Source organism: Pinus tabuliformis, chromosome 1_2 (assembly GCF_031772625.1).
Source record: "Pinus tabuliformis cultivar Carrire ecotype Pingquan chromosome 1_2, CPIR1, whole genome shotgun sequence".
NCBI classification, from domain to species: Eukaryota; Viridiplantae; Streptophyta; class Pinopsida; order Pinales; family Pinaceae; genus Pinus; species Pinus tabuliformis.
Genome location: NC_142298.1, coordinates 411,850,793 through 411,922,881, shown reverse-complemented (window position 1 = coordinate 411,922,881; position 72,089 = coordinate 411,850,793). Strand labels below are relative to the sequence as shown.

The window sequence follows — 72,089 nt, the reverse complement described above, 5'->3', positions numbered from 1 at the left end:
GAGTTGTATTGTACTGACTGTGTTGTTGCAGCCATATGAAAACTTGTTTCAATCACATTGTAAATCCAATGATTGTGGTGAGATGGTCCCTCTATTGAAAACACAGAATGAACCCTCGAATGCCGAAGTCAATATAATTCATTGTGTAGTAAGGATTGATATGGTGTGGGTTTAGTTGTGTGGAGTAGGAAGTCAGATTGGTAATATGCATTGAGTAGATTTCAGTTAATTTCGAATAGGATCACATTGCTTGTTTCTTTCCATTATCAAATCGATTGGTTTTCCTCTAAAATTATTTTCATGAATGTGTGTGCCATAGGAGTATTTCTTTCCAGATTGATTGATTATAATCGCTTAACTCATCATAGTTTGATATAGTCTTGTTTCTCAATAGATTCTTAGCTTCTTGATAAAGTTTAAAGATTTATTTTGAAGTTCAAGTGAGTGATTGAGCTTACAATTTCATTTATTTTGTTTTGTTTTGAGTGCTTGAGTTTAGCACTATAGCCTAAAATCTGATACTGTTGGTTGAAATCATAGTTTCGAGTCTAAGGTAATTTCAATCAACATTGCCTTAGTATAATGTGTACTTGATTAGATGTTGAAGTAAGGTTCCAATCAGCTGTGTGATCTATTTCTTTCATTAAGAGGACAGAGTGTTGGTTTGTTGAGAGCCTAAGTAGGTTTTCTTGAGTTTAGTTTGAGATTTGATTCATGTCAAATGCAACTGTAGGATAGCTTCTTAAGTACAGTTTTGTGTATTCTATAGCAATTCTTAATTGTCTTATTTGCTTTTCATTCTTGAAGATAGAATTGGGGTTTGATATTTGAGTTTTTCCCTAAGATTAATAAAAATTAGGTAATATGTATGTAGATTTGTTGAATGTGAGAGATCAACTTTCTTGGTTAAGTATATGAGACAATGTATTCATATTAGTTCCTAACCTCAAGATCTTTTACTTGTTGTCAAGGTAGTGGAATTAATGTGAAGTCTTTCTCATTATAGGGTTTGAATCAAAGAATAGTTATTGAGTGCAAGATTGATTTCTTAGTTTAGAATTGAATTACCATTGCAAGTAGATTAGATCTTTTAATTCTTTCAAGTGTAAATTGTAAAAGCTAGAAATTAGGGTTTGGATTTCAAATGTAACTTTAAACTGTTGAGTTGATGTGAGGAGTCAATTTGATTAGGAGTTCACTTTCATAGTCTGTCAAAGTGGAATCTGTGGTAAAGAATTAAGTCATCACTTAAGTCTATATTTCAGTTCAAGAATAGAGTAGGTTAAGTTTATAGAGATTTCAAAGTCTTTAAATTCAATTTGATTATTGATTCTTCCTCTGTTAGCAAGATGGATTGATTTCCTTTTGAGTTGTGTGTTTACAAGAATTTTTGTGTTCCATTACTTAGCTGACCATTATAAAGGAAACATTAAACGTCTAACCAAGAATTGAATGTATAAATATCAATACAACTCATGTTTATGAGCCCGGATTGACATATAGACGTAGGATAATTAATACACATATTAAATCTCTCAACATTTTGGCGCCGTTGTTGGGGAAGTTGTGATTTCTTATTTAGGTAACTATTATTATTTGGGTTTCAGGATCTTGCAAGATTGTCAAATGACGGAGAGTGTATGGTAAGACATGACTAAAGAGCCATGCATCCACTTTTGTGGGGTTTCTCTAAAGTTTGACTGATCACTGCTTGTTCTTGAGTTTCTATTTCATTTATCTTTATGCATGGGAGTATAGGTAGATCTAGAGATGGCAAGGGTAGATTTATTTTCAGTTCTAAATTTCCTGCAACCTTTTGATCAGTTAATATACCCATTATTACCAATGCTAATCGATATGCGAGATTAAGACAAGAAGGAGGAAGTGTTGATACCAACTTTTTTTTGGATGAACAATTCTTAGATCAACGAGAAAAGACCATTTGACAGGTTGTCTTTGACAACCTTGAAGGGATCGATGTAGAAGAACCAGTAGAACTACAAGACAACGTGGACGAGAAATCAACCAACATCAACCGTGTTCCAATACCTCTCATTCACACCATAATCAGCAAACCCCTTCGGGTGCACATTGTAGATATGAATCACCAAGATGAGGAGAACGGAAACAAAGAAGAACGCCATGGAGAGGGAGAAGGCCCTCGACACAATTTTAACATTTTTGGAGGAAACTACCAGGAAGATGAAGAGGAAATTACCTTTGGGTTCCCTATCCTAGATGTGACTCGCAACATCAACATGAAAAACATTATGATGGCATATCTCTCGTTATTCTATAGTAAATCATCTGAAGACCCCGATGCTTTTCTTTTCGAATTCTATATTTTATGTCGCAGTTATAATTACTACGAGGATGCACATAAACTTAAATTGTTTCCCGCCATATTAAAAGATGCAGCCCTTAGATGGTTCGTGATTCTAGGGCAACACACGATATACTCATGGGATGACATTAAATTAGTCTTCCTTAAAAGGTATCAAGGTTTTTGTAAAAGTAGGGACATCAATGATATCCTTAGGATGCAATAAACAGAAGATGAAAACCTAGAGGAGTATATTGCATAATTCCTATTCAATTTTCACAAATATTGTGGGTCAAACTTAGACGAAAATACTATCAGAACTGTGTTCCTAAAATGGTTAAGGAACAGTGGCGAAATCTACAAGAATCCATTTTCTAAAGTAATTGAGCTTTGTCGTACCTATTCTAGGAACCAAGCTAAAGTAGGAAAAAAGCTTTGCGAACTTAAAGATAATTCTAGAGACTATGTGCTAAAGAAAACTGTGGCTAATTTTGTTACAAAAGTCAAGCTGGGAAACCTATTAGAAAAATTTAAAACTGATATACTTAACACAATCAGTGACCAGCTAGACACTATGAAAATCAAACAAGAAGAAGAGGCCGAAAAGGAAGCCATGGCACTCTTTTGTTCCAAGTGTAGGTGCAAGAATGCAGATAGGGAATTTCCTTTAAATGCCATTGAGATTTGTGGAATTTGCACTCTAGAACACCTGACTGAGAAGTGCCCATCACTTCCTAGCCTATAAGCTATCTACAAAGGGAACACCGAAGCCATCGACCAATCTCAAGCCACCAAAATACCCATATGGAGAGGCCAGAATCAGAATGTGTTTTGAGATCCAAATTCCCAAGGTTATGGTCAGACTCAGCCATGGACCTTCCCAGCATATTACCCTCCTTGGGCTACTCTGCAAGCACAAAACAATGCATGGAGCCAGAATTGGAGGACAAAACCCTATACCAACACCTATCAACCCCAAATCCAATTCTATGTGCCTTACCCAAATATGCCAAGTACCTCGTATAATCGGACCATGCAATCCTATCAACAAGGGTATAACCTCAACATGTATCAACAACCCACGCTGCCACCACCTCATTTGTATCAATTCTTACCTACACATACTAACCCCTCATCTTCACAGGCACCTGCTACCTCGAACCCACACGGACCTACACTATTTCCTACAAAACCCGTACCTAACCCAAGTCATAATAGGCTACCTCAACCTATGTAAAACATTGATATCAATCTTTTTCTTACATACATGATCACTGCCATTCCTATGAATGAAATCTAATTATGATCAGGAAAGACAATAAAACGAAGGAAAATTAGTTGTTGTTATCCAAGAGGACTTTCCCTCGACATCATCCGAAAACCATTTGCAAAATGAAAAACAAAAACAACCACCAAAAGAAGAATCAAATGAACCACCATACCCGGAAAGACTAATTGTAAAGAAAGAAGAGATCCCACTTGAATATGATTTGGAAAATGAACTAAGAAATGTCTACATTAAAATCCCACTTTTACAAGCAATTAGAGACATTACCATTTACACCAAAATTGTCAAAGATCTCTACATTAAGAAACTAGGAAGGAAGGGGCATAAGAACTAGAATGTCAAAATCATAAGCCAAATGTCCACTATGATTTCTGATTTCGTGCAAAATACAATGACACTAGGAATCCCAATGTCACCATTGAGATAAATGAAGTACTTCTGCCAAATACCCTCATGGAGCTAGGGGCAACAATAAATGCAATTACCTATGAAACAATGACATCGTTACACCTACGTGGACTTAAATCCACCCCTATGCTTTTAGAAATGGTAAACAAATCCATCATCAAACAAATGGGAACCTTAGAGGACATAGTAGTCACTATTTCCTCTTAGCAATATCCCATAGACTTCGTGGTCATTTCTCCAAAAACGTCTGGGCCCAGACAGCCCAGGGTTCTAGGATGACTGTGGATGGAAACTGCCAATGCCGTGATAGGATGTAGAAATGGATAAATGTTTATTCTGATGGTCCCCACAACCAAACCCTGTCTATTTTTCCCCCTTCCCAGATAGCTGCTGAAGTATCATTATGGCTAAGAAACCCATATGGAGAAGAATATTGTATGTTTCTTTTATTGTCATTAGATTAGTCTAGAGGTCTCCAGGAGAATTCTGATGAACATGTTTTGTAGTAGTTTTTAGCTGATAGATCTTGTATTGATTAAAGCATCTCTTTTAATGGTTATCAGCATGTTTTCACTGATGAGTTTCAGGAAACCTACCATCCAACTATCTTCACCTCTTTTTAAGCATCGGAGGAAAGCCATGAACTCACCACAAAACCTGTAGAAATTTTTGAAGGAAAGATCTTACATATCGGTATAGGATTGACTGTAGAACAAAAGCAGCAGTTGATGAGTATGATTCACGAACAAACTGGAGCTTTCGCTTGAGATTAATCAGACATGAGGGGCATAAATCTAGACACCTTCATCCACCATATCTATACAAATGAAGAAATGAAACCTATTCAACAACCATAGAGGTGTATGAACCTAGCGTTAAAAGACATTGTGTAAGATGAAATTTAGAAGCTCCGGGGTGCAGATTTCATTTACCCCATTTCTGGCGGTAGGTGGGTGTCACCTCTGGTAGTGGCTCCAAAGGAAAATGACAAGTGGCATATCTTTGTTGAGTACAGATAATTAAACAAGGTTACATTGCATAACTATTTTCCACTTCCCTTCATTGATCAAGTCCTCAACATGCTTTCAGGAAAGAAATATTTTTCTTTTCTAGATGGGTACATTTGTTACAATCAAATACAAGTAGCCAAATAAGACCAAGAGAATACCACTTTTACATGCCCTTGGGGCACTTATGCATATATAGTCCTTCCCTTTGGTCTTTGTAACACACCCGCCACTTTTCATAGAGATGTACTTGCCATTTTCTATGATTTGATCCATGTCTGTTTGGAGGTCTATATGGATGAATTTACAGTTTATGGAGATGACTTTTCATAGGCTTTGGCAAATCTAGAGAAAGTATTGATTCGTTGTCAAGAAGTTGATCTAGCCCTTAGTAGTGATAAATATAAGATGATGCAAACTAAGGGAGTTGTTCTAGGTCATCATGTGTCATTAGAAGGAATTCAAGTTGATCCAGTGAAAATCTAAGTAATCTCACATATCCTTATTCCTAGCTCACAAAATGAGGCAAGAAGTTTTTTAAGGACGATTTATTAAGAAATTCATTAGAATTGCAACACCATTATTTAAATTGTTAACTAAAGATGTTGACATTGTATGGAATGTTGACTATCAAAAGGATTTTCAGGAACTAAAGGAAAAATTGTCCACAACTCTGGTACTAAGAGGGCCAAATTGGTCCTTACCTTTTCATATTTGTACAGGTGCTTCAGATATTGCACTAGGAGCATTTTGCGACAAAGGGAGGATAACTTTCCCTATGCTATTTATTTTGTCAGCAAAAATATCTCTCCCATTGAATTAGATTACATAGTTACTGAAAGAGAGTTGTTAGCAATTGTGCATGTTATAGGAAAGTTTAGGAATTAATTACTGGTTATGAGACATTTGCCATACCGATGATTCTGCTATTATATTTTTAATGAATAAACCTATTACTAATGGTAGGATAACAAGATGGTTGTTTCTTTTACAAGAATTTAATATAATTGTAATTGATAGGCTTGGAAGGCATAACTTGGCAATTGACTTCTTATCTCATTTGAACATTGGGCAGGGAAGCATGCCAACACTAGTGCCTGATGAATTTCTAGATGAAGCATTATTTTCCATTTCCACTATTACTCCTTGGTTCGCTGATGTCGCCAATTATCTGGTATCAGGGAAACTACCTCAAAACATGTTAGCCCGAGAAAAGCATAATATAGTGTAGCATAGTGCTAATTTCTCTTGGATCGAAGGGGATCTATTTTATATCGGGCTAGACTTGATTATGAGGTGGTGTGTGTGGGAAGATGAAATGTATGATGTGCTGAGAGCCAGTCACAATGAGCCTTGTGGTGGCCATTTTTCTGATAAAAGGACTGCATACAAAGTTCTCCATACTGGATACTATTGGCCTACACTTTTTAAAGATGCTAAGAAGTTTGTTTTGAGTTGTGACACTTGCCAACAGATGGGGAGACTAGTTGTATCCGATGAAACACCTCTTCAACAACAAATCACCATTAAACCTTTTGAGAAGTGGGCATTGGACTTTGTAGGGCCCATCTCCCCAATGTCAAAGAAGAAAAAATATATCTTGGTGTGCACTAACTACGTCACCAAGTGGGTGGAGGCTAAAGCATTGTATGCTGCCACTGAAAAGGAAGTAGCAGAATTTTTGTTCAAGGACATATTTACAAGATTCGATGTACCTCATCAAATCATCATAGACCAAGGTACACAATTTACATCACAATTGGTCAAGGAACTCACGGAGCAGTATCAAATTAAGCATTGCAAATTGACTCCTTACCACCCCCATTCTAACTAGCAAGTGTAGTCCATGAATAAGTTTTAGAATCATCCTGATAAAAACCATTCAGCTGCACCATATGGATTGGGTGGATAAGTTACTAAAAGCACTATGGGCTTACCGTATCACTTGGATAAATTTGACTGAACACACAGCTTATGAGTTTGTCTATGGAAAAAAAGTGCTCTTACCCATTGACTTCTAAGTAAAAACATTCAGGACTGCCACTCAGTTGGGTATGAATCTAAATGAGTCTAAAGAGCTGAGGTTGATGTAATTAAATGAAATCCAACAAGATGCCTACCATAGAACTGTGTTGATGTAGAACCAAAGAGCTCGATGGCATGACAAATTTATCAATAAAAAAGTCTTTCACCCAGGTGATTAGGCCTTGTTATATGATAGTAAGTTTAAGAATTTCATAGGTAAGTTTTCTACCAGATGGTTAGGACCATATGAAGTAAATGAAGTTTTCGATAACGACCGAGTTCGTATTTGTACTATCAATGATGATAAGACTTATTTTGTAGTAAATGGTCATCGGCTTAAAGTTTATCACAAACCACTTTCACGTGATCAGTTTTTCCAGGAAGTACGAAAGAATCCAAGATTGGAGCTGATTTATGCAAATGACCAGCCCCTTGTTGGTTCAGTTGATTAATTTATTTATGTTTACCTATGCACACACACACGCATAGACACACACACACACACACACATATATATCTAGATAAACAAGTGGGCTATTATTTTTCATATCTACAGGTGGTTCTCCCCACAAGCCATGTAGAATAAAGGATGAATTCACTAGGAGAAAGTTTATTCCTTTATCCAGGCCTAGTGGATTACTAATGGAAAAGGAACCTGTGGAGTCTTCTTTAGAGGCCTTGAGACTCTATAAACATGAACCTCCCAAGCATTGACTGATCCAAGATTGCAAAATGATATGGACTAGTATTAGTCTACAGATTCCTTGAGTATAGAATTGTTCTTTTCCAAGCTCAAGGAAATGTTTATGGAAAGGAAACCCCTTAGAGTCTACTATGGGCAACTAAAGCTCTGTAAACATAATGCGTTGAGCACAAACTACTTTAGGCTCACTAAAACAATAAAGTAGTGATAGTTTATGTTTCCTTTGGGTACTGAATTATTCTTTTCTAGGCCCAAGGGAATAACTACAGAAGAGAATCCACTTGGCGCTCTCTTTTTGGACATTTCAATCTCCCCAAATAAGAAATGCCCCAAGAAGTTATCATTCTAAGCCTCGTTAAAAATCCATGGGGTGATAAACAAGTTTCTTTCAAAAGGACAATACTCAGCATGATATATGGCATCGAGGATTATATTTTCTTATAGGAATGTTTATCAAATAATACTCATCTCTACCAGTAGTCAAGGGTGACTGTTCTACTGATTGATAAGCACAAGACTAATCCATAGGATCTATACTTAACCTAAAAAAAAATAAAAATAAAAATCAAAGATCCTATTATTTGAACTTTATTTCTGGAATAGTGATCGTAGAGCATAGTTACAACTTCAACATGGTTCTGTCAGCATCTTTTTCATTGAAATAATTCGGTGCTACATCAAAACTAGGAAATAAACATGAAATCACTAATATCTTAAGTGCCTCAGGTATGCACTTTTATTTGCTTGAATTTGATTAATTAATGGTTAAAATGCATGCTGTGAAAATGCACCTCTAAACCTATCCTTCATTCTAAATTCCACTCATAATCATATTCTATATCTCCCTAACATGTCCATCCCTAATCCCACATCGACTACATTCTAGCATGCTTGGTGAGACACAAACCCACAATCACCAATGATATTCACTCATAATTCCTACCTCGCTGTGTAATGATATCCGCCCCTATCCTCGCTTAGTCATCGCCTCATGACACCTCCCAGCAATCATGAGTATGTGTCTGCCGACTCTTGGCTATGATGTTCGCACTCTACACCAGATACATATGGGACGATCATCATGATGATTATCAATATCACGCTCCTAATCCATCATGATGAGTAGGTGATCATTCATCCAAATTTTAAATATGGGGGGTGTCCAAGACCATGATTATAGAATCAGTAAGCGACCACGAGGTAGGAAAGAGTTGGTAGGAACAAAATTGTAATTGAACGTACCAGAATGGGAGTTGATCACCATGAACCTAGCTTTAGCCTATTCACACGCAATCTAGAGTATCAGAAGTGTAGTGGTGTTTTGGAAGAGAAGGGATGGACGACCTTTCTGTAAAAATTCCAAGGTTACAATGATCAGGTCGCCTTCGAATTTGTGTGGAGTTTTGGTGGGGAGAATGTCTAGGTGGGAAATTTAAGTTTTAGAGTTAGAGAACAATCAGTGACCAGAGCCATCGAGCTACCAGTGAAGGAAGAACAATCCTTTAAAGGAGGGTAGTTGGACATTCCGAACTTCGCCATGTTTTTAAAGCCCACCTACAGGTCTCTCGTTTGGGCAAAAGGAGTGTTACGAAGTTTCATCGAGGAACGATGGCACCCACTGCGCACAATACTGCAAAATTTTTATAACCTACAAGGGGAGGTATGTAGTCATATTCATTTATCATATTCGATTAATGACTTGTTTTACAGAAGACAAACAATTAAACATCCCCCACTTCTTGAAATTGAGTTTGCATAAAATGGCTCAAGGGGTGTAGTATCAGAGTAGGAAACCTAAGACCACATTGTATCACCATAGCCTCATGAAAATTTTGTTGATCGTTGAGCTCCAAAAGAGCAAGAGGTCATGGGAAGATTTCTTAGTTGGGGAGTTTTCGGGGAAGGAAACTCTAACAAAAGGATGAAAACGAACAGTGGGCCGAGCACTGAAGCAGAACAACACTACTACTATGTCTAGATCCCAATCAACACCTACCTCTCCTACCCACTCCCCTATTCCTATTCATGAAACCCCCCTGATAATTGATAAAACCTTGAGGGATAGAGAAGAAGCAATTTTTGTGGAAATCCAGGTGGGCACAAAACAAAAAAGGAAAAGAGATAGGGCCAAGTTTGACTAACCTGAGTCAAGCCCCATCACAAAGGACAAAGCATTAGAGCCCTAGTTAGACCCTTCCAAAACTCCAAAGAGCGCTACACCAAAGTCAAAATGTAGGCAACCCCTTTTTCCCATCAATGTACTGCTAACTTCTCTGGATAAGACCTCTGCTCAGGGCCGATGACAAAATTGGAGTACGGTTGAAGCCCAATGATCTAAGGATGAGGGTGCAAGCTCTGAGTGCATCCACATTTCATCATCTCATGATTTTGATGAATAGTAGTTCAAGGTGTCCTTTGAGAGATCCCCCATGGCCACATTTGAAGAAAATATCCCTATGGATATTGCACAAGACATAGAAACCTTATCTCCTATCTGGCCATCAGTAAGCAAGAGTCCTACCAAGGCCAGTTAGTGGCTTTCTTCACCAAGAGGAAGTAGTGGGAAATTTCCAGAAGGCAGTGCATCACAGCAGTCGATGACACCTACCGAGGCTCCCACTTATGATGTAGAGGAAAATCTAAAGGTCTGACTCATCAAACTACAGAAGACGATTTCTAGACTTAGAGAGCAGGGTAATAAGTATAAGGTTTTATTTCATTATGTCAGGGAGGTCAATCATCAGGTGAGAGACTCCAATCTAAGGTTGTATGCTCATAATGATGAGTTGAAGAGGAAGAATAGGCAGCTTCTGCATTGAAAAGTAGTGAGGTATAGTCCTGTTAAAGAGTTGAGTGCACAGGGGTTAGCCCTCTAGTTCCAGAAATGTTCCCCACATGTTAAACATGGGATAGAAGTGTTGATTAAGATTGTTGGTCTTTGACCACAGTTCCTTTTGTTTAGCACAATTTTCCTTTTTGGCAGATATAATATATGCATGAGGACATGCATCCAAATAGGCATGGGAGGATGTTGGTGCCCCATTTTTTCCCCACTTCCACTATTTTCCACCTCCATTTTTGTCCTTTTTGTACTCCTATACCTACTCTCCTATCACTTTTATTCCTCTAAAACTATCAAAATCCTACTATGAGGTAAAGCATTGCATTGTGTCATTTTATTGTTTATTGGTTAAGTTTAAGTGAATTTAAGTTGTTACCAATTAGCTAACTAATCGATATGATTGAGGGTGAATATTGTAGCAGCTAACTAGGATGAGATCAAGAGAGTGCTTGTCCATGAACCATGTTCCACCATTTCTATACTCAACAACCATTTCGGGATTCGTACTCAATGATATAAAGGATGAATAGGTCGCATGCTTCTAGATGATCGAGCCACCTACAGCTGTGATCGAACAACTTCAATCTTTGCCATGATAAAGATATTCACTATCCTCATTGAATTTAGCTGGTGTCAATATTGGGGTTAGTTGAGGATTTGTTATGCTATATAGAATAGGTCATTCAACCAATCTAATCTGGAAGATTGATTTATCCAGGTTGTTAAACTTTCTATGTATGGTCCAATGTTATTTTTAACTAAAGTCGATGCCTATAAAGGCTGATCTATAATAACTATGAAGTTAGTGATCGAAAGAGAATATTGTCATTGTATCATTGAAGTGTTATATCTAGACATCTTATTTATTTGAATAATCTTATTATTGCCATATATTAAGTTCAGATTGATTCGTTAGATGGTTTGTAGTGAGTTCATGAATTAGATGTGCTAAAGCTTTCCATTTTTCTGTAAGTAAGTAGGCTTCCCTTGGTGTGGTTGGGCCCATCACCATCTGGGATTAGCTTTGTATCATTTCTTAGGAATATATTCATGTGTTATTATAGCTTCTTCTTGTTTGTATTTGGTTGGTATATTAATTGTTTATACGCTACGTGGAGGCTTTTACTAAATTTGGAATGATTTTAGTGTGATAACCATTATATGCGTTTTCAGATCTTTGACTTTATAAATTTGAATGTGTGGTTCTTGTGTGCATCCCAGAGATTGATGCTCCTACCTTTAAGATGGCTTCATAATCTGTTCTCCAAAGCAACAAGTTGTATGGTATGAAAGCTTGTTTCAGTCATATTGTAAATTGAATGCTTGTGGTGAGCTGGTTCCTCTGTTGAAAACGAAGAACAAACCCTCGAATGCTGAAGTAAATATAATTCATTATGTAGTAAGGATTGATATTGTGTGGGTTTAGTTGTGTGAAGTAGTAAGTTGGATTGGTAATATATATTCAGTAGATTTCAGTTAATTCCGAATAGAATCACATTGCTTGCTTTTTTCCATTATCAAATTGATTAGTTTTCCTCTAAAATTATTTTCATGAATGTGTGTGCCATAGGAGTATTTATTTCCAGATTGATTGATTAGAATAGCTTAACCTATCATAGATTGATGTGGTCTTATTTCTCAAAATAATCTTAGCTTCCTGATAAAGTTTCCAGATTGATTTTGAAGTTCAAGTAAGTTATTCAGCTTACTTTTGATTTCTTTTGTTTTGTTTCTTTTACTTCAGTGCAGTACTATAGCCTAGAATCTGAGACTATTGGTTGAAATGGTAGTTCCCAGTCTGACGTAGTTTCTATCAACATTGTCTTAGTATAACGTGTGCTTGATTATATTTCTATGTAAGGTTGCAATCAGCTGTGTGATCTATTTCTTTCATTAAGAGGACAGAGTGTTGGTTTACTGAGAGCCTAAGTAGGTTTGCTTGAGTTTAGTTTGAGATTTGATTCATGTCAAATGCAACTGTAGGATAGATTCTTAAGTACAATTTTGTGTGTTCTATAGCAATTCATAATTGTCTTATTTTCTTTTCATTCTTGAAGATATAATTAGGGTTTGATATTTGAGCTTGTCCCTAAGATTAATACAAATTAGGTAATATGTATGTAGATTAGTTGAATGTGAGAGATAAAGTTGCTTGGTAAAGTATATTAGACAAAGTATTCAGATTAGTTCCTAACATAAAGATATTTTACTTGTTGTCAAGACAGTGGAATTAATGTGAAGCCTTTCTCATTCTAGGGTTTGAATCAAAGAACAATTATTAAGTGCAAGATTGATTTCTTAGTTTAAAATTGAATTACCATTGCAGGTAGATTAGATCTTTTAATTCCTTCAACTGTAAATTTTAAAAGCCAAAAATTAGGGTTTGGATTTCAAATGTAACTTTAAAATGTTGAATTGATGCATGGAGTCTATTTGATTAGGAATTCACTTTCATAGTATGTCAGAGTGGAATCTGTGGTAAAGAATTAAGTCATCACTTAAGCCCAAATTTCAGTTTAAGAACAGAGTAGGTTAAGTTTATAGAGACTTCAATTGAGGTGATCTATATCATCGAGTGTACCCATTCCAAATTTCACCCCGATAAGGTAATCCACAGCAACCAATACATCTTGTGGTAATGAATCTTTAAATTGAATTTGAGTATTTATTCTGCCTGTGTTAGCAAGATGGATTGATTTCCTTTTAAGTAGCATGTTTAAAAGCATTTGTATGGTCCATTACTTAGTTGGTCATTATAAAGGAAACATTAAACCTCTGACCAAGAACTAAATGTAGAAAGTGCAATACAACTCATGTTTACAAGCCTGTATTGACATATAGATGCAGGAGAATTATATTTAATCTCTCAACAGATTCCTAACTCTATTTGTATTTTTGTGCTTGCAATGGAGGAAGGAGGGGTCTAGAGTGGTCCTTGGGTCTCCCTAATTATGGATTCAAATCGTGGAGGCCGTCATTCAATATCAAGATACAAAAATCAAGATCCTAGGGAAAATTTGGTTATGTTTGGCTAGTGGTATAGGATTTCTATAGGGTGCTACAGGAAACTATGTTTTCCTACAAGAGTATTATGTTTTGCTACAAGAGTTGGTATGAGAGTGTATTGAGGGAAAATAAGGTGTTCTAGAGGTAGAGGAATGTGGATGACAGTGAATGAAGGATGTGAGAGACCACTTTCCAATCTTAGCACCACTTAGAGGCCCATCTTGCACAAAATTTCATGCCCACGGTGTCCTTCATTGGCCCTGAAAGGATAATCTCAGTGTGAGAGCTTGAGATCAGTATGAGATGTCCAAGAGAAGGTTGGAAATGTCTAAGTGGATGTGTATGAGTTTGAAAACCCATAAAAGTCTCTTGGAAACCCCTATAGACTAATAATCATGACATGCATCTATTGATCAATATTTTAGCAAGATAAATCAAGGTGGAAAATATGAGTTGAATTTTATTTCTTCAATATCTATTCTATCCTACCACATAAATAAAATCTATTTACCCAGTCATGAGATTAACTTCCAAGGTGAAGAAAGAAAGCATGACAAATGAATTCAATATAAAGCCTAGCAATTTTCAAGGAATCATAAACACATATTTTTGGTTTCTTGTTGTAGACACTTCACCCACATTTCCCACAAGAGAGGTGGTAATTAGACCTACAACTACAATTTTTACAATCTAATTCCCACTTAAACAAAAAGAGAGACATCCTTAATTTTTGGAATGTGTTGCAGTGGAGAAAGGGGAAATCCTAAGTGGTATTTGGTATTCCTAAATCATGGATTCGGATCCTAGGGATCATTATTCAAGCCTAAGAGACAAAAACCAAGCTCTTGGAGCAAATATGGTAAGGTTTACACGTGCTACAAGACTGGTACTCCTTGAGATAGATTATTGAATTCCCAAGAACATCAAATGGAAATGAGATGGGACATTTTTTCTATAAATTAGGATTTCCTAGGATTCCAATCCGACTGGAATTACTCAAAAATACCTCTGTTAACATGTGCTAAAAAATAGTAGAAAATTACTGCTCTAAAACTTGGAAATTCAAGAATTAGTGAGCTAGTTAACCTACCAAATTCCTAACCTGATCAAGTGAAAATGATATGGGGTAAAAAAATTTATTAACTTGATTTTTTTCATGACCCAATCCAAATGGAATCAACTCAAATGAAGCTCATTATCACGTTCTAAGAAAAACTAAAAATTAATACTATTTTCCTATAAGGGACTTCTAGAAATTCTAGATTTGTGAAATAGTAAACCGGTCCAGGTAGCTCAATGGCGAATATGATTTTTCAAAGATATTCTAAGGATGGATTATGCTTATGGCTCTATAAAAAACCTACAAAAAAACTCACTTCAATCATTTAAGTAATATAACCTACAACAAAAGAGTCACAAATACTAAATGCATAAATAAGAGATGCAAGTGAAAAAGACATTCAAAGGAAAAAAAATAAATTATTCAAGAGGGCTTTGAGGCTCTTAGGATGGCCAATCGAAAGGATACTCGATTTCCTATGTAGAAAACCAAGCCTCAGAAGCTAAAAATGGCACAAAACTTCATTATTTCAATCAATACATGTACATCCCTACTAGAAATGAATGTGGACCTACTAAATAGCAATTTTTCTCCACAATGGGACTAGAAATATGTGCCCCTAGAGGAGAATTCGAATTGGTACTTATAAAAAGTGATGAGGAAGAATTCTCCTTGAAAGGAGGTAGCTTTCCCCTCAAAAATTCCTTTAAAAGTGGATCTGATTGCCAACACTAGGAATATTCATTAAATGATAGGGACCACATTACTAGATTTTCTCAATTATTGGAGCTCCAAAATTTGTCAATAATTTCATGATAGTTTATTAATTTATTATCCAATCTTGGTCCATCCTGTAGTAGCGAGCAAGTCCCTATATTATCTCATTCATAATTTACTCAATATTGTCTCAATACTCTGCAAAAATAAATAATATTAGGCACATAATAAGCCAGGATAAACCAAATTCCTCATGACCCATTACTAGTATGAATTAATTCTATGATGTGCAAGTAAGGGGGTCAAATGCCTGTTTTAAGTGTCTATAAATCATCAAATGCGCCTAATAAAATAGAAAATTCTGTGGACCATCATCTCCCCCCCACTAAAATTATTTCTCACCATTGAGCAACTTAACCTTCTTCCTCTTCCTTGACTTTTTCATAGTGTCCTTTGGTGTCTTCTTGATGTCATAGGTAGTTCGAGAGGAAATTTCTTCTGAATAGAACTCAACCATGGATAGTCCTATTATAGGTGGCCACTCTAATATTGATACTTGTTTGATGGGTATACTTGGTGCTATTTGTGAGTTTTCCCCCTCTCTTTTTCCAATTCCAATAAGATGTGTGCTGCAAATTTCGCGAGAATAATCCTTCCTCCTTCCACAAATTTATAATAGGACTCCATGTTACATAGTTTTTCAACCTCTTGTAGTTCATGCTTACCCATTTCTACCTCTTTTCATCTTGTTTCCTCCTCTTGTAGCACTTTTTCTTGTTCATGTAGCACTTTTTCTAAATTCGTTTGTTCATGTAGCAGCCTTGTCTTTCTCTTGTAACACCTCTGCTTTATCTTGTAGAACCTCTATTTTCTCATGTAGAACTTTTGTTTTATCTTGTAGAAAGGTTGTTCATGCTTTGTTTTTACTAGTTGTGGTTGATCTAGTGGTTGGCCTCGTCATGGATGTCATAATTTATTTACCCTTGGCTTTGGGTGAGGTTGGCTACTCAATGTTTTACTCTCCTTGCCCCAATTCCTTCATTATTGATTAGGTGACTCTTCAATTTTGACTGGGACTGTTGAAGGAGGTTGAGGTTGTTGAAAATGAGGCTAGATTAAAATGAGGCTAATGGTAATGAAAATAAGGTTGGTGGTGATGAAAACGAAGTTATATGAAAATGAGGCTAGTGGGAGATGAATATGAGGCTAGGTAAAGCTTGAGTTTGGTGAAGAATCTAGCCTATGGATGGCTTCCTTTATTGATCCCCAATTCTTAGACACACAAAAGAGCAATTTCATATAACTCATGAAGACCAAAGGATTCAATTACATACCTTTCCTACCTCTGGATCTCCTTGATTGTGTTGATGTTTTGGATTTAAGACTTGTTCTCTAGGTGTTGTTGGACCCAAAGACTATGTTACAGGTGTTTCACGATAGCCTAATTCACCGTTGGTGCCTATTTCCAAAGGTTTCTTACTGATGTGATGATACCTTGATAGTTGCATGGTAGATCTAGATATGAGTGAGGCTATGTTTTAGTGTCTTCTAAGATGGAATTTCTTTGTCTTATTTTCTTCCTGCAATTTGTTGGGAAAGATATATATATATGTGTGTGTGTGTGTGTGTGTGTGTTATTTCATTGAATGAAGCTCAATAATGAAAGTCATTTCTTCATGTAGGTGCTCTTTGGATCATATTTATTTTCTTGTTGGGTGATCAATAATCTAGTAGCACTTGACAAAGGGTCCTTTAGCTACTCAAAATCAAGGAAATTACTCTCCATTGCCTTCATGATGGTTGGTTCTTTAATCTGGGGTTTCAATCTATTCCTCCTGCGTCAGTGCAGACTACAACACCATTATGTGTCCTCCTGTAGAAGTCACATAAACCCTCCTAATACCACATTACTCTTCAAGTAAAGCCTCCAATAACTCTAATAATTCATGATCAGTCTATGTACGAGGATGAAAAACCTTGATTGTGGTGAAAGTATTGAAAGAAGGGGTGAAAATGGGTATTTTTCATGGATAGGGATGAATTTGTGGATGGAGAAGTGACTAAATGGTGTGGAGGGTGGATGATGGAGGTGTGGTAGACTTATTTATTCATTCCCCTAAGGAAAAATGATATTCTAACCCCTCTCTTTATCACGATCATCATGTAGAAAATATGGACAATCATGTAGGAATACATGACAGTCCTATAGCCAACTTGTTTAATCCATATCTCACAATTGATACATTGGATTCACTTGAGATTTTTTGAGCATGTTCCCACCATTCATATCTCACCATATAAAATATTGTCCAATGTTTGCATGAATCTCGATAAAAAATAAAAATGGTTGTATGTGATGCTGGCCAATTTCTCAAACATTGTGAACTAGAATTTGTTGAAATTTCTTGACAATGTTACCATCATCCTTATGCATCTCCCCATGAAATATCTTTGCCAATGGATGCACAATTTTCGAGATATGGTAAAAATAATTTATGCCCTATGTATTTTGACAGTCTTGTAGCAAAAACAAAACTTTCCTGTAGCATTTCAGGACAGTGAGGAAAATGAATGCGAAAGGCTTGGGAATTATGGGAAATGTCATAGAAATGGATGTGGGTGATGGATTGACATGGCCTTGGTCCCATTGGAGCAATTGGGAAAAGGGGGAGAAAGCTCAAGTTTGACTTTCTTTGACTAGGTTTTTGATCAACTTTTCTTCTTTTGGTGCTAGATTATTCTTGTTGCTTGCAAAGTTTGGATAACACTTGCATTCATCAGAGGGAGATACATGGAGAAAATAATTTTTTTCCTTTTTATATTTTCATTTTTTTCTTTTTTCTTAGGCCTACTAGCTACCTCAATGAGGTTTTCAACTAGTAGGCCTGCCTAGGTGCCTCAAAGGAGGTTTTCACCTAGGATATTTTCCTTTTTTTTTCTTTTTTTATTTCCAACCAACTTACCTCCTCAAGGAGGTTTTCAATGAGTGAGCCAACCTGAGATGCCTCAAAAGAGGTTTTCACCTGAGATATTATTCATTTCCTCTTTTTTTTTTTTTCTTTTCTATCCTACTCTACTAGAAAAAGACAAAATTTCTTTCAAGTATAGGAATAATTCCAATGGAGCCATGTGTACATGAAGATGACAAATAAAATAATGTGTAGGCTCAAAATATATTATTTGACATGTGCCTAAATGTGAGATACCAACTCCTTTTACTAAGATGATATCAAGAATTATTGAAGAAGAGTGTGTTGTTGCAACTTAATGATTATCTGGAACCATATTCCAATATAGTTGTGATGCCCTTGGTCCACTTGCACATTTCAATCTCCTCTTTTTTCCACTTCTACCATGACATTCAAATATTCTTCTTTCTGTTGATTATTCGTTTGAATAAACAAAATATTTGATGATAAGCATAACATAAATTCTTCATTCTCAGGCTCCAATCATTTCTCCCCATTAAATATGGTCCATGATTCCTTACTCTTCCTTGGATATTCTTCTTCTGGATGTTGTTATTCAATAGCATCAAGATAATATATTTCTTGCAATATACTTGCCGATATAAGGTGAATACCATTCACATCAAGAGCAGTTGTTTGGAAGTATTGTACGTCAAAATTGTATGTGAGTTGAGTTACTTCATTGTTTGGATTTGGAAATGGTGGTACAAGTAGTTGAGTGGCAGTGGATCTTTAAGATGGATGTGGTTACGGTTGGGGTTGGGGTTGTGGTGGAGGTGGATGGTAGGGATAGCATGGAGTTGGGTATGGAGGATATTAAGAAAACTATTGAGTATAATATGAATTTCTCCCATAACGTCCTTGCTAATGTTGTTGCCAAGATTGGTTTTCGGGTTGAGATGGCCAAGGTTTCCAAGGAAATGGTGTGTTCCACCTAATTTGAGATGGATGTGGATAACCTTGAAATTGTGAATTAGGTTCTTGCATCATACCTGGTTGACTAGGTTGCCATGGTCCTCATGGAGCTAGATAATAGTTTTACTTTCATGATTGAATTGCTCTGTTGTCGTCTTTGTAAAATTCCTTCAACCTTGGTAATGATGGGAAATATTCTTAACATTTCAAATTGTTCACTTAGATTACTAGGAATTTTTTTTTTAAATTTATCAAGAAAATTTCCAAGTTTGTCTTGACTTAACAATCTCGATGTTGATTTACTTACTCTTTCTCTTCCTCTCAATATGAGTTTTCATATTTCACAAATTTCTTCAAATGATAATTGGTATACATCACCTCTATGCATGACATCAACGAGATGAATCCACTCATCCCTAATTGTTCTAAACAAGAGGATTTTTAATTTGTTAGACCCTAAATGATGTAATTTTTACCTCTTAACATTATACATAAATCTGTCGATTAGATCCACAGGGCTTTCGTCTTACTTTGGAGTCATTATAAATATTTCTTCTTTAAGATCATGATCTTTATATTTTGCTAGAAATATTTGTTTCATATCATTATGCGATATTATTGAATTAGTCACTAAACTCACTGACAATTTGAGAGCTCTATCCTTCAATGTTTCTAGAAACAATCTCAAATTTTTAGTGTTTAATAAGTAACCATAAGATCTAAAATGAATTTCAAATTTAAAGAGAAAGTTTTTCATATCCTCTGACCTCATACAATGGAAGTTGGGAAGGAAAAATGGACGAATTCTCTTCATATGAACAATAATACAACTATATTGAATGGGAAATCCGAGAGGATATTCCTCATTGCCATCATCTCCATCCATTTCTTCCACCTTCTCTGCCACCTCTTCTCCTTCTACTTGCAAAAGTGGAAGGCGATGTGGATCTTACTACAACACGTGATCAAGTGGGGGGTGTGGCATTGAAGAATTTTTTGTTTTAATGATCTTTTTGGAATGAAATTTTATTTTTTACAAATGAAATGTCCCTAATATATTTTTTTTGTGTTTTTGCAGAAAAATACATACCCCTCTGAAACTTACTAACTCGTCGCTTGGATCAAAAATAGCCCAGGTTGCGGAAGATAGGTTCCGCGAACTACGACTTGATCCGTCGGCATATCCAACACATGACTCCAATAGGTTTGACATCTGCAACAAATGTAAAAGTGGATTACTTGACCAAAATAAATACTTTAGCGAAAACAAAAACATAACAAAAGCATACAGGTTACCATTACGCATAGTAACGCTTGAGGTACAACCCATTACGAGGTTGCGCCAGTGGAATTCTGTCATAATCCATTAACTCGTAGGCTCCTTTTGCTAACACTCGTTTAACAATATAGGGGGCCATCCATAAAGACTTAAATTTACCTGCTCCCAATTTATCGGATTCTTGGTCGTAAAGTAAGACCAAGTCACCTTCTGAGAAGACACAAGGTTTGACATTTTTTTCGAACTACGCCTTGACTCGTTTCTTATGGGCTTCCTTAGCCAAAGCGGTGTCACGACGGGTTTCATCCAATTGGACTAATTCCAAGAACTGAGCCTCTTCTTCTGAAGTTCCGGGGAGGAGATCAATTGCGAGTTTGAGAGAGGAGATTTCACACTGGATTGGTAAGACTGCCTCCAGGCCATATACCAGTTGGAAAGGTGTGAACCCGATTGCATTCCTTACCGATGTTCGGTAAGCCCACAAAGCTGAGTACAAGATTAGGTGTCATCTTCTGTTTTGAACTCCAATCATCCTTTGCAACATTCGTTTCAGGACCTTGTTGATTGCTTCAACTTGTCTGTTAGCTTGCGGATAATATGGAGTAGAGCTGTCGTGAGACAACCCTAGTTTGGCAGCTAATTCGACCATCATGTGATTGCGAAAATGCAATCCATGATCTATGACTATAGCCTGTGGTACGCCGAATCTGGCGACTACATGATTGAAAAAGAAGAGGGCAGCTGTTTCACCAGTATTATCTAATGTAGGCATCGCCTCGGCCCATTTGGTAAAATAGTCAACTGCGACTATGGTATACCCATGCCCCCTGGTCGAGGTGGGGTTACATGTCATGAAATTGATGCTCCATTTGGCAAATGGCCCAACAGCAACTATTGGCTGTAAAGGTGCGGGTGGTCTTCTGGTTTTGCTATCGAAAATTTGACAAGCATGGCAACTTTTGACTGCGGTTATGCAATCTTTGAACATTGTTGGCTAGAAGTATCCTGCTCGTAAAATTTTTTGCGCTGTAGCATATCCAGATTGATGGCCCCCGCACGCGCCTGAATGACAGTCATTCAGGACTTTTTCGGCCTCCTCATGGGTGAGGCACCTCCTCAGAACTGTATCGATACCATGACGGTAAAGTGTATCACCAACGATCATGTAGTCTTTTGCTTGGTATCGAATACGTTTTTGTTCAGAGTGGGAGGTGTTGGGCCTATATTTTTGGGTTTGGAGATAAATGATTATATCTCCATACCACTCATTGCTTGTAGATATCAGAAACAAATTTTCGTCCACGATTGTTTCTTCGGATGTGTCATCGTTGGATGACGATGGGAGATCGCACAATAATTCTACGAAAACTAGAGCTTTCTTTGATTTGGATTTTACAAATTCCAGATCAAACTCTTGTAGGATTGCTATCCATTTTGAGTATTTTCCCCCCAGCAACTGCCGCGAAAATATATAAGTCACGGGGTTGAAATCTGACAGAATGGTAGTTTTCCGAAAGAGGACATAGTTTCAAAATATCTGTATCGCTTGAACTGCTGCAAGCGCTAGCTTTTCAACGTAAGAATATTTGCTTTCTGCATCATTTAAGTTTTTACTTAAATAATATATAGGATGCTCAATTCCATCGACTTCTTGAACTAAAACCATTGCGATGGTCGTATCTGCTGCAACCAGATACAGGTTAAAGCCTTTTTGATAATTAGGAGCGTACATTAATGATGCTTTCATTAGGGATTGTTTTAAAGCATCAAAGGAAGCTTGCGCAACCTGATCTCAGACAAAGGGTACTTCCTTTTTCAAAAGACGTGTATAACCTTTAGCAAGTTCGGCGTAATTTGGAATGAACCTCCTCAGAAAGTTTGCTTTCCTTTAGAGTTTCTGAATCTGAAGCAAATTTGAAGGTGGAGGCAAATTTATGATTGCCTGGACCTTACATGGGTCAAGACGAATCCCGTCCTTGGAGACTACAAAGCCAAGTAAACGACCAGAACTGACGCAAAATACACATTTGTGCGGATTGAGTCGTATCTTGTAGTGTCGGCAACGTAGAAATATCGCTCTTAAATGCTGCGGATGATCAGTCCACTTTCGCAAATGAGTCGGAAGGTCATCGAGGTACGGTTGAACGATGTTTTTGATGTCATGGAAGGCATAATTCATTGCCCTCTAAAACGTCGCCCTTGCGTTCTTTAAACCAAAGGGTAATTTTTGATATGCGAATGTGCCCCACGGACAAATAAATGTAGTCTTTGACTTGTCCTGTGGGTGGATATTTATTTGATTATACCCGGAGAATCCATCCATGAATGAAAAGATTTCACATCCGGCGCATTGATCAATTATCTTGTCAATGAAGGGTGTAGGTTAGTTGTCTTTTGGACAAGCTTGATTTACATCCCTATAATGGACGCACACTCTAATTGTTCCCTGTTTTTTCATAACAGGGACAATATTCGATACCCAATTGGTTAGAGGAACCGGGTAGATGAAACTAGCATGGAGAAGTTTTTCAACTTCTACCTTAATGGTAGCAGCTTTCTTGGGGTGCACCTGCCTTAGCCGTTGTCGTACTGGTTTGACATCTGGATACATCTTAATTTCGTGTTCAACAATACTTGAGTCAATACCTGGCATTTCACTGTATGACCAAGCAAAGACATCTCTGAATTTGCGAAAAAGAGTGTTATATATTTCTAGTTCTGAAGGAGAACAACATTTGCCAACATAAATATTCTCTACAACATCTGTTTTGGTCGAGATATTTATGGCTATAGTTTCTTCAATGTTGGACAAGTTTCACTCGGAATCCACCGTGTTTATAGTATTTGATAGGAAATCAAAGACTGAAGGATGATAAAGGTCATCTTGAGTATCTTCTCCACAATCCGGAAGAAGGGAACGATGGTAGGAATCATTCCATGGTGCTCCTTCAATTACCATTGATTGGAGAATTCCTTCGTCGGTGGCATGCACTTGCGACCAAGGATCTGAAGGGGTACCATATTCTCTAGACCTATCTATCCAAACGCTTGATGAGTGCTGATTTGGGTTTGCCTCCCATGCTAGGAACATTGATTGCTACAATATTTCCATTGGGCTTGGGGGCAAAACCATTTCATGATCCATGTCGATATCGTTTTCTGAAATCTTTGTAGAAGATATCATGTTGCAGGTTCCTATCGACGCTACTTCCGCCAAGTTGATTGCAGATGGAAGGGTGAAAGTTCCCATTAGTATAGGATCTTTTAATAGGCCTACTCCGATATTCCATTGGGGAGGAATTTTTGTTGATCGACAATTGTAATCCCTCCTTGAAAAGGAAATGCAATCTTCCTGAAATAGGTCATCACAACAGCCACCATAGCATATATCCATGGCCTTCCTAGTAGGATGTTGTAATCAAGATTTCCATCGATTACTTCAACATCTATTTCTACCGTTTTCCCTCCTAGTTCAACTTTCAAGTTACTTAGAATACCATATGGGGTATATGTCCTTCTGTCGAATGCTTTTAATGTTGTCGAAGATCGCGACAAGGTTGGAGATCCTAAAGTTTTCCACCAACTCATCGACATAATGCATGTAGATTCTCCCTCATCAATAATTGTTCGATGAATAGTTTTGTTGAGGGCTTTCACTTGAACAAGGAAAGCTAGTTGAGCTGGTAATTGAGGATCGTATCCTTTATGATCGAAGTATACAAGATTGGAATCCTTTGGGTCTATCCCACCAATGGCTGATAATAAAGCGTGCCTTTTGGATGGGCAATTCTGTAGTACTTCAAGAGTCGACATAGCGGATGGCGATTGTGCCAAATCTTCCACTATATTATAATGTTGTGCCGCTCTAGCGCGGGGATTAAACGTCGACTTGTGTACTACTCCCTTTGGCGGTTTTATTATCAATTCAGGTATGATGGGTGGTGCAACTTCTGTCGAAGTTGTTGTCGAACTACTAGGTTGATCTTTATCCTTGTTGTTCGACAGCTGTGGATTCCCATAATCTTTGTTCCTTGTCGATATCAAAGCATCATTTTGTTGTTTTGAAACCGACAACATTAGCACTTGAGATGGGGAAGCATTTTCACTTTCAACCAGATTTGTTCCTCGATTTGGAAACGGATCGGTTAACACTGCGGAGGTTTTCGAACTCTTGAAGAATTTTTTAACCTCAGCTCTGTGTGGACAATTTGCAGTCCAATGATTCTCATCGCATATGAGACATGGGTTTTTTGGTTTCCTATCTCCAGGAGGGTTTGAAGAAGATTTTTCAAGTGATGATTCCTCCTATTTCTTCTTCTTCCCTTTGCCTTTCTTCTTGCTCCCCGGTTGTTTGGTTTCTTTGCCTTTATCTGTCAATACGACATTTACTTCCGAGGCAAGAAGCTCATCCTTTGCATTTTGACTTGAAATCTTACGGGCTTTTTTGGATGTAGCCTTTGTCGATTTCATGTCTGTTGTGCCAATCATGCCATCGCCGGCATGAGAGTCATTGTTCGATTTAGGAGGAGGAGGAATTGAGAATTCTGGTCTAGGGACGTCAGGTATTTTATCGTAGAGTGTGCCGAACTGAGTGTAAATCAAATCCAGATATTGCGCATGAGCAATAACTTGCTCTTCTGTTACGACTCCCCCCTTTGCCACATCTTCCATGATGGAAGGCAGTAATGACTTGATAAACCATTCGGCTAAGAGCTGATCGGGGACGTACGTTTTTACCATCCTACGACGATGTCGCCACTCATGTATATGATCAGATATGTGAGTGGCCGTTGTCTCTTTGAAGTTGGTAAGAAGTTCGGTTCCCGTTTAGTACCTTATTGGTAACTGAAAATGGGTTAAAAAGGTTGTGGCTAAGGTACTGAAGTTGTCGAACGAAGCTCTAGGCAATTCGATGTACCATTTTACCGCCGGACCCGTTAACGTCCTATGAAAGAGGCGAAGTCTTATCGAATCATCATTTAAGGTGTTTGATGAACACCATAGATGAAAGGTCATCACGTGATTCGATGGATCTTCACCCGGATTTCCATTAAATTTAGGAATATCTGATGGAAGTTTATGCGGAATCACTGGCCACCAAGGTGCGTAAGTGATTGGATCGTTTGTTAACCGATTTAAATCAGGTAACTCTAAAGTCGCCACAAAGGGTAGCTCCTGGTTCAGGTTAGGTGAAGCATACCCAAGATAAGATGGGATTGCCTGAGCAGTTGGTCTTTGCATACTGGCATAATGCATCTGATGCTGGTATGTTTGGTAAGGTTGGTGGACATGACCATTATAAAATGGTTGATTTTGACCGTTTTGAATGTATGGCTGCCCACTATTAGCAAAGATTTGTTGCTCAGAACCTTGGTATAGTTGTTGGAATTGCGGTTGTTGGTATTGTACTAGCCATGGTTGTGAAGCCATGTGTTGTTGACCGATACTAACGGTTTGACCAAGATGAGGAGTAATTGTACCTATCTGAACCTATGTCATTCCACCAGTTGGCGACTGTGGTTGAGTCGCAGGGTCAAGGGACTGTTGCATTACAACCTGAGAAACCTGAGGTTGGCATACAACAGGCAGTGCTTGAACTTGCGACACTGTCATAATAGCCGGCGTAGTCGGTATGTTTGACGTAGGTAAGCATTGTTGCATCGAATATACAACTCTTGGTTGTTGAGGTAGTATTGGTACCCAACCACTTGAGGTAATTCCAGTATAACCTGAATGTTGTTGTGAACTCATGTATGGATATCCTCCCGGAGGGGATAATGAAAGGGTATACTGCCCCCCATACGGTGGTAATCCAGAACTCAAGGGAATGGTTTTCCCTTGGGGGCCGGACTGCCCAAATTGACCTCCAAATGGATCAATTTGTTGAGACTCAACATAAGAGTTTCTAGATATTATTCTGGATGAGCAAACAGGAACAGACCACACTGTCGAAGTAGCCCCTGAGTGGGCTCCTTCTAGCAGTTGAGAGCTAGTCGGGACAGATGGTATACCGGCGAACATTGTTGGAGTGATAGTAGGAGTTCTGTCATCGCTGTGTTAGACTACACAGTCCTAGATGTTGACGGTTGTTCAGACATTTAAAGTCTATCCAACAGATTACCTAGCGATTCTACAGGAGCTTCTGCTGGTGGTAGACTAACTTCTGATGAAGAAGGATATAGAGTGATCCCGACTCCAAATTGCGTTGGAGTAGTTGTTAGAGGATCTTCTACAATTTCTTCTATGGCAATCAGACCAGGTGGAAGGGGAAGACCGTCAGGTCCGTAGAATGTTTCTGGTGCTGAAGAAGGTATAGAATCGACAACGATAGATGTTTGAAGAGTACGACTCTCCGAACCGGTTGTAGATGGAACTGGTTCGGTAACATAAGTGTTTACTCTCAGACTGGGATCAGTATCACTGTCCCTCTGTGGCTGTTGAACTTCTTCTGTAGAGGCAGGGATTCCAGAAATGTTTGGAGTAACCGGAGTCTCTGATGTCGTTGGAACACTTGTTCTAACTTTAATAGGAGATCTGGAACCGGTTAAACAATTTCGCTTTGTCCGTACTGTCTTTGATTCCAGAGACAAAGACGGTTGACTCGTAAGCCTCCGCGAACGACGGGGTTTCAATTGACTTTCTTCCATGATTGCGGATTACTCGATCAACTAAAATAAAGGGGACGTATGTTTCCGAATTAAATGAATTTTAGACACTTTGACACAACTTGTTTTTTCAGTTTTTAAGAGTCGAGAAAAAACAAAAGATGACTCTAGTCTCCTTCGATTTTTAATGAGCCTGAAGTGACAAGTGCTCAGATGGACCTTTTCCGTTAAGGAGTCTGAAAAGGAACAAAAGGGACTGCTCTGGAAGTATAGGTAGAGGGAGTACCAAACCAATCGCAAAACTGCAAAATACTTTTTACGGTACGGCAGTCAATCTTCCCGAATGCTGTGTTCAGTGCATTTCGATCGATAGGGCGGCAGACACGGCTTCCTATGGATAAAGGATTTAAGCCTATAGGGGTCTCCCAAAATATACTCGACGACACGTGGGAGCACAAGTCCGTACTCGCGCTTATCATCTCAAAGTGGAGGAATCACCCAACCAACAGTGAGAACAACAGTTACCAGGCTTTACGACGCCGGAATATGTCTCTAGCCTAGACCTCTAAATGTTGTGCATTAAGTTCCAAAACGTTGTTAGATTCATTGAATTTATTTTAAGTTGATCTTGCTTATGAAGTTTTCCTTTTGGGTTCACCACGAGATGTAGATGTAATTCCTAAAATGCAATCTAAAGATGATAAACAAACTTTTTATCTCTTTTATGCAATGAAAATCCTAGCTACTAGAGAGGAGAAAGACAGAATCGTTTCACAAAGAGCAAAGAGCACACTGTAAATGCACTTTCCTAAATCAAGCCAAATAGACTATCTATATGCAAATGCACATGCATGTATTTGTTTTCGAATTTCTTAGTATATGGATGATAAAAAGAAAGTTGATGCACAAATCTGAATTTCTTTTCAAGCGACAAATATAAACAAGCTTCTTTTGAAATAAAAAAATAGAGATGATTACGACACCTTACGATTTTGAAATGAATACTCGTTTTTGACACTAGAAAATCACAAATCCAGACCAAAAGCAATAGTAACAGGATAATCAACCATCAACAGCAATCAAACTCTTTCCAACGATTGAAAATGACATTTACGACATATTCAAATCAAAGGACGACAGTACGATTACGCTACTTTTGCTAAGGAGAACTGTAAATGACTCAACAAACACACAAAAACATCTATAGTTCTTTTGTACAAAGGAGGCCGAATAACGGCAAGGAAAAGGGGTTTCAAACAGACATATACTGATCACAGGCAGCAAAATTCATAGATATAACTGGAAAGAATGAAGCACAAGAACCACAGCTGCACAGGGCTAGTCTGATCAACGCACCTGTAACACAGAGAATCTAAAATGCATCGCAGGTTGTCCTTTCGGGAAGTGCACTGAAATTCAGGATCTCTTAACAGTACTTGCGCTGGGCCAGAAACGAGACTCTGTCCGGGTTCCGGGTCACAGTTTGCAGTTCAGTCTTTGGTTTTTGGCCGAGTAAAAAGCAATCAGTAATTCAACAATCAGGGGTAGATCTAAGGAGGATATAAGAGCTATCACAAGGGCAATCAGATAGTTTGTGAATCAGTTGTTTAAATCATAAACAGATCCAGTGAATGGATTGAAGCAGAAAATGTCTACTTTGCATTTGTTATGGCAAATGCATTTCGAATGCCACTTATAAGTTTATGAAACAAACAAACAAAGAATGATAAACAAACTAACTAATTAGATCCCCAGCGGAGTCGCCATTTTGTTACAGGGAAAAGTGTCTATTTAGAACTGCTCTATCCCCCTAAGGTGTGACAGCTGCCTTAGAAACAAACAGAGAAAAACTACTTTTGTATTTCCTTTATGAACTATAGATAGAGAGGAATAGAAAGAACCAACATGTGTCTTGCGATAGTCCTTTGATCCAATCCTTCTCTTCTCTGATAGCCTCCAGCTACCTGCTCCCTTACTTGCCCAGATTCACAAAGTACCTGTAAGATCACAGAAGAAGAAAACTATACAAAGACATGGATCTATATTCATAAACAACTTAGGATCATATTTAAGTTAACCATAAAAATGTAACAAGCATCAATGATACAAAAGCATGGAGGAAAACTCAAATAGCGTTTATTTATAAACAAGAAAAGATCCAGGAGGAGTTACAACCAGTGGTTCCTGACCCAACATCAACCTCCCATCAAAGAAGCCCCTCTTCACCTCAAACAAAGCATAGATCACCCAACAATCTGATGTTTGTCTCAAAAAACCAACAACAATTCCTTACAATATGCAAAATTCCATCCTCTGGATCTCTGGGATGAGGGATCCATATATAGATATCTATAAGGAGGATGAGTCAGCTTGTGATTTGATTAGTGTCTTCTCTCTTTCATTTCTTGCTTCCACTTGGAGACTGAAGGCCTCTTACTCATCCTTGGTCGAATTCAGTGAGGCGAGTGTCACTAGAGAAGATTCTGGAAGCTTCCATTGTCTCTCCACCTCGCGGAATGACACTGCCATTTGTCATTTCTCGCCCATCGCACCCCACATAAGGGACTTTTGAAATGCAATGCACCCTCACAGTGTATTTAGGTGCAATGCAACGCACCTAGCCAGTGGAGCAGCTGAAATGATCCTGTTTTGACTTATTCTGAGCAGTTTCTGGTGGAGAACTTCTGGGAGAAGCTGTAATCTGTTGACCTTGTTCCTTTAGGGGTTAGAACAACACTTTTAGGGACTTAGGAGCCCTTGGTTTATGGACATTTCATGCTTGGAGTTGTAGGGCACAAAAATGTCTATAACACCATGGTTGATAAAGATTAGAATTATAATTCAAGTTTTTCTAAACATTTTTAGTTTTCCGATACATATATGGAAATATTTCATTGAAAACTTTTTTCATTTCATCCAAAAATATTTATGTTTTGCTAAGGCATAACCAAGTTTTTATAGGTATATGGGATTCATATTTTTCAATATATCATTTTTACTATTTTTATTCTCATTTTCTACCTTTTCATTCTATACATTCTCTTTTCCCATGCTTTATGAAATCCAGAAAAATAGGAAATAGAGTAAAAGGTATTTTATTTTCAACCTATGCTTTCTGTACTAAAAAGAAAAGCAAAACTTCCATATTCCATATGATGTAACCAGGTTGTGACCTCGGTATTATAATGTTTTGAACCTTTTTCTTTCCTTAAAAATATTTTTTCTTTTGTGTGCAACCAATATTTTATTTTCGACATATTCTCTGGTCCCGTCTATTTGTATTTTTTTTAATCTCAAAAACTAGAAACAGAAAGGCAAACTTCTGCATTCCATGTAAACTAACCAAGTTCTAACCTCAATCTTCTAATCTTTTGAACATTTAACTTTTCATTTCCCCTAAAAAAAAATCTTTTAATTTTTGTGCAACAATGTTCAATTCCATATACGGAATATAAGGACTTTCATTCGGAGATTAATAATTTTTAAAATATATACAAATATTTAAAATTATCCTAGCTCCTATCCAACATTTTTTATATCATTTATAATAACTAACTTTGTTAAAAATGATTTTACTAAGGCATTTTAACTTGAAGGTCATTTTTTTAAATCATATCTTCTAAGGTATATATAAGTTATGATATTTATGTTGATTGTTGTGTAAATGAAGTATTATGTGCGAGCACGTATGTAATTAGAATTCTCTCATTTCACTTGTGTTTCCAGAAAGACTATAAATACATATTTAAAAGTTATAATATTAATTGTTGGAATATATATATATATATATATATATATATATATATATATATATATATATATATATAACTTAGAAAAATTTAGAAATGGTATTTGAGATACAAAATGGGGTTCAATTCCACTAAAATGAAATATAATTTTTCTTTAAAACTGAAATGATTCCATTTTCAGCTAATATTATTTATATAAACTTTAAACATTTATACTTTTACATGAAGAATAAGAAAATAGAGAAGGATGAATAAATTATACGTTATTCTTGGTAAATTTTTGTAACACTCCTCCCTTGTGTACTAAATTATTGTAACCTAAGCTGAGTTGAAGCTAGGGGTAATATCCTCCCTTGTGTGTTAAATGATTGTAAACCTAAGCTAAGGAAAGCTAGGTGTGATACCCTCCTTGTGGGTATAACTATTGTAAACCTAAATCAAGGATAACCAGCTAATATGTAATTAATAAAATAAATCACTTGGAGGGTGGAGCACCAAGAGAGAGGATATTCTTGCCAAATTCCATTTAGGAATGGGATAGATATGTATCTTTTATGATAAAGCTTCTAGATGTGATTCTAGATAAGCTTTCATGGATTGGTGATCCATCGGATGGATGAGAAATAAAGATCCATCGGACATAAAATCTTTCTAGGAGATAAAGGAAAAATTTGATGAGGAAAAGCCTCGTGGGAGATAAAGACGACTTTTTCCAAAAAAGACCTAGGCAAATGGAAAAATCCATAAATGCAAGACACTTCATATGTAAACTAAATCATCAAAGACGGCACTAAATACCTAGTACATTGATCAATTGAGGACAGTTGATCCTTGGCAAGAACTTCGGCTTGGGGTGGATCACAGGTGATTCATGGTTGTATGGTGGTGCTCCTCCCTCCAAGTGATGTTTTAGTTGGACTCACATGCGTGGAATGATTGTATGTCGGTCTCTTACCCTTTATGTCATTATGGTATTTGGTTCAGTTATATAGATGTTGCGTTAATTGTTGGTATGGAAGAATTGTAGTTTATGCATATGGATTTTTAATGTATTTCATGTTAAAATGAGTATAAGGATTAAGTCATCTGAATTCAATGCAGTATTGGATATGTTGCCCTGTTTTGGCTCATGTGTTAGTATGATGCTATCTGTATTCATGTGATTGATTTCATTCTTATGCATGTGGATGAGTGAGATATCCAGTGAATCTAATGGTGATCTTCATTATGTTAGTGAACAAACAGAGTAGGTATTTAAATTTTAAGTCTCTAGTTTAACATGGCAGATAGTGGTAGATGCATGCAGATCATTTTGGTACAATGTAAATTCATAGAATAGTCTATGATGGTTAGATTATCTATTGCATAGATATTCAAGGAGGCTAGATCTGCATTATTTCTGTTGCTTAGAAGTTATCTTATTATGGAACTCATGGAATTTTATTATGCATGTGATTAACTAAGTGAGTGGCTTTTATAAATTTTATGCATGCATATGATAATTAGGACTATTCGTGATGAGAGAGTTATTGGCATGTGATATAAAGGCATGAAAAACCATTAGGAAGTAAGTTCTATATATATATCCAATGGTTGAGAATATCAATACCATGCATGTCACAAGAGGTTTGATGGTTGCATGTTATAGTTCCTCCTTCCTTCCAATTATGGTTGTCTTTATAAAATCATTCGAGGAAAATGGGCGTCTATTGTATAAGGTTACTTCTTGAAATGTGATGTAGCAGTTTGACTAGGGGAACCTTAATAATATCTAAGGAAAATTTCAAAATTTAAGGGATTAGGGGCTACTTTTCTAGGTAGTCCATGGAGGTACATTACAATTTTGGTATTCTTCTTATGGTTTATATTTACTTCAAGATTAACTATGGAAAAATTTATTATCCAGGTAAGTATTAATAAAACTCACATTTTGATGCATATTTTGATTCATTCATTAGACAACAAGATATTGTCTTTCATATTGGAGTGATCAACACTACAAGTAAATCTAATGAAGAATTAGTGGCAAAATAAAGGAATGTATCTAAGAATACATAGAAGCAAATTCTTTACAACATCATATAAAAAAAGATTCTCAAACCTTTTTCTTTGACTCCTCTCCCCTAACGATGATAAAGGAAGTAAATCTAAGTAAAAAAATGCTAAGAGTTGTAATTTTTGTGCGTGAAATGGTGATCTAGAGCCTAAATGTTTCAAAAGGTTGAAAGCCTTACACATTGTGATAAAGAAGAATAATATTAGTTTTGATCTCCCTTTTTCTATGTCTTCTTCTCATTGGTATGTCGTTTGCACTTCTAGTATTTCTTCCAATGCGACATAAATTTGTTATTCTAGTGAGTGCATTATTGCTTCTATGACATATTACCACATGGCTATGGATAAGGGCACAATTTTCTACCCTTAATGAATGAACTCCTAAAAATTTTCACCCTCCCAAGTGTTAATTAAGGAGATAAAGGATACTAAGTGTATTTAACACCCCTCCCTTATGTGCTAAATTATTGTAATCCTAAGTGAGTATCCATATAAGCAAAGCGAAACTAATCAAGTTTTGGATAATTAACTTGCAAGCGAGAAGATAGAATCCATGAAAATCTATGATGGAATGAAATAAATTCATAAATAAATTTTTAAATAACGATTGGTAACATGGTCATAATGTTATATTAATTATAGTAAAAGAAAATTATCAATGATACAATTAGGTAGGGACTTGGCTAAATAAAATCCCACCTAATACCTGAAAGGATGATTATGTAAAAGAGGAAATGTTAAACTCCGGTAAGATGTTATACAATGGTAAAGATTCACATGAATGATGTTAATATTATAAAGAGCATGTTATAGTATAAGATTATGAAATGGCATAATTATTTTTCAATGTAATCCTTTGGTTTATGCATCTATATACAATGCATTTTCGAGTTTGAATTGTTTCCAAAAAGTGATCAAATAATAACATGTTAATATATATATACCAAGACCTTTGCATTGGAAGTGCATACTAGTACTTATAAGCATCCTTGATACAATAATATGTAAACCATGATAACTAATACGAAACAAGTTCTAATGATTCTTGATTGATATAAAAAAGTGATTATGTTAATCTTATAAGTCACTCTTAAATAGTATGAACCTTTCTGTGCAGATATAGATAAAGTGTTGGGGTTAGTACTTAACAAGAAGGAACCTTTCCATGTTACGAATTGAGACACCTCCTGGACTCAGTATTGAACTTCTCATTTGGATAGGATTCTAATTGAGAATCAACAATGATTATGATCTAGTATTATTCACAAGTTACTACTTTTAGATAATTAAAGGTGGGTACTTATGCATACCTTCAATTGTGGAAGAAATTATCTTTTCCATGGAATGTCATGCAAGTATGCAGAAAATGTCTTTTACATCCATGTATAGGAATTTCAGTTGCTTGAATTATATCTGAGGTAATATTTGGCATAAATTATCATGTGAAAATATAAGAAAGAAAGGTTTACCACTCATGAATATGTTATGCTTACACCAAGACAACTTGCGAGTATTGTGTTGTTCCTTATTAACATTGGCATAATTGGCTAGTGCAGCCTGCATTTAAGACATGGATATTGCGTGGTTTATTTTATAGTAAATCTTCCATCGTAGTTAAGCAATGAAACCTTTTTATAATACATGAATTGTTAAGTGATTATGATAAGAAACAATGAGATACAAACTATGAGAAATTCCCATATTTTAGACAATGGATTAATCACACCTTGAAAGAATTATATTCGGATTGGAAGTAGGTATTGATTCCTACTGCTATATGAAAATCCTTATAGCCAATTCATTAAGACCTACATAACTATCTTCCCTAAACAAGTGGCGAAAAAGGAAGATGATAGATTGTAAAGATCAATGTCATACGATATTATACTTATGGTGAGAAAGGTGTGATGATAGTATGATAATCATCCACTCTCGAATGTTTTATAGCATAAGAAACTGTGGATATAGTGTAATTAACAAGGTATAATATTTAATAATTACTATCATGTTAAAGGTTATGCACAAATTGTAGTTCACTCCTATGGTTATGGAAGAGGGCTTACCCTATTAGGTAGTGACCTTGATCCTCTATGATAAATATGACCTATTGGTACGATATTGTTAGAAGATAGTTTTGTAATGTGTTATGAGAATGTTGACTGAGAAAGCTTGTGAGCATTTTAAACATTGATGTAATTGACATATATCATCATGGTATTAACATTATAGTTGGATTCAATAGAGGAGTTCCAGGTTTGCATGATTGTTTAATTGTTGTATGATACATATACTCATGCATTGTCATGGATTGGTTGGTGTATTGCCATCATAATGCTAGTTGAGCGGTCGACAAGATAAACATGGTGTTGAAAGAATCATTGTAAAATATACACAAAATAATGAGGCATATGAATCTTCCATGTAAGAACATGGGTGTATGATATTATAGTCTTATAAAAATATTGTAGTTATCATTTGGTCGATGATAGATGTCAAGATCCATGCCATGAAAGAGTCTTGAGTTTAATGGATTGTGGGATTTTTCTTACAACTCATGGTAAATTTCAGTATTCTTCTTGGTTAATTATACAACTTATACAGAAATCATTGTACTGCAACCCTAAAGATGTTTTCTACCCCAATGCCTATAAAGGGGGAGTATGTCTATAGGAGGAAAAAACAAGATTAACATATTGATCATGTTGTTAAAGTATAGTGTGGAGTGGTTAAGTTGTTGAAGCATAAAATGGGAAATAGTAAATCACCCTAGATGAATTATTAAAAATGAATTATTGATCTAAGAATTATTAAACTATGAGTTAATAGTCTCATTAAGATGAAAACATGAATGAATCCATACTATACTACTGATATTATGTTACAACTTACAACCATATGAAATCTAGAAATGATTATACTTGACATAAAACTTCTTTTATTACCGAGAGGCACAATGCTCATAAAAAAATGCCTTGTAAACTGAGTACAATTGTTTTATTTAAGGGAATTTTTGACAAAATGTGAACATGGTGGATAAAGTTTATGTCATGCAGGTGATACCATGAGGAAGGTATGATTGGTTGTAGCGCAAATGGTATCGTATGTACTACCGTATTACATGTGTTACATGATTAAAAAATGATATGTATATTGGTGTGTATAATATAGCTTGTGTGCACGTATGCATAGAGACATTGGGTAGATGTCTAGCTAGGCAACCGACTTGGAGGATGCACAGAAGAAGGAAAGTAAGAAATGGTTAAAGGATAAGTAACTGTGGTTAATTTTGGCATACATATGATGATGAGGAATATATATGATGAATATATATATTTATGAGAACTAATTATCTGTAATGACATTGCAGGAATATTGATGTGGAAAATATGCTAACAGAGGTGTTGTATGCAGAAGGACTGCAAGAAGCATGTGCTTGACAAGAACAAAATGGGTTGGAAGAATGCAAGCAGAGAACATGCATTCTTCAGGTAAAATGAATGATGATCAATAGCTACTTTAGCAATATTAAGTAACAAATTATGATAATTATCATAGTTAAAATTCTGCATCTATAAATTCTCACAAATTGTTTGAAAAAAGCGTTACACGTAGCTATGAAAGGAGAATAGTCCTTTAGACCAATGTAGCTATGGAAGAGGAGCATTCTATGTTACCAATGTAGCTATGGAAGAGGAGAACTCTTGTTGACCAATGTGGCTATGGAATAGGGGCACTACTTGTGATTGATGTACATCGAAAAATTACATCAGATGGGGGAGCCATGAGAGCTGTTGATTCAAAAACTAGCTATATAAGAACGAGGACATGATGCAGTAATACACCAAGGATATTGTAAAATTTAAGGGGAGAAGTATGTAACACCCCTCCCTTGTGTGCTAAATTATCACAAACATAAGTTGATTTAAATCTAAGTGTGATATCCTCCCTTGTTTGTTAAATGATTGTAAACCTAAGCTGAGGAAAGCTAGGTGTGATAGCATCCTTTGTGGGTTAAACTATTCTAAAACTAAGCTAAGGAATGATAGGTGATATGTAATATGAAAAGAAAATGTGTTATTAAATAAATTAATAAAATAAATCACTTGGAGGGTGGAGCACCAAGAGAGAGGAGATTTTTGCCAAATCCCATTTAGTAATGGGATAGAGATGAATCTTTCACAATAAAGATTCTAGATGTGATTCTAGATAAGCTTGGATGGATTGGATATCCATCGGATGGATGTGAGATAAATATCCATCGGCATAGAAAATTTTAGGGGCGAATGTTCGCCCTTTGGCGAAATTAAGGGGTTTTAAATTTTTAGTGGGCGAATATTTTGTATCATAGTCCATTTTTACAAATCACCTCAAATAGCCCACCTTATTTTAAGGGAGAGGGTAAAAAAGGTAAATTTAGCCCTTGAAATTAGGAGTTACAACCTTCCATTCGCCCATTTTCAAGAATAGGTTTTATTTAGGTGAATCCATTCGCCCATTTTCAAGAATAGGTTTTATTAAAGTGAATCCTATGGGCCAAAGGCCCAAATACCATATGTATAAAAGAGGTATGGTAAATTAATAAAAATATAAATAAATGAGAGGTATGGTAAATAAATAAAACATTTTTTATATTTACTCCATAAGTCACCTTATATACATGCAAGGGTGTAAACAAATAAAAATATAAGTAAAGTGGAGGTATGGTAAATAAATAAAATGTCTTTTTATACTTACTCAAAAGGTATGGTAAATAAATAAAAATATAAATAAACTAGACCCATGGTAGATAAATAAAACCTCTTTTTTATATTTAGTCCATAAGCCTCATTCTATTTATGAAGGCTCAAGAAAGAGGTTTTATTTAAGTGAATCCTATGGGCCAAATACCATATTTGTAAAAGAGGTATGGTAAATTAATAAAAATATAAATAAACAAGAGGTATGGTAAACAAATAAAACATTTTTTTATATTTACTCCATAAGTCACCTTATATTTACGAACATTCAAAAAATGCGTTATATTTAGGTGAAACCTATGGGCAAAATACTATGGGACAAATACCATGAACTAGATTGTTATTAATACCATGCAAAAAAACAGTATTAACCCTAATATTAGTATTAAAAAAAATAAAAATGGCACATGGTATTGACCCATGGTATTCACCAAAATGGCACATGGTATTGACCCATGGTATTCACCTAGAATGTAGCCTATTTAAATGGGGGAATTAAACCAGCATAGATCCATCTTTACTCTGGATCTACTAGCCCCCGAGAGGTATCAAATATCGTGATATGCAAACTAGCATAGAGCGAAAAAATATTTGATCTGATCAAGAGTAAAAATGAATGTTGTAATTCAATGTATGTTAAACATTTTAGCTTGGTTAAAGTAAAAAATAAAATAAAAATCAACTATTAATTTTATTAATTTTTATAAATTACTAATAGTAATTTTTAAGCTCCAGGTTTATGATAACCCATGGTATTCATGTGAGCATATACTATTTAAAGGGGAAATTCTATCATCTTAGATCCATCTTAATTCTGGGTCTACCAAGTGCTCAGAGGGATAAATAGATTTCATCCCCCTAAGAGTGGTAGATGTGGAGTTAAGATGGATATAGGTTGGTTTTTATGATAATGAAGTATTAAATAGACTTAGGAAATTATATTGTAAAAACATCTTGAGGTGAATGGTTAAAGCATAGACATTGGACACGTATATTTGTATACTTCTGTTTTAAACTGAAACAAATCCAGGGCTAAAAGGAATGGATTGATTGCACTAGTCATCCTTCTATAACTTTCCAACATATGCTGGAGTAAACAGATTGTAATTTGGGTAATTTTTCTAATTGCAAATAAGAACATACTTGTGTGTTGGCAGGGTGGTTACGAGGTCCCCAGAAGTGATAAATTTTAATTTTTCTTGGTTTTATATATAGTATTAGGTTTTTTCTCATGCTTCCTGTGAATGGCACGGGTGAATTTTATCCTACACCCACTAGGTTATCGATATGTGATTTCGGTAATTTTGATTTCAAAAGATATTTTAAATAAATGCAGTGATTTCATTTGTGTATTCAATAAACACAAGATTTTATAATTGAGTAAAATATTCGCCATGCCCGGTGAGAGATTCGCCAAAAAATTATATATACATATCATATTATTGATCAAATCGCCTTCCATTTTTCCTATATACCATGTATATTCGCCCATTTATTATACATGTAAATTTAGGGGGGGGGTTCTTAAAATTTTCTCTGTCCATCAGACATAAAAGCTTTGCGGGATACAAAGGCAAGATTTTATGAGGAAAAGCCTCATGGGAGATAAACACAAGCTTTTCTAAAAAAGGCCTAGGATATTGCTAATGGTAACTAAATCATGAAAGAGGGTATTAAATACCTAGTGCATTGATCAATTGAGGACAGTTGATTCGTGGCAAGAACTTCAGCTCGGGGGGATCATAGGTGATTCATGGTAGGTTGGTGGTGCTCCTCCCTCCATGTGATTGTTTTAGATGGATTCATATGCGTGAAATGTGTTGCATGTTAGTCTCTTACCCTTTATATCCTTATTATTTGTTTCAATTATATAGATGTTGTATTATATTTTGGTATGGAAAGAATTAAAGTTTATGCATATGACTTTTATGGCTTTTTAATGTGTTTTGAAGTTAAATGAGTAGAGGATTATAGTATGTTGAGTTGGATGGGATAGTGGATATTTATTACTTCTATCTTATGTGCTATCTAGATAATGATTCTATATTCATACTACATAAGTTATGTCAGTAGTATTATCTGTAATTATGGCAATGGTTTCATCATTACGTATGTTATGCTATTACATCCATAAGTAGAGTCATTAGGATGGATCTAGTTACACTAACCTGTTTATGGCATGTTCATGGCTATTGCATCTAAAGCTAGTCACCATTTTAATTTAACATAGCATGCTCTACGGCTAGGTGATTATGGTGCATGTTTAGTTTAACTACATCAGAACTAAGTTATTACATGCTAGTGGTGGAAAGTACTTAACAAATGTTGTGGGTTATTACATGTTAGGACTTTTTTCCTTCCACCAATTTATATCACTATGATTAAAGAGGATGGATAAGTAAATTAATGATGATGATTTCATTTAGACCATGGGGCATGTGGATCAGTTTAGAAATGTCATGTTGGTAATAAGGAATCTATGAATATGCCGATAAGTATAGTTGCAGAAGAAATAAATGGTCATGAAAATTTAAAGGAACATATCACCTATGGTAAGGGGAAAACCCTTACCGGAAACGAAGTAGAAAATTTAAATTTTTAGAGCCTAGGGCCAGGTTCCCAGGTAGGGTCAGGAGGTTCATTAAAGTATATCATAGCTACTAGAATTAATGATAATATTACGAGGTTGCATATATTTGATGAATTTCGGTCATTATATCTTGCAATAATCTTTATTTCTCATAGGAATGACATGAAAATTTATTAATTTAAACTCTAAGTTACTACGATAGATATATCTTTAAGATATGGTGAGTTCCCTTCCTCCCATTTCTTGCAAAAGTGGACCTTATTTTGGTTTTTTTCTCCACAAACACCATTGGGATAATTTTGAAAAAACCTTCATGGCATGTTGTGTCTCCCTTGTAGCTTATTAATGGTGATTTGTATCATCTATTTCCTTCTATGAATACATCTAAGCTAAAAATATTCTTAAATTCCATTGATAAATTATTGAACTATAGATGGATTTATTTTTTAAGATTTAAGAGTGATGTTTCCAGAAAATTTTATTTTTTTTTTCACAATGCACTTGTAAAATATATATATTAGATATTAAGAAAAAATAATGGTGGAAAAGGTATTAAAAACAAATTTACAACTTACAATACCGAAAAAGGAATTATGATCTAACATATTATTACATACACACCACAATAAAATGGTTTTGCTAAGATGAAAAAGTAAACATTAAAATAAGTTCAAAATAGGAGGTTGAATCATTCATGCAAGGAATCAATTCTTCTAATTCCTAGTACTATGAACTCTTGCACATATTTGAAAAGAATGACATAAAAAGAAGCATAGAGCAACATTAAAATAGTTGTAATTTGTATTTGTGGTTGTGAAGAATTTTGAGTCGATATGATAAATATGTAAAGTACTATAAATTTTTTCAGCATCATTCAAATCAAATTATTATTAGGATAGATTTGATGTTTCATGAAGTGTCTCAAACTTTGAGCCTAGTTCAACCATTATATCATCCTTAACATGTAATTCATGTTCTATCTTGACATTATAAGCAGTTCTCCTATTCGGATTCCTTACGCATAAGATAATAATAGTCAATATGAAAATCCACCTTTACTAACTCGCATTCTTCTATCTAGGTCCACTAAATATGAATTAGCACTACTACAACATCTTCATAAATAGTTCCATACAACACAATAAGTATTTTTTTATTTTGTTAATGATCATTTACATTGGCACCCTAGAAATTCATAGTTCTAGTGCGTATTCTCTCTTTTTGCTTAGCTTTCAGACACTAATGATCGAGAAACATTCCCATCATTTTTTTGTCCGTCCAAGCTAGGATGAATTAAAAATAAATAAATATCGTTTGTTAATTGTGAATGATGTTTGGGATCTTGTACCTATTTTAAAAGAATAAATCTTCATCAATTTTAAATGCATGTATCGAGATAACTATGCATCCAACGTAATTCTTGAAAAAAATATTGTTAGATTTATTTCCAAAAAACGTTTGTTAATTGTGAATGATGTTTGGGGTCTTGTACCTATTTTAAAAGAATAAATCTTCATCAATTTTAAATGCATGTATCGAGATAACTATGCATCCAACGTAATTCTTGAAAAACATATTGTTAGATTTATTTCCAACGGTTTTTTAGAAGAAATTGACTCTACTCAAACATTTTCCACTCTAACAAAAATGAATTCCATATATATTATTTTAACCATTGTCAATTTCTATAATCGAGAGGTCAAATTCTTAGACGATTATTTGCAAGAAGAAAATTATATGCAATAACCCCTTAGCTATGTTCAAAGTTACTCCAACCTTGTTTTTCACCTTATGAAATATCTCTATGGTCTTAAACAAGCTCCTTAGAAATATTATGCTAAAATGGGTAATTCACATCTTTACACTAGTTTTTCTAGATGCCATTTAAATCACAATCTCTACACCAATAATGTGGATAGTCATCCCATCAAACTTATGCTATAATTTATGACTTTCTAAACATTGGTAGTGACCTCAAACTTTAAACTGATATGAAATATGGCCTTTGGAATAAATTTGAAATTAAAGGGTCAATGGATTTACACTATTTCCTCGACATCCAAGTAATGTAATCCAAGGATGGAATTTCCCTTTTGTAGTTAAATTATGAATATGAAATTTTGTTCCACTTTTACATGGAAGACTATAGGTGATATCCACATCCATTCTAATCTATAGTCAAACTTGTTGTTCCCTATGTTATGCATAAAGTAAGTACTACTTTCTATAATTAGTTCGTAGTCATCTGTATTTCACTTGTAGCCTCTTTTGTATATCGCTTTTCTTCACCATACTACCCAATATATGGAAACTCCCTTGAAGGCTATAAGAATGTAGAAAATTGAATACTATGTCCTATCCTTGGTACAATATCTGTTGGATTTAATTTATTTGTTAAAGGATACTTATTTGTTGATTTTTGTACTTCATAATGAGTTGGTTGGTGATTTAATTATTGCAATTCTACTAAATGTTACATTTGTAGTCTTAATTCCATACCTACCACTTAGAATTATAGGAAGGAACATGCACTTTTTACATAGGATTATGTTTGTAGTGTTAATTCAATACCTACCACTTAGATTGGTAAGAAACAACATTCATTTTTTCTTTCTACAATAGGAGAAGAGTATTGAGAAATGGTTGGTGAAATTTAAGAGGTCCTTTTCCTTCAACGCATACTTTTGGAGTTTGTATTTCCGTAACGACATCTAAGCACATTATGTTTTTGTAAAAATAGTGTTAGTCAACTTACATTAAATCCATTTCAATGTTAGTGTAGAAAACAAATTAAGGTACACATGCACTTCATGAGGAAGCTTATCAAGATCACATTATCAAATTGTTATATTGGTCTATATAACGTCAAGTTGTAAAATCTTTTACAGTCTCTACTAGAAATGATGTTTCCCAAACTTTGATCTATATTGCATGTTCAAGAGTTGCCATCAAGTGGCTATAGGATGTATTGCTTCATTATTTTCTCTTGTAGAAATTCTTCTAGAGGGGGGATGTTAGGATATTTGGATACACAGGAGTTAGTTAACAACATTATTATGTCTTTAGGTAAAGTGTGCTTCATCAGTATACAATTATAATTAACTAATCTGATGGTTAGGATTATATTCTAGACATAAAGTGATATAATATTTTACCTTCTCCTAGATGATAATAACTATTTGTCCATGGATTAACAAAAAATTGGATCATGATCTGTATTTCAAGACAATGTAGAGTCATTTGTTGATGAAGAGTGCATAGAATATTATGTGTAAATAACTACTTTTGCATTCATATGTTGTGTCTAGTGGTTACATTCACTTGCATTATGGATTGTTTCCTTCTTCCAAAGTTTTCCACCACATAACACAACTCATTAATAATATTTTTATTTCTGTGACTAGTTTCCTTGGGGTAGTCAACTTGTGTGGATATACCATATTTATTGAACTTTTACAACTATGAAATACTTCCCAAAAAATATTCATTAAAACCATTAAAATAATGTCTTTTTGACTTATACATATCTTTGTATAGTGAAAGAAAGAAAAAAAACAAATTTTGTAATTATAATATATACTTATCAGGTAGATACTATTATTATATATCATACAAAAACATTACAAAATACTTAAATTTTATGATAACAATTTAGAACAGATTATTTCGTGGGCATATAAAAGCCCTAATTTTCACTGTTACATGTCTAACATAACCTCGTAAAGAATGCAATAACAATCAATATATTGATTTGGCAAGTTAGAAACTAATATTAAGCTCGTGAAATCTTATGGTGTACTCATTCAAAAAAATTTACAGTACTTATGAAGACCCGTTTCTCTATCTCGATGCATCACTAATTGCTAATATTTTTAATATACAAATATTAACGTAAAATAGAATAATTTCTCGACATGGAACATTAAATTTGTTTGCGAAGTATTGCTAAACCTAAAAAAGAACCCATGTAATATGATAAAATTATATCGCAGAAGTAATGAAAAGCATAGTAAACAAGTTTAATAATGCGAGAAAAGGCCTCACCTAAACATATTTTCACACTGGCTTATTAGCACATTTAGAGCACTCGGAAACCAATACTATGAAAATTTATCCTACCACAAAGGTAGCCAGAAACATAACATGTAACTTTGAAAAAGATAATGCTAAATGGCCACACATAATGCATAATGCAATTTTGAAGTAGATAGTGCAATGAAACCTAATGTGGAAATGCTATAACTTTTACTTAAGAAAGTGTCTGTACGTTATCAAAATAAATAGAGCTAGTATATCTTCATGGTGAAAAATAAAGAAGTGTGATCAATTTAAAATAATAAATTTTAATGATCATAAGAATGTCATAAGTGAGCATAAATTTTAATGATCTTTTTACTTTGTTGATAATAATTAAAAAACTTGAAATATGCAGCAATAGATTCAAACAACGTATTAAAAATTATGATCAAACCTTAAAAATGTGCACTATGCACTTATCTTTTTACCTTGTTAATAATAATAATAAAAAAACGTGATGTGTGGAGTAATAGATCCAAACAACGTATTAAAAATTATGATCAAACCTTGAAAATATGCACTTTATTATCTTTTCTTCTAAATGACCAAACCATCAGAAATAGTTGTTTAAGTCTAGGATTTGTAACACGAACGCATCCCAAAAAATTGTAGGCATATTCCATGGATGCTATATTCTATTTCAATCGATTAAGTGAAACATTTATTGAATTTAGAAAAGTAAGAGCATTCAACCAGTTTTATCTATAAATAATCTCTATGTATATAATTACCCCAATCATCTTTATCTTTGCAATTACCCCGTTTATTGAAAATCAGTAACTTAAAATTGAAACTTATAATCAAAATATAAAAATTTTAAATATAACTTCATCATTGAAAATAAAATATATTTCTATACTTTACCTTGTTTAGAAAAATAAAAGTCACGTTCTTTCATCATGAATAATTGACACAAAGGATAGTTAATAAGATTATTATAAATTAATATAAAAACATTTTTTTTATAATATATACATATATATTATTTCCTTTTGAATAAGAATTTATTTATTCTTAAATAAAATTTTAAATTCATTTTATAATGAAAAAACTTTTTCATTTTTGAAAACTTATTATCAACCCAAATTTATAAACATCTAATATTTTATATGAAATCTAGGATATAAAAAAATAGATAGACATACTTATAACAACATTCAACCTTTTCGAAAAAAACAAAACATGGGTGAGGAACGGATGCTGCAACCTGCCCTAGGGTTTCTGTGAAACCTGAAATCGGCAGGACTGTCAATCTGGGTACAGCGGGCAGAGTCTGCTGAGCCAACGAGCAAGAAGAAGCGCCCATAAGGAACAGGAAAATGCAAACCCCCCAGGGGGAGGGCCAGGAGCCTCCCCCCGATCCGGACAACCGAGCACGGCCTACGGCCGACAAAGAGAAGGAACAGGACATCAGCGGCAACGCCATCGACAACAGACAGAAGAAAGGAAAGGACATTGACGCAGATGAAAGGAGTAAGGCAAGTTCTTCAACCTGCAAGCCTGTAGCGGTCCATAAACCAAGGGTGGACTTCCCAAGTGAACGCATCAATGCCAGGATACAGTACATGAGAGATCATGCGCTAATCGGTAAATTCATAGGAATATGGCCGACGGAGAGAGCGCTGAGAAGCTGGATCAACACCAAATGGCATCCTAAGGGGCACATCTCGTTGCATCTAGGAGCCAAGGGTTTCTTCACTGCAGTTTTTAACTGCCTGGAAGACCGCAATAGGATTCTGGATGGGGGTCCTTATTTCTTTAATTCAGCTGGATTATACCTGAAAGGCTGGGTTGAAAGATTCAACCCAGACAAGGAGGATCTGAGCTATGCGCCAGTGTGGATAAGGCTTTATTCACTACCGTGGGAATACTGGGAAGAAAAGTCTCTACAAGAAATCGGGAATGCTATTGGCGAGTTTGTAAAGATCGCAGAAGAAACAAAGCTATGCAGATATACATCCTATGCTCGGATCTGTGTCTATATGGATCTCAAGCAACCGCTGCCAGACACGGTAAGTTTCTTTCATGAAGACTCTGAATGGACTCAAGTTATAGATTATGAACATGTGCCCTTTAGATGCAGGAAATGCCATGAAATAGGGCATCTCTACAGAGACTGTCCTCAAAATAAGATACCCTCTCCCCAAGATAGTTCTGACAATCAAACTACAGATGGATTCACCAAGGTAACAAATCGAAGGAGAGGAAACAAGAAAACAACAGGCAACTCCAAAGTAAATCCAGTCAATAAGGCAAAGCCCACAACAAGCAACAGTTTCGAAGCACTGGACAAGGACGACGAGCAAGAACAGGAGAAGGAAAAGGCGAAAGACAAAGAGGTCCATCAAGAACAACCAGGCGAGACATCGGGGCAAGAAGGGAAGAAAATCCAAAAGCAAGTCAACTTGATCTCTCCAGCTAAAACCCTGCCATGGCATTCTCAAGGAATGGACGTTGAATATTCGCAGCCACATGAGAAATCTTCACAGGAGCGAGAGGATACCTCGCAAGCACCTCAAAATATGGAAGAAGATCCGGAACCCTTAGATATAGGGGAGCTGGACATTCTAGGTTTGGAACACGCATGCAAGACAGGGAACTTTGAAAAGATACCAGAAAAGCAAGTGGATAACCTAGTAGAAGTTCTGAACAGAGCACAGAAGAAATATTCGCTAGGAGTCCAAATAGGAAGTCCATGGGATGGAAAATTTATCACCAAGGACAATAAGAAAAGAGGTAGGAAATCCACTTTGGAAAGAACTATCAAGATCGGAGAGATTTTAGTGGAGTCAGGGAGGTATGCCAAACTGACCAAGTATTTCAATCCACACCCCCAAATTTCTCAATGAAGTTAATATCATGGAATATCAGAGGGCTCAATAGCCCTAGGAAAGGTAGATTATTAAAAAATATGCTGATGCAAGAAAAACCAAGCATTCTTTTCTTACAGGAAACGAAATGTAGTTCAATTTTTTTGGAAAAAATAGCAGTGAAAGCATGGCCAGGGGGGCATGTAGTAGCTGTTGATGCTCAGGGAGCTTCGGGAGGACTTGCAATCCTCTGGGATGCGCGAGTCATACAGTTAAATAATATTCAAGCCAACAAAAGCTTCATCCAGGCAACCTTTCATCTCTTAGGTTCCAATATCCATGGGCTAATAACAAATGTATATTTTCCTCAGGACATAGCTCAAAAAGCTCAGATCCTGAATACACTATCAGATCTCAGCTCAGACAGGCCTCATCCACTTTGGATTTCGGGAGGTGACTACAACATGACAGCGAGCATAGAAGAAAAACGTGGAGGCAGAAGCAGAACAAATAATGATGGCAATCTACTAAAAACTTTTATTCAAAATAACTGGCTGGTGGATGTCCCTACAGGCAATGGTCTCTTCACATGGAGTAATAAAAGAGAGGGAGAGCAGCAGATTGCGTCGCGTCTTGACAGGTTCCTCATCTCAGATAATGCAGTTCACTTAGGAGGGGAATTTACGGCATCCATACTTCCTTTCTCAGGTTCAGATCATTGGCCTATCGAACTGCAATGGAATAGGCCAGGTAACAATCTCAAACGTCCCTTTCGTTTTGAAGAATTCTGGTTAACTCACCCGGACTTTGAGAGGCTAGTAAGATCCACTTGGCTCCACTTCAATCCCTCTGAAGGCACCAGAATGGCCAGGTTTCAGCAAAAGCTTAAGCATCTTAAAGGGGTAATCAAAAGATGGAATCACAATACATTTGGCAACATCTTCACAGCACAAGCCTCCCTCAACACAGAAATGAAGAAAATCCAGCAAACCATCATCACTGAAGGGCGCACGGAGGAATTAACCAAGCAGGAGCAAGTCTTAGAATCTAGAATCATAGAAAGGGCTAAACAGGAGGAAATATTATGGAGACAGAAATCAAGGATCAGATGGCTAAAAAATGGAGAAAAGAACACTAAATTTTTTCATAAAACAACGGTGCAGCGTAGAATGGTAAATTACATTTCTCACATTAAAAATGAACAGGGGGATAAAATTGAAACTCATGAAGGCATTGAAGAGGAATTCCTGAGTTACTTCAAGAAGGCGCATCAGGAGCCCGATTTTAATAGAATGTCGGCCATCAACAAGCTAATTAAGAACATACCAAGGATAATAACAGAGGAACATAACAGTCTTCTCCTCAAGCCCATTAACTTAGAAGAAGTTGAAGAAGCTGTGCGGAATCTGAAGGAAGGCAAGGCGCCGGGACCGGATGGTTTTACATCAAATTTTTTTCATAAGTTCTGGGACTTGATAAAGGATGAAGTCTGGCAGGTAGTAGAGGAATCTAGAGCACTCAGATGGATGTATCCTGGATTAAATGCTACCTTCATAGCCTTAATTCCAAAAGGGGAAGACTCCAACACTCCAGACAAATATAGACCAATTGCGTTGTGTAATATCATCTACAAAATTACTTCTAAAGTAATAGCAACAAGACTAAAGCCGCTGCTCCCTCTGATTATATCGCCCGAGCAATCGGGTTATGTCGAAGGGCGTCAAATAACGGACGGGATTATTCTAACGCATGAGATAATTCACTCCTTAAAGCAAACCAAGAAACCAGGTATGTTGCTCAAGCTAGACTTATCCAAAGCTTTTGACAGTCTTAGTTGGGCTTATATTCAAAAAATCCTTTTAGCTTTTGGTTTTGCACACTCATGGGTCAGATGGATCTTCAACCTTCTATCTTCAGTTTTTTTCTCTGTCTTAATTAATGGTATTCCCTCAGCAACTTACCGTCCCTCCAGAGGTATAAGACAAGGCGACCCCTTATCTCCCTTCCTCTTTGTAATTATGGCAGAGGGACTAGGCAGAAATATCACCTCGGCCAGGCTTGCCCAGCAATTACGAGGCCTTTCTTTCAATCATTCCCCCGCCTACTCCCATCAGCAATTTGTAGATGATAATATGCTTTTTGGCCATCCCTCAGTGCAAGAAGCTCGTATCCTCAAATCTATCCTGTCAACCTTTTCTGATGCTTCAGGAGCCCTCATAAATCGAGTTAAATCCCAAATCTTTTTCTTCAATACCCCTGTGCCCACACAAAGATCTATTGGACGAATTTTGGGATTCACTATTGCCTCTCTGCCCTCCAAATATCTAGGTGCCCCTTTAATGGCCTCAGCTCTTAAGCACTCTTCCTGGAAGCAACTGCTGGAAAAACTTGAGTCTCGACTCACCCTCTGGACTAATCGAGCTCTGAATATGGCTAGCAGAATTGTTCTCATCAAAGCGGTCCTTCAATCCATGCCCCTCTATCTATTCTCCATACTAGCTGCCCCAAAATGGGTTCTCAAAGAAATCAAGACTCTTCAACGCAATTTTCTATGGGGAAGCTCGGGGCAAAATAGAAAATGGGCTTTGGTGAAATGGGATAAAGTTTGTCTTCCTAAAATAGCAGGAGGTATTGGGTTAAGGGACCCTGAGCACAGTAACAAAGCAATGGGAGCAAAAATCTGGTGGAGATGGCTTGCCCATCCCAGCACTCCATGGGCCTCTCTCTGGACAGCCAAATATACAAGCAACTGTCCTATGGAAGAACGAATACGAATGACAGAGCTAAGTACGGGTTCGGTATTTTGGAATTCAGCCATACAACACAGGAGCCTCATACAAGGACACAGCTTTTGGGAAATTAAAAATGGAACCACTGCGCGATTCTGGGAAGACTCATGGCAACAATTACCAAGATTAAGAGACATTCTACAAGATCATCAAATTCCAGAATGGGAAATGAATCAATACGCCACAGTCAGCCAATTCTGGAGAACAGGTACCACTCAAGAGCATAGGCAATGGAAAAATGCAAATCAATTTCTATCAAACTGCTCTGAGCAAACGAAGCAATACCTTAATACAGAACTTCAAAAGAGGCAAATCACTATCTCAGAAGGTATGGACACCCTCAGGTGGGGTTATGAAGAGAAAGGAATCTTTACCACAAAGGAAGCATACAAAATCATTATCCAAGATCGGCTCAACAAAGATAAACTTTGGGAGGAAATTTGGCGTTCATCCAACTGGCCGAAAGTCTCCACATTCTTATGGCTTCTTTGTCATAATCGAATTCTAACTTGGGATAATCTTAGAAGAAGAGGTTTCTCAGGACCATCTATATGCCTAATGTGTAGAAAGGAGGAGGAAACAGCCATACATCTTATGCAGACATGCCAAATTGGAAGAAAACTCTGGGAGAAGGTAGCTTTTCGCTGTCAAAAAGAGGGCAGAGTACAGGGAGATCTCAAAGCGACTATGTGCAAATGGGGTCAACAGCCTTTTCAAAGCAACTTCCTTAATACTCTATGGCATCTTATACCTGGACTATTAATGTGGAACATATGGAAAGAGCGTAATAGAAGAATTTTCAAAAATCAATCTATGTCTCTAGAGCAACTCTGGAATAAATTTCATCAGAATATCATGGAGACTCTCTTAATTAGAGATTGGCACTCAGAAGACCTTCCCACTTCACCTCAGGAAAAAATAATATGGGACAACTGGGGGATTCCGATAAATCAAATGTTCACTGGGATAAAGAACCACATAATGCAGGGACAGGAATTAAACACCTGGATTCCGCCACCCATCAACATGTTCCAGCTTAATTTTGATGGCGCCTCTAAAGGAAATCCAGGGAAGGCAGGATATGGAGGAGTCTTCAGGGATCATAATGGCAATCCTCACTGTATCTTCATGGGATCGATAGGCTGGGACACTAATAACTCAGCAGAATTGGAGGGATTATGGAGAGGTCTTAAATTAGCCCAAAGAAAAGGTTTCTTTCCTCTCATTGTTGAAGGGGATTCGCAAATCATAATCAGAATGATCATCAAAATGTTGCACGGTTCTCCCATACACAAAGTAAGCAATAGTTGGAGAATGGCCCAGAGGTTGGAGTTGATCAACAACTGGCTGTCTCAGCATCAAGCAATTTCTTGCAAACACATCAGAAGGGAAGGCAATAAGCTCGCTGACTTTCTTGCCAACCTTGGAGTGGAAGCTAAGAGCGGTTACTTTGAAGGTTCTATTTCCAGCCTAGATTCAGAGGACCAGATTGCCAAAATCCAGGAGATTGTCACTAGGGACAAAGCTCAGATCAAGAGAACCCACCCGGATGCGGGTGATCCCTCCAGCTATCAATGAAAAACCACAACGGACAGACAGTTGGCCCCATGGATGGCAGGCCGGCGGACTGCATGGTACAGGTCGTAGGTAGATTTAACAGGTTCAAGGTGAGCGAATTAACTCTGTTGCAGCCTCGGAGTTGGCTCGAATTCATTTCGAGCATAGCAACTATGATAGCTCTCTGGTTCCGGGCTTTGGATCAGCGCAATGCCATTAATGCTTCAGGGTTTTATAGGGCTATGTCGCCTCAATTCTGGCGCATTGTCATTTGGGTTTGGTTGATTGATCGGCACTAGAGACGCCCTGGGATTTTCAGAGCTCTCTCTGCTCCTAGTCAACTTCATTTCATTTGTCTTCATTGGTTCTCTGCCCTCGCAACCATGCTGCGTAGAAGAGGCATCCCTTGTAGGGGAAGTAATTCAGGAAATAGAGGAGGCCGTGCTTGTCCCGTGCCTCAGATTGTTGATCCTATTACATCTACTCCGCCCTCATCTCCGACGTCGGAACCGGATAGGTCTCGTCCGAACAACTCATTTCAGACCTCCAGCTTCTCCTTCCAGAGTCAGCTCAATAGACCCATTATGACAATCAATTTCATAGTTTTTGTCTCTGAAGAGGAGGGTAATTCTTCTAGCTCGACTCCTTCTGATTACGCTCCTTCACAAGATGACAGCATCTTGCTCGGGGACCTATCAGGACGAGTTTATCATGTGGACCATAGGCAGGAAGTCGCCCCGGCTCCGGAACAGACTCAGCAACCGACTCCAGCTCAGGAAGACGTTTTAATTTGCGGACCCTCTCAACGAAATTCCGGAGTTCTGCAGCTGGTTACTCATACGGATGGCGAACCAGTTCTGGATGAAGATGGTTTCGTTACCTGGCTTGCCTCCACCAGCCAGGAAAAGGAGGACACGCCACCTTTGCCAGGACATGTCGGTTGAGCACAGTAACTTCTTGACGGGAGGCTCTCTTGCTCATACGTTTTGTTTTTTTGTTCTTATGGTTTTGAGTCAGAAGTTAGTGGTTGATGACTAGTCTACTCTTTCATATGATTATGCCGGAGGTTTTTTTGTACTGGCCGTCAATGCAGGCCAAGAAAATTGTAAGTATGCTAAATCTAGTCAGCAGGACTACATTGTAATTTTGACTGAAGGGCTAAATTGTAAAATCCCTATTTTTCTGGCTGAGGATTGGCTTAGGCCTCCTCTGAGGACTTAACCTTACTGTACATATTTTTTCACTTTCTAAATAGAATTAGCATTTACAGAGAAAAAAAAAAACAACATTCAACCTTTTCGAGATAGTTGCCTTGGCTATAGATCCACATTGAGATTGGAGAATGGGGCCACAACTTAAAGTGGTGTCATGGTCATGGATGGATTAGAGAAGGAGACAGGGCTCAACCCTATGAGAGACTCAACCTCGGGGTCAAATGAATGTTTAGAGGAGCAGGCGAAGGATTGCACAAGTAGCCTACCATGAAAAAACTAGCTATATGAATGCATTTTCTATTGTAGGTTGTCATGGAGAAGGGGAGAATGTTGTGGAGAGAAAAAAGAGATTTGGTCGGAAACATTTGTTAGTGATGTTTGTGGAATGATAGAAGGATTCTTGGAGTTACTGACAGTTTTTTATACAGGTGAGATTTTCATTAAAGATGCCTCATTAGGTTTGTGTATTAAGGAAAGGTTCTAGGTAAAAGTGTCATTGTGGAGTAGATCTAAGGTAACCCCATAGAGGATTCGCTACCTTAGGATCAATGGATGGTTGGAATTTCACCTAAGGTTTCTCCCAATGTGTCTTTTTTACAACATGCCAGTTACTCTTTGTATTATTTTCTAGTTACTTCTTTGTTAGAAGGATCCTATGTGCTAGTTTGTGGAAAGAACCATGGACACGGAGAGTAGGTTCAAGATAGTTTTTGTTTGGTGATGCACAACTTAACTTTTTGATCTCTCAGGAACTAAGTGATGGGAATCCTAATTATATATCAATCAAGTCTCACGTCACCTTTCCTAGGCACATTGAAACTTTTCTTCCACATTTTTTAACTTTAATGAGTTCTTAGGAAGGTTATATCTTATGTTCCTAATGCATTTATTGCATAGGATATTGAGGATATTTGATGTAGATCACATGAAATATGGACTTGTGGAAATTAGTGGGCCTGGTCCCTACTACAGTATGAACAATAATTAGTTTTCTTAGAGTAATTACTACCCCTCCTTGTATTGCAAGGTCATAGGGAATTAGATCCTATTTTCTAGGACTTTAGGAGGGAAATAATCATTTCTTCATGGAGCTTTCCCCTCAACTATTTTTGTATAAATAATACATGAGTAGCCCATTATGGATATTTTTTAAAGGTTAGACTCAATAGTAGTTAGCGAAGTATTTTTTCGTATTATTTTTAGTTATATCATACTTATCACCATATTGTTTGATTGATGAAAATCACTCCATCGACTTCCACACTAATTTTTATTTAAGGGACTTGAGTCTCCTTGTGTTAGGGTGCAATATAGCTTCTTTTTTATTTTTATTTTTCATGCATTAGTTCAATTATATATATATATATATATATATATATGAAATTATGGTTCTCAATATTTTTTTGAAGGTTCATAAATATGTTTGTTTATAATTTTTCTTCATGAATCTTATCTTAGTTAATTTATCCATAACCATTTCATGAAATTATTATTCTTTCTCATGTAATATCTTAGCTAGATTGTTTTTATTTAATTGTTCACATATTTTTACATTTTGTGTAAATAAATTCTTGTTTAGTACAAGTATATGAGAGTCCAAATTTTCCTATTCCTTTTATGAACTAATCAATTTGAGATACCTAAACTTGGAAAATGTTCCTTAACCCTTCTAAGACCTTCATTTACCTTCTTCACCCTTCACAACATATTTAGACCTCATAAAACTTCTCTTGATTTTTTCTTGTAGAAAAACAGGGTCATCCTATAGTACTACACATATTGCCTCAAGAAAACTCTACATTGGTACCAAAAGATTGTTTATCATTTCTTAGAATATTACAACATTCATTAGAACTTAGATATGGAGTTTAGAGGTTCAGAGCCCCTTAGAAACTTTATCCTGGTAGATGTAACTATCTTTATGCAATTAGGGTTTATTGTTTGTATGCCTTTTCTCAATTGCAAGTTGATTCGTCATGTTGGAAATAATATTGAGAGGGGGGGGTGAATCAGTATTATCAGAGTAATCAAACTTTTTCTATGCCCAGAAACATATACGCTACTTCAGTTAAGTGAACCAGCGTGTACACGCTACTGTGACGAAGTAAAACAGCGTATAAGCAGAAAACTCACAATTTAGTTAGCTTATTCTTCAATTAAGTGCATCGGGACATTATTCATCATATTAACAGTAAACATGTGCAGTATAACAAAACAGATAAAAAGCCACACACATGAACACCAAGATATAAGGTGGAAACCCAATGTGGGTGAAAACCACCTGCTGCAAGTTGTCTCTATCTTTCTTTAATATGAAACTTCAGTTTACAATCTTTTGTACTGGTGCAGCCTTATACCAGTACGCAGGCTACAACCTGCAGAAGGCTTCAACCTTCTCTCGTTCTCCAAACTTCCTTGGAAGGGAGCTCCAACCCCCTTTGCTCTTGTACTAGCCAAGATACTAGTACGTAGGTGCTGACCTACAATCTTCCTTCTTCCAGGTATCACTTTTCATACATTTTCAGACTTGGATATTCCTGAAGCACAACATTACAATCTGAAGACCACAATTCATTCAATTTCCACAACAGATCATTGAAGCATAAGACAACCAAACTTTGAATCACTGAACTACTGAACCCTGTCAATCACCAGTTACCAGAACACAGAGCAGACTACAGAACTCTGCAATAACAGTCAGACCCCACTGTAAACCCAAAATCAAGCTTCAAAAGATATACGCTACTTTAATGAGCAGAACCCGCGTGTACACGCTCTTTTACCGAAGCCAACCTGCGTACAGATCTAAAAATAAACTTTCTCAATTTGCAGCTGTACCAGATATTAGTTAGACCCAGAACGTAACATTGCGACAATATGCAGATCTAGAAATACGCATAATCAACCATATCATGATAGTGCATTTCAAACCATTAGATCCCGATCTATCCTTAGATCTAGTCTTCCATCAACCGATGTGATCTCTCCTTGACTTAGATCAAGCAACTCAGAACCTGCATATCAGATCTCTTTCTCTCTTAGATGTTCAAGCCTTGTCGAAAGATGATATTTGCCTAATGATCTTCTTCTCCTTATATAGCCTTAGGCCTTTCTCAATACCAAGAGTCAAAACCATAGTAACACAATACCATCAACTTTAAAACTAGGGATCGACACGCCCGTCGAGACATAATGGTCCGAAATCATAGGCACAACTTCCAAGGACTAACCACCATGAACCAAAGGAACCTTTCCACATACACGCGCTTTTTCTGAATCGAACTAGCGTGTACACGCGACTTGGGCTTAACGAAACGGCGTGTATGAGCTTCCTTGGCATGCTGTACTGAGATCTGTCTTCTGATTAAGTTGCCATCACCTGTACCAACCTCTGAGCACCTGTACCATCCACTGAGTGAGTTGCCATCAAGGACAACACTTGAATCATAATGCCAACAATCTCCCCCTTTGGACTTGATGGCAACCACCACACCAAGTCACTCTCCCCCTTTAACATCAAGGGCAAAGGGCTATGCTCCCCCTGAGGACATGCTGATACCTCTGCTTGGCTGTGCTGACTCGTGCTCCCCCTGACAGTAGGCCAGATCTGCAAAAGATGTTCTTCAACAAGAACCAAGACTTATACACCATAAGGGACCTTTCTATCATCAAGGACTCAATACATACAACCATAACATATCAGAAACAACCACTTTATATTACAGCATTCATCCCAGGCATAGTGGGGAAACCAACAAAGGCCGTTACATGACCTTGACACCATAAAAGAGACAAGAGAGATACATGACATAGAGACAACAGATCTAGACCAAGACTTAGGAAAGACACCAGTAGCATCTGATAAACATCTTGTTAGATCAGCAACTAGAATTTCTTTCTGAGCTCCTTCTCCTGAAACCAACAACCAAAACATCTGAATGCCAACAATGCTTTATGAGACTTTTGAGCTGCTCCCCCTGAACCTGTGCCTGTTGCACTCCCTGAAACTGTGCCTGAATAATTCTGACATTCCCATTGCTGTTCAGAACTTCAGAGTTTTCCCTTGCTGTTTAGAACTTCATATACGCGTTTTATCCTGTATAAAACAGCGTATGTACGCTGATATTCTTTCTGCAACAAGCGTCCAGAATACACGCGACTTACCCATCATGAATCCGCGTGTATACGCGCATACCCCTTCCGTAACCTGCGTATACCAACTTTTCTGTAAAACAAACAAATTTCAACAACAGGATGAAGCATCAACTACTCCCAGCTTTTGTCTGAGATATTCAAAAGTTTCCCTGGGCAGTGGTTTTGTGAGAATATCAGCAACTTGCTCCTTAGAAGGAACATACTCCAACTTGACCTTCTGCTCAAGCACTTGTTCCCGAAGAAAATGGTACTTGATTGGTATGTGCTTGGTCTTTGAGTGCATGACTGGATTCTTTGAAATGCTGATTGCACTTGTATTATCACATAAGATAGAGACAGGTGGAGTGCAAGTGATTTGAAAGTCCTGCAAGGTCTGCATCATCCAAAGAAGTTGTGTGCAACAAGATGCTGCAGCCACATATTCTGCTTCAGCTGTAGATAAGGCAATCGAACTTTGTTTCTTGCTGAACCAAGATACTAATCTGGAACCCATGAAGAAAGCACCTCCACTTGTGCTTTTCCTATCATCCACACTTCCAGCCCAATCTGCATCTGTGTAAGCATGAAGAGTGAGATCTGTATTTCTAGGATACCATAAGCCATAGTTTTGGGTCCCTTGAAGATATTTGAAGATTCTTTTGACTGCCTGAAGATGAGTTTCCTTTGGGTTGGCTTGAAATCTTCCAACCATTCCTACTGCATGTGTAATATCTGGTCGAGTACCTGCCAAATAAAGCAAACTCCCAATCATGGATCTATAAGTGGGTTGGTGAACTGCTGCTGATTCATCATTTGCACTGAGGCTGCATCCTGTAACCATGGGTGTACATACTGGTTTTGACTCTTCCATGCCATACTTCTTCAAGATCTGCTTGAGGTATTTGGTTTGAGACAAGAAGATACCTCCTTCATTTTGTTGGATTTGCAATCCAAGAAAATATGTCAATTCTCCAAGAAGTGACATTTCGAATTCTTTCTGCATAACCAAGGCAAAGTTTTGACTCATAGTCTCTTCATTGCTGCCAAAAATAATATCATCTACATAAACAACAAGAATTAGCAATTTGTTATTTTCAACTTTTATATAGAGATTGCTATCTGCTGATCCTTTTGAAAAGCCTTGTTGGTGAAGATATTTGTCCAACCGATAGTACCAAGCCCTTGGAGCTTGTTTGAGCCCATAGAGAGCCTTTTTCAATCTGCATACAAGGTTTGGATCATTCCCAAGAATGAACCCATCTGGCTGCTCAATATATACTTCTTCTTCTAAGTCTCCATTCAGGAAGGCTGATTTCACGTCCATTTGAAATACCTTGAAGTTTTGAAAGCTTGAGAGAGCAAGGAACATTCGGATGGCCTCTAGTCTTGCCACAGGAGCAAAGGTTTCTTCAAAATCTATTCCTTCTTGTTGTGCATACCCTTTACAAACAAGTCTGGCCTTGTTTCTAATTACTTCTCCATTTTCATTTAACTTATTCTTGAAGACCCATTTTGTTCCTATTACATTCTTATCTTTTGGTCTAGGAACTAATTCCCAAGTGTTGTTCCTTTCGATTTGCTCAAGTTCTTCATCCATTGCTTTGACCCAACATTCATCTTTGCATGCTTCTTTCACATTTTGTGGTTCAATGGAGGAGAGTAGAGCCAAGTAGCTTGAAGCTTCTGCAAGTGTCCTTCTTGTTTGTACTCCTGCTTCTTTCTGCCCCACAATCTGAGATTCTGGATGATTCTTTTGGACATATCTGGATGGAGTCTTCTCTTCTATTCTTGTCTGCTCCTCTGGTTCTTCTTGAGATTCTTCTTCTTCTTGAGGTTCTTCTTCTTCATCATTTCGCCTTTGAGAGTAACCTTCATCTTCTTCATGATGAACTTGCCTAGGAATATATCCCTTCTCATCAACCACTATATCAATACTGTCAACAATTCTGCCAAGTCTTTTATTGTAGCACTTGTATGCTTTGCTATGTGGAGAATAACCAAGAAGAATGCCCTCATCTGCTCTAGGTTCAAGTTTGCCAAGTTGCTCATCAGTATTCTTAATATAACATTTGCTCCCAAAGATTTTGAAATGCTTCACGGAAGGAGTTTTACCACTCCAAAGCTCATGAGGTGTTTGAGTGCTGTTTACTCGGACATTTGTTTTGTTAAGAATGATAACAGCAGCATGTGCAGCTTCACCCCAGAAGGTTGCAGGAGTACCTGATTCATCGAGCATAGCGCGAGCCATTTGTTGGATAGTTCTGTTCATTCTTTCCACAACCCCATTTTGCTGAGGAGTTCTAGCTGTAGAGAATTCTCTTCTTATCCCATGTTCATCGCAGAAATCGAAAAATTCATTTGATGTGAACTCCCCACCTCTGTCAGATCTGAGGCACTTGATTTTGTGTCCTGATTCATTTTCAGCCAATGCTTTGAAGGATTTGAATTTTTCGAATGCTTCATCTTTGTGCTTCATAAGCCCTAACCAAACAAACCTTGAGAAATCATCAATGAATAATATCAGATATTCTTCTCCTCGAGGTGTCCTTTTCCTAAATGGACCACATACATCTGTATGGACTAGCTCAAGAGGTAAGCTAGCTGATCCTTCCTTCTCTGGAAAGTTAGTTCTGGTTTGCTTTCCAAACTGACAAGATTTGCATATGGTGTTGTCTGGAATTTTGATATCTGGAAGATCGCGAACTGCCTGATATTTGCATGCTTTCCTTATTTGTGAGAAGCTTAGATGTCCCAACCTTCGATGCCATAACCAGTGCTCTTCATCCTTGCTAAGATAGCATTGTTGTTGTCCTTCTTCAAATATGTACAGATTATTTGGAGTTCTTTTGCCTTTGAGAACTGTTTTACCTGTATCAAGATCACGAACAAGACATCCATTCGATCTGAAAATAACCTCTGTTTTTTGATCACACATCTGGCTGACACTTAGAAGATTATGCTTCAATCCATCAACATACAAAACATTTCCAGCCTTGACCTTTTCTTTCAAAGGAGCAATACCTTTTCCTTTTATAGTTGCAGGAGTATCATTTCCAAAAGAAACTTTCTTTCCCTTTTCTAAAGTAGAATAAGATTCAAGTTTTTCTTTATCACCTGTCATATGTTTCGAACATCCACTGTCAATGTACCATAGATTTTCCTGTCCTTCTGCATAAAATGCTATCCCACATCTTTCTGTTTGAGGTTCCTTTATTCTCCATGTTTTGGTGCTTGTGGCTTGTTCCTTTTTCTCCTGAAACCTGCTCCTGCATTCAGAGTCTTTATGACCAAAATTATTGCAAATAGAACATTCAACTTCATTTTCAAGCACCGAAAAGTTGTTATAGGTCCTTTTTGTAATCCCTGTCATACTTCTTTGTTTTTGAGCTTCCCTAGTCATGATTGTTTTATATGCAACACATATGAAAATCAAGTGTGTTCACTGTCATGAGCATGTCCATTATGCGAAGAACTCCCCATAGAAGAAATAAAGAAAGAAGGAGTCCATAGTAGCAACAACAGGTGAGGTTCTAGCTTCACAATCCGAACTTGATTTCACTCTCATTGAATGGATGACTAGAATTGCCATGGGAGGCATGTGGTATCTTGACAACAGTGCCTCATTCTATATGATGTGGAATAGAGATATCTTTAGTGGTTTTAAGGAGAAATACCTCAAGCAAAGCATAGAGTTTGAAGATGACAAGAGGTATAGAGCTACCAAAAATCATTATGGTTTCCTTTTAGAGGGAGTCTGGCTCCCATCTTAGGATCACATATGTGATTTATGTTTCAGGAATAAATATGAATCTTATTTCAGTCACGGTATTGGAAGGCCATGGATATGATGTGATTTTTAGTAAGGGAAAGCTTTTTCTTGGACACACCACCATGGGACAGGTGAAACATGTTGGTGCAAGGCTGAAGAACTTGTATGCCCTTGAGGTTCAAGATGCGTATGAAGCCTTGAGGAGAAATGCAAAGGTTAGAGACTTGTTGTTTGAGAGGGAGAGTAAATTACCTCTCAACATTAAACTCTTGGAGAAGCCTTAGAAGCAACTTGAGGAAGTTGTGGAGCAGCGACAACTAGAGAAGCTGGGAGGAGACCAAGTGGAGAGTTCCACTCAAGTAGAGAAGAATGAGTCTCAGACAATTGTGGAGCAGAAATAATTAGATAAGCTGAGAGGAGACCTAGTGGGGGCATCCAGTGATGCAGAGACCTCCAGCAGGGGGAAATTTTGACCCAAGTGGGAAGAGGGATCACATGTAACCAAACCTCCAGGTGAGAGGTGGGATGATTTGAAGTGATAGTCCCAAGGGGGCTGAAACTGGGCAGGGTCCACTGAGTCATTTTATTTCATGGATCATACCTTTCTATAGGAGCCCAAAGAACATACTAGTGGGAGGAATCAATGGGATTTATGCACTAAGAGATCAAAGTGACATAGGCTAGAGTAGTTAGATACTGAAGGAATGTAGAGAGGGTTGAAAACAGTGCATAAAGGAAGAGTCAATAGAAGCATGTAGTTTTCAATTAATAGAGGCAATAGTAGTCAGAAACTTTGATGGCAGAGGTATGATTCTAATCCAGGTTGGATGTTCTTTTTGTTTCTGGAGTTGCTCGAGAAAAAACACTCAAGAGAAGTGTTGCATGAAAAAAATTGCAAAGGTTTAGGATCGGGATAGAGTTGAATTCCTTTCTTGTTGAGAGGGAATGTTCAAAATAGAAACAAGAAATGATAAAAATAGAATCCATAAATTCCATTTTAATTTGTCCTTCAATTATATTAAGAATTAAATTCAAATTTTATTCTCATAATAACTTGTAATAGTTAACTAGAGTGAGTTGACTTAGTTAACTTAGGAATTTTGACTTGGAATTCTTTCTTAAGTCATGTATATGTTATCCCTATATTATAGGGGTCTAGGATGAGTTAATTATGAGTTATAATTAGTTAGCTTAGTTTATTGAGTTAAGTCCAGTTAAATTAGTTCCAAATTGTTTGAGGAATTAATAGTGAGTTAACTATCAGTTGATACATTAGTACACTCAACTAGTGCTACTCTGGTTAACTGAAGATTACTGCATCAGAAAAACATGCATGTAGATTCTGAGAAAGACCTAGTTGAGACTATAGTGTAGGGACAATGTACTATTTGTTTTAGATTTTTATAAGTTCACTGATAATGCATGCAACCAAGAACTGATCCTTGAAAGGATTGGGTAGCAAGGATTTAAATACGGGCTAATTCTCTCAAGAATTGTGCAAATATTTAGAAGCTTGGATGCTTGGAAATTTGGCTAAATATTGGCCAAAGGAATTCATCACATCGAGGATGGGAAACACTTATGCAGGTTAAGCTCAAGGTAGAGCAGAGCATATCATATTCATCCAAATTATTTGACCAAGGGTGCATTGGAATAAAGACTTGGAGAGCATGTGAAGACGCTAAGCTTTGGCCTTGGGATTTATTATGAGTTGTAGATTGAATTTGCTAAGTGTTGGGATTGTTCTAGAAAGAACAAGCATTGTAATTTCATCTTGGTTTTCTGGATTAATACAATACAGATAATAGGGCTTTTGAGCTATGGCTTTCCTCGGATAAATATTGTGTTATGTGCCATTGATATTCTTCCTCTTGTCGATTATTATTTTGTTTTATCTTTATGTTCTTCCGTTGTAAAGTGGAGAAGTAGAGTCTTGTCTCTTGTTTTAGCAGATTACATGAGCTTGTGAATCTATAGGCTTTCCACAATTTATTTAGAGTCGCTTACGCGACATCTAGTGGTAAACTCACCTTTTCTCCAAAATACGCCTACACATGTAGGAGAGGAACAAGATAAAAGTGTATAATATGCAAGAAAGTGGGTTGTCCTTATCAAATACAAAATAGGTGGGGTCCATCTAACTTAACTCAAAGTACTCTAATTTTTTTGCATAGAATATTGTTACAAAAAATTAAAAAATATATATTAAAAAATTTTTGGACCCTCCATCTCTCGACATGAAAACTAGCTACTACAGGAAACATATGGATTACTAGAAGAACCTATAGGTGTTGTAATAGGAAATAAACAAATTACAAGATGAAGTTGATATTTTTCCCAAAACAACCACAAAAGATTCAAATGACTTAAAAGGCAAGGGTATATTTGAAATATATGTAATTAAAAGGTCTCACCACTCATATTTTTCATAAGAAAGAGTGTCAAAAGTATCTCAATTATCAAGAATAGTTTTATATTTTGAACAGTTTGAGTTAAAGAAGTAGAGCAAGAAAAAAATTTGATATTTTTTTCAAGAGACAGAAAGTGGGAAAATGATGAGGAATTGTAGGGAGTAATTAGTGGCAAGTCGTTTCCTATCCTTGAAAATAAGAAAGTGTGCATATTTTCTCTACTACAGAAATCCTTATTACACCTAAAACCCTAAACTGTTATAACAAAAGAGACCCAAGCAAAGTCCTAAACCAAGTTAGAGGAGGGAAATGACTAGAGAGATATTGAAGAACATGTATGCTTCCATCCATTAGGTGAGACTGCATCCACATTAGCATGAGATGTTAGAAAAGTCATAAGAGGCATACATGAACAATAACAAGGAAAGGAAGCTCATTTAGTTTCTCAAAGGATTAACAACATATTCAGTAAATGGCTATGATGTGCCTCCAAATTAGATACAAATTAAGTCCCATCTAACCTTCCCTACATACATTCAGCATTTCCTTTTGCACTTAAAAATGTAGTTTTCATCTTTAATATGTTCTTAGGAAGGTTAGATATTATTTTCATATATTGTATGCATAATACATTTATTGTGAGGGATGTTAAGAATATTCAATCTCATTAGAAGAAATCTATTCTAGAGAAAAATGAAATACTTGATCCTTGCTGCAGGATGATCAAAAGCTCATTGGCCTTGAGAAATTACTACTCCTCCCTATACCTCCGAGGCCACAAGGAGCAGTCTGCTCTTCAAGGAGGCTTCTCCCCAACTATTATTTTTGTAAATAAGAGGATTCAATAGCCTATTAGGGATTGAAATTTCAGGCATTACAGGTAGCATTATTTAGTGAAGAATTTTTGCATGTTATTCTCATTTCTATCATCCACCATTTATTAGCAAATTGGTTGATTAATGAAAAACATTTCCTTGCTTCCAATCTATTTTTATTTAATGGATTTGTGTTTCTTTCTCTTAGGGCGCTACCTAGGTGCTTAGGCCCCATTTTTTAATTTTTACTTTGCATGCATTAGTTCAACTATATAGACTTTTGGCATTTTAGTTCTTAATATTGTTTTATGCAGGTTGATAAAATTGTTTAAAATATTTTTTCATGCATATTGTCTTAGTGAATTTAGACATAGTCCTCTTATGTAATTTAATATTCTTTCTCATCCACTAGACTACATAAATTACTATTCTTTACTTATTGTTCACATATCTATGCATTTTTTGTAAATAAACTCCTATTTTGCATAGCTACAAGATAACCTATATTTTCATATTCATTACATGAACTTGTCAATTGGAGGTGTTTGAGCTTGGAAAAGGCTCATTTACCCTTATACAACCTTCCTCCACCTTCTTCACTATTAGGTTATTTCCTGTAGCAAAACAAGTTCTTCTTGTAGTAGTATGTAGATGCCCTTAGAACAACTCTAGATTTGTCTTGAAAGCTTGTTTGTCATTCCTTATCATATTACAATGCTTATTAGACACTAAGGATAGAGTTTAAAGTTTGAGACACCCCTTAGAAACTTTACCCTACTAATTGTAACTGTCTTTCTGCAATTAGGGTTTTTTGTTTGTATCTCTTATTTCAACTATAAGTTGGTTGATCATACACCATAGACTAGGATTGATTTTTCTCCAAAATTATTGAAACTATTTTCTTTGATTTATTACAAATTAGATTATGTTTTTCTCCTGTCATTGACTTAGGTCCGCAATTAGCATAGATTTATTTCCTACAAAATAGAGTACGTTTACTTGTTTTCATTTACGTTTCTTTAATTAGTTTAGGGTTTACCTTCCATCATTTTCTTTTTGCAAGATAGAATAGAGATTTTCTTTTATTGTTTCCTCTTCTCCATGCTAGATTTGGTCTATTTTCTGTTGATTGGTTTATAAGAATTTCCTATAGCCTAGATAGAAAAAGTGGTATATTTTCATTTTAGCTTCTCTTTAATCCGATCAGATCAAGGAAATGACACAAGTCATGATGAACACATAGTGAATACACCTATTAAGATTGTATGAATGTCGGGTTGATAGTTAGAGTTGAGACCCTTAAGAGTTTCAATATTCTTGTTGTAACACTAAGGGCCATCACTAAATGGTTCCCAAACATTTTCATATTGGGAGGATATTGTTGCTATATAATCCTTCCAAATAAATTCCCTTGGGACCAATACTAGGAATAAATCAACTTTCACTTTAACTAATAGTGGAATAATTGCAGAGGATTTGGAAACGAATCCTATAATGGGGTTTTTAATTTATTGAAAATACCTAAATATATTGTTTCAACAAAAGGAAGTTTGAATTATCTATCCTTAGGAGGAGGATTAGAAGGGTTAGTAAATAGAGGAAATAAATGGTGTGAAAATTCAAGTCTAGAAGAAAAAAATATTGCTTTCGAGAACAATAGTGGAAAAAATGTAATTTAACTTTCTTGAAGTGATGGGTGGATTGATCATGGGGCTCAAAGGGAAGGGACCTACCAGAATTTATGCTTTTGACTAGTGGTTAGATACTTCTACTTAAATTCTACGGAAGTTGAAAAAAAGGTCATGGATAAGAACAATAGAATTGACTCCTATTTATTCCTATAGAAGCACTGGAAACTAATTTTTGATGCTACAAGAAAGGGCTAGACTAGGCCCCTATGTGGGTTAGGTTATTGGGAGTACCCATTCAATTTTGATATAAGGACGTTTTGTCAGATATCATAAATAAATTGGTCATATTATAGGAATAATATTTGTCTTATAGAGAAACAAATATCACAAAAGTGGCTATAATTTTTCCAATATTGGATACTAGATGTAGGTTATTAGTAGAAATGAATCTCAATATATTGGGTTATTCTAAAAAAAATGGATTATGAGGGTATTCCCTCCACGTGTAGACATTTCCATGTACGTTTCCATATATCCAAAGAGTTCACCTTTCCATTTAGTATCCAACAAAACAATGGATCCCCATCATGGGATAGAAGGAAAGGAGACCCTCTAGTTGATCAGCTAGAAGAGGAAGGGTTGGTGTCTATAGATGGAAAAAGGCATGTCATTCCTTGTGTAGAGGCTCTATCTATTGGAACTACACAACACTAGAGTTTTCACTTGACACCGAAAGAGGAGAGACAAGTGTAAGTGGAATAGGGGATCCCATAGACTAATGATATATGTACCCATTTTTCTTTTCATTCTATTTCTTTTGAACTTTTAAATGGTTCTTTTGAAATTTTGGTTTTGGTTGAAGGTGGACCTTATCCGTTGTTCTCTCCAAGACATGGCTTGACCTCTCAATTACCCTTCTCCCACTCAGTGGATTCTTTTTTTATTCCTTCACCCATTGTGTTGTCCACCACTAAAATATCCTTGAAATCATATCATACCCTTTCACAATATAATATATCTCCTCAAACTCTAAATTTATCTACTTCTATTCTCTCAAAGGAATTAGGCCTTAACCCTATTTTCATAGGTGGAGAATAAGGAAGAGGATATAAATCTCATCTATCCAAAGCCAAGGTTAAAGTTCATCTTGATATGGTAGTAATAAAATAAATTTCTATAGATTGGGTGGTTATAGAAGTGAAATACATTCAATGGGTTATCCCATGATTATACAATCCTTCAATTATATGGGCTTGTCAAGTCCCCCCAAGCAATTAAATATCCATACATTAGTAGAGTTGCAAAGTCTGTATTTTCTCCTGTTACAATAAAAAATTAGACAAGGTGAAATTGTTGGTAATTTGTAAACAAATATTCTTAAAATGTGGAGCTTTATTTATATTGATGTGCATGGCTATTCTGCATGTTTAACAGTTAGATGGAATGCTAAGAAACATTTCCACAACAACTCTTAGGCAATGTAGTCTATGTTAGGAGTAGAAGTTTTCCTGGAAAAGTTGGGGATTTATTTAGTAGTACTAAATTCATATTGTTCATATTAAGAACATATCTCATTTTGGTAACTTTTGTGTCATGTGTATTTTCTCCTCAAAAAATTTATTGTGGGAGGGGATGTCAACTTTTCGATAGGGTTGGTAGAAGTATAGGATCCTCTCTCTATACATGATAATATTACATATGAGTTCATACATCTCCTTAGACAGAGTAAGATGATTGATCTAGATATGATAAACTATGACCTACTTGGAGGAATAACCTAGTATGGGATGAAGGGGTTCCCAAAATACTAGATATGTTTCTACTTTCTAAATATTTGGTGGATCGCCTACCTTTACTTCATTAGTGGGTAGACTCTAGAGGAGAATCAAATAACAACCCTATAATTTTTTAAATTGGGGTGGGTAGTAAACCTCATAGCCATACTAAGTTCAATTCGTCCTAACTCATAGGTCAAGAATTCAACACTCTTATCCATTCTACTTGGATTCCTTTCGATCTCGAGAATGAGGTTTTAATAGAAAACCATTTTGCTACAAGTTTTTCTATGGTTAACAATGTGACTATGGAATGGGAAGCTTCGAAAAGGCTTACAGAAGACCAAGAGCTCAAATTTGTGGAATTGGAATTAAAATCCCTAGGTGAGGAAGATGGAGAGGGTTTCCTGACAATGGATTCTAGAGGAATATTGGTGCAACTAGAAGCAAGGTGAAAAGGTTAATTAAAGGGCAAAAAAGCTACCTAGAGGCTTAAGAGTAGAACTATATAGTTTTAATGTGGGGATGAAAAAATGAAATTCTTCTGGAGCTTTGCTAAAGGGGGGAAATTGGAAAACACAATATGGAGCCTAGATGACTATAAAGTAATTAAATTGAATACTTCCAAGGATTTTTGCCACCTTGGGAAAATCCATTTAATTAATTCATTCAACGTTAGAAGAGGAACATCCATTGAATAACTAGCATAGATAGATCAATTATTATCAAATTTTCTAAAAGAGGGAGATAATTATAAGTTGATGAAGGAAACAAATGAAGAAGAATTATTGGGTATTATCCATAGTTTTAGAAAGGACAAGAGTCTAGGGTTGGATGGGTAGATTGTGATTTTTTTTTATTTTTTTTGGTTTTTTAACTTATTGGGAAAGATCTTCTTTAGGTGGTGGAAGAGTCTAGGAGGTCAGAAAGTGTCCTCCTAACTTTCAACTCTACATTCATAGCCCTCATTCCAAAGAAGGAAAACTCATGCACTTTTGATTATTTCAGGCCAATCTCTCTTTGTAATTATATTTATAATATCATCTCAAAAGTAGTCGGCACAAGAATTAATCCAATCCTTTCCTGAGATATTTCTAAGGAGAAGTTTGGATTTCTTAATGGTCCACGAATTCATGAAGTGGTTTGGGTGTCTCAAAAAGGACTTCCCAATCATAAATCAAGAAGACTAAAAGGTGCAGCCTTGAAAATTTACTTATCCAAAGTAACATATTTTAGTAACCTCACATGAAAATACTTGGAGTTAGAATTTTTTTACAACATTTACCGATGTGTAAGTTTACTAATTACCTTGCACCTTCCTTAAATGGCCATTATATAGACCATCATCATTACATAAGGTAATCTTTAGTAAAGGTATAACAATAAACAGAATTATTAACTCTCATTGTTGTAGCATATTAACTTAAACTTCTGGATGTAATGTTGCATTAATCCCATGATTATTTTACTTTGGTTAGCTAATCACATTATTGATAAATATAAACATCACACCATGAAAGGAATCTACATCATAAAAAATGGCACAATAAGAAATCACATCATTAGACACTGGTATATAGTGGAAATCCTTTAGGGTGAAAACTAGCAAACATTTAATTTTATTATTAAGCACTCATGAGGGTGTTCACCCCTCACTTAATGGCCCTTAAGGGAGTCTATCCCATAAACATTGTCATAAACTATTACAAATAATGTTATCTCAAAAACAACATAACTAGTTATAAGCTATTACAATCATCATGACATCATTCATCCCCAAACCCTTGAGCATTGTAACTTTAGGGCCTGGTTCTTTCCATCAGTGTATTTCTTGCAGTACAAATTCCTTCAATTTTCATAGACCAATAATTATTTCCTTCGATAATGGCAAACATAATGCATGTTTGAATAGATCACAGTCGTTTCCTACAAATTCTACTGTTAGCAACATGTGATATCAAGATTAGATTAAGTATTAATAAAACCAATAATAAATCTATATTATTGATGTTTCATCATATATTCATATGCATTCAAGAAATGTTAAAAAAACATTGCAACATGCTTCCTTTAACAATCACTACACATGCATTAATCATAAGCATCTAACTATTATAGCATGCCTATAAATGAATAACTCATTAACTAATATTCCCGTCGCACAATCAAACCTTTCTTTTGAAGGGGAAGACCACTACAATTTTCCTTCTACTTTTAAAGGAACCTAGCACACTAGCCATTATTTTTCATGGAACTACATAAACTTTTGTCAATTGCATGTAGATACATAATCTTTTATCAAAGCAAAACTAACATAACCCTGCATGAAAATGCATAATATTTCCAAAAGAAAGCTAACATAATCTTGAATGCAACTGCATAATCTTTCCAAGAACATCTTTTCCAAGGATATTTATTTGTAATAACTATTGCACAAAAAATATATCATATTGACTTATTATTTTCATGCAAGATCAATAGAAATAATTGATCACAAAACAACACATTCTTTTCCAAGAACACTAATACATTAACGATATCTATATGTATATAAGAAACGATTATTTTCAAGATATTATTTTCCAAAAAAAATTGTAGTAGTTATTCATTCCATGCATGATCCAGATTTAAACAGGAACACAAAAAATTACAGATATAACCATAAATACAAAGATGTAGTAGAAATAACACTTCATTTCATTAATATCAAATACTGAAATATGCTTACAAACATAATGGAAATAAGACTCCCTCAGGCGATGGTAGCTTATCTCTAAGAAGAGATGTGACAGATAGATGTCTCTGAACTATGTTACAATGAGGCTCAAGGGCATTTTTATTGTTGAACAATAAGAAAAAACCCTAAACAACCAAAACCCTAACCCAAGGAGATGTAATGCGAAGAGTTTATGGGCCCCGTTGGGGTCAGTTGGACAACTAACTTCCTGGAGTTACGACTTGGTCATGTTATCTCCATTTGACGTGCATGATACCCCGTTACAAAGATCCCACCGAGGACTATGATGCAAAATATGATTTTTCTAAAAAAATTCTCACAATAGATTTCCAAAAAAAGTATTTTAGGGCCTCAAAATGGCTCTCATTGTTTAGGACCTGAAAAAGTGCTAGAAATAATAAATTGTGCTATAATTAAGGAAACTAAAAAACTGAAAGAAACAATGGTGGGTGCCCAAGTGGAATTGGCAGGTGGCCACCAATATCCACCTAGATTATCCCTCCCCCCTTAGGAAGAAATGGTCCCCATTACACTGAGCTCTTCCATGAGATGAGGAAACTTCTGCTGAACTTGATCCTTGGTGAGCCACTTGCCCTAGTGAAGAAGGTGGCCTACTTTGACAACTCGATACATTTGGATCCTCTGTTGGCAAGTTTGCTTGATCAGTGTGTCCATGATTCGATCAGTTGTGGCTTGTTCCATGCAATATGGATTTAGTCCAAGGAATGGGGGAATGTTGAGCTCAAATGCATTATCTTCCATAGCCTTGGTAATGGTGTAAGGACCATATCAGAGTGGTCTTAGTTTCCGATAGGTTGCGGTAAGGTGTTCCTTTTGCAAATGCAACCAAACTTTATCGACCACCTAAAACTTCTGTGGCACGCGATGTTGATCATGTCGTTGCTTGTACTTAGCATTTGATTTCTCCATAATGTCATGGACCTCCCACTACTACACCAAGGGAACTTTTAAGACATTTTTTTAAGACAAAAGAAATCTTTTGTCTTAAAAAGTCACTTTTTATTTTAATTATTTTACATTAAAATTTAATATCAATTGAATTGTCTTAAATATAAAATTTAAGACAAAAGCAATTTGAGAAAAAATATTTTAAGACAAAAATTTATATTTAAGACAAATATATTTTAAGACAAAATTTTAAATTCAAGACAAAAACAATTTAAGAAAAAAAGTATTTTAAAACAAAACTTTATATTTAAGACAAAATGTGTTTAAGACAAAAATATTTTTAGAGAAAAATTGTGTGAGACAAAAATATTTTAAGAAAAAACTTTATTTTAAGACAAAAATTTATATTTAAGACAAAAACAGATTGATACAAAAGCATTTTGAGACAACTTTATATTTAAGACAATGCCCACTTAAGACAAAACCCATTTACGACAATTAACAATTAAGACAAAAACATTTCAATTTAAGAAAATATTAGATCTCACAACTACAAAATTGACTCTCATAGTGCAACCTAAGTCTAGCATAGTACAGGATACTACTGTATCGCACCTATACTAATGCTGCTATTTCACTTTCCATTCATGTTTTCTTTTATAGAGACATTGACTTGTTGGGCTCTTCATTTTGTGGGGGTAGCCGACTCTGAAGAACATGAAAACTTTCCCTCACAAGATTTCTCAAACATTAATTACTCTTTTGTCCCTTCGAACTCTGTTGATATGATTAGAGACAACTTGTATGTCGTTGCATTTGAGACTACTACATCTTAGCTCAAATGAAGACAAGAAATATGGTTTTAGTGGTGGCATCTTAGCTCAAATGAAAGATTTATCAGGGGAATGCGAATAGTTCCTTTCTAAATGGAGCTTTAGTCTTCATGCTACAGTCCTAAGGGTCCATGCTAAAAGAAGATAATGTACCTTATATTAAGCTGTAAAAGGCACGATAGGGACTCAATTAGGAACCTAGAGCTTGGCTCGTGATGACTGATGATCACTTCAGGGCGAATGGGTGCAGGAGTCTATGAAATCCAAATAAGTTTCAGGATAGCTCTGAGTTAGCCCAAGAAATACTCAAACTCCTCCCAAGCACACCTCCAAATTAGCCCAAGAAGCACT

General features: G+C 36.2%; 1 protein-coding gene across 1 annotated transcript; it reads left to right on the top strand.

Annotated features, from left to right (window-relative positions):
- The first annotated feature begins 45,673 nt into the window (after positions 1–45,673).
- Positions 45,674–51,531, top strand: LOC149206083 (uncharacterized). Its single transcript, XM_089397586.1, has 2 exons — positions 45,674–47,045; positions 47,345–51,531. Exons 1-2 carry the CDS (start codon positions 45,674–45,676, stop codon positions 51,529–51,531), a joined length of 5,559 nt encoding a protein of 1,852 aa, XP_089253712.1.
- The last annotated feature ends 20,558 nt before the right edge of the window (positions 51,532–72,089 follow it).

Bases quoted from the DNA above. Each gene is read 5' to 3' on its own strand.
- LOC149206083 (XM_089397586.1), top strand. From the start codon at position 45,674: ATGCAAACCCCCCAGGGGGAGGGCCAGGAGCCTCCCCCCGATCCGGAC. The intron at 47,046-47,344 runs GTCCATGGGATG...AAAAAATAGCAG, and splicing joins GCTAGGAGTCCAAATAGGAA to TGAAAGCATGGCCAGGGGGG.